This window comes from Pinus tabuliformis, chromosome 7 (assembly GCF_031772625.1).
Source record: "Pinus tabuliformis cultivar Carrire ecotype Pingquan chromosome 7, CPIR1, whole genome shotgun sequence".
Classification (NCBI taxonomy): Eukaryota; Viridiplantae; Streptophyta; class Pinopsida; order Pinales; family Pinaceae; genus Pinus; species Pinus tabuliformis.
The window spans coordinates 461195403-461267491 of record NC_142293.1 but is presented as its reverse complement, the minus strand read 5'-3'; positions in this window follow the sequence as shown (position 1 = coordinate 461267491).

The following is a 72089-nucleotide window of genomic DNA, read 5'->3' as shown; positions in this document are numbered from 1 at the left end:
AACAATGTCTTCAAAGAGAAACCAACAACACTTCCTTGCAAATTACAAAATTCTAGCCTCCGAAACTCTAAGATGAGGGATCCATATATAGATGTTTGCAGGAGAGTGAGTCAGCTTCTAGGATTTTGATTAGTGTCATTTCACTGATATTTCTTGGTTCCACTTGTATATTTCATGATCTCTTACTCATCCATGGACGAATTCAGAGAGGCAAGTGTCCCAAAGAAGTTTGTAGAACACTCCATCATCATCCACTTAGCAAACTGCCTCTGCCATTTGTCTACTCTCGCTCATCGCACCCTATAGAAGGACTTTTCAGTATGCATTACACCCCCCGTGTGTAATAGGTGAGATGCATCGCACCCTTAGCATGGAGTAGGTGAGATGATCCAGTTTTGACCTGTTCTGAGCAGTTTTTCAGGGAGAACTTCTGGGAAATTATGTAATCAGTTGACCTTTCTCCTGTAGTGTATGAAACAATACTTTTAGGGGTTTCTAAACCCTTCATTTATGGACATATGTCTATAATGCTTCCCACCAGATTGTTGATTTCCTTTGGGGTTAGAGGCCTCAACGATGTTTATGAAAGAAGGTTGGGAAGGTGAAGGAGTAGATGGCGCAACGTGATTAGAAGTAGTTTGTAGAGACAACAGCTGCAATTGGTTCAAAAGTTTCATTGTATTTGCATCAACCAATCCAACTATACCATCACCGTGAGGGCTTAGCTTCAGTTTGGCTACATCAACCGTGGATCTAGGAGCATCAGGTAAGATTTTCGGAAGAGTCCTAGACTGAGAATATATCAGTTCTAACTATTGGGCATGAAATATAGCTTGCTCTTCTGAATAAACATTGGACATAAAAACATCCTTAGAGATCTCGAGTTGTACTGATTTCAAAATCCATTCGAGATATAATTCTGGTGGAATTTCGGCTTTGATAAGCTTTTTTCTCTATCTCCATTCTTGGATATGATTTGAAATGTGAGTAGTCGTGTCCTGATGAAAATTGGCCAGAATCTTAGTTTCAGCTTCATAATGGACAAGCAACTGAAAATGGTTTAAAAAAATGTTAGCCAAAAAAAATGTTAGCCAAATTAGCAAAAGAAGTAAAGGTGCCCCTTGGCAACTCTATATAACACTTAGCCACAATCCCCGTTAAAGTGCGCTTAAATAACCTCAACCTGATCGAATCATTGATCAGGGAGTTGGAAGAGCACCATAAATGGAACATGGTTACATGGTCGCCTAGGTCTTTACCATTCTTCCCTTTGAATTTTGGAATATCCGATGGAAGTTTGGTTGGGACCGGATGCCAAACTACATTGTACCTAATTGGATCGTTTGTGAGCTTTGTTAAGTCTGTCAGATTAAGTGTGGCCAGAAAAGGGAGTCATGGAGGACCTTGGGGATTCCACCAAGATGGGGTGGAGTTCCCAAAAGTTTGAAAAGAATAACCTGGGTTTTGAAAGGCACCAGGTTGCCCGAAGTAACTAGTAGAACCTACTAGACCAAAAGGTGACCCCTGTGGTCCAGTAAAATTCAGAGTTTGACCAACTCTAGCTGAAAATCCTCCGTAACTGGTAAAGTTTCCCCCTAACGAAGTATTGTAAGGAGCTGACAACCCCTGGTAAGGGTTCTAAGCATTAACTAAGGGTGGAGAACATTGAAATGAATTAACCGAGGAATATGGCACATTCCCTTGTTTGTCGAAAAACTGATCCCCAGCTCCTATCCCACTAGCTGCAAGGTTTGTCCAACTCTGGAAGGGATTATTGCCTTGACTTGTAAAAGGAAAAGGCATAGATCCTACTATCGGATTGGAATGTTATATATGACCACTTCCAAATGGGAAACCTTGAAAAGAAGTTGATCCACTCATCATGGATGTGGAGGCGGTTGATGGTACATCCAATGGAACTGAAGGAATACCGTGAGAGGGAATTCCAAAAGGGAAAAATCCAAAACTCGATGCATTAGCATGAGAACTTCCACTTGTCGATGGAATGGCAGTAGACCCAAGTAAGGATGTGCTAGGAGTGTTAGAGGGGATGGAAATAGTTCCTCCCACTTGCACAGATATGGGAGTCTGCATGCTCACAACACTCGTGGTTGATGCCATGCTTCCAACAGTGGTCATCGAAGGGATAGATGTGTGTGGACTTGGGCTCAAAGGCTTGTGAGTTAGAGTTCCAACATATAACAATACATATGGATGATCAAGAGGGAGAGGAGAATTCGAAGCCGCAACCAACTCTCAAAGCTCTTACACTTTAATACTATCTTCTGACTAGAAGAGTACTCGAGAAAAAACTGGTGTGTTCCTCTCCAGCTCTGTAGTAGTATCAGGTCTATCTTGTAAATTAATGCCACCAAGCGGAGGATCAATCTCCGATGCACCCACTACCATTGGTTGAAAATCATTGGTAGAATCACTCCTACGCCTTCTAGGAGAAGGATCTGGACTCGCAGGTGAAAGCCCATGAAGTCTATGGGACCATCAAGATGGTCGGTTAGCCACTTTGAGTTATTTTTATAATATCTACTTAAAGACTCAAGAAAATTGAAGGCTAGGCTGACTAGGAGCACAAAACACACACAAAAAATGTCCCTAAAGAGATCAACAATCAAACAACTTCCAAGTATTTCCGCTTTGGGATATTAGGACCGGACACCAATTACACCCCAATTGTACTAGCGAAGGTATCAGAGGTAGTTATGCTAACCTCCAGACAATAGCCTTTGCCGGTGTAAGCCCTCAAGCTTCACAAGTGTTCTCTCCAGAAGTACTGTTGAACGTGATGCAACGTCAACCTTAGGTGCCATGGGATTCCCCTCCGCAGCCACCTGTGTAGATCCCTAGGATAGGAAACTAAAGACACCAACTCGTATCAGAAGCCAAGCGGAACAGTCATGACGTAAGATCCGACAAGTAAGAGAGAGAGTATCTCTCGTCCTTATCTTCATGAACCCTCGTGCTTAACTCCGAGTCATGGAGCTTTCCCAGTCTCCCTAACACTATTGGATTTCACTCTTTAAGCAGACTTCTATGTTTTACAATTTAGAGTGGCCTTGGAGAGTTTACTCTCCTATCACCTAATCCAAGGCCCTAAATAAACCTAAAACTTGTTGGTGTATTCTGATGACAATACGAAAAGTTCTAGTTTATTTTATTAAGTGCTTGATTTTAAGTGGCTGTTCTTTTAAGCCATCGGGACAATATGGAAATGAAACCAATGGTGTTTGTATGACGAAAAAGATATTAATGAAAAACTAACTTATATGAAATGCATTTGTTTGTTCTTCGATGAAAAGAAATTTCTACTTGGGTTCTAAGAAACTTTTATAAAGCAAAAAAAACCTTTTCCTTTTCTTTTCTTATAGCAAACTTCACACTCACAAAAACTAAAAAGACTATTGATGCTTTAATAATGCAAAACTACCCTAATGCAAGGTGTACATGATAATGCAAGATTCTAGATTACTCTAAAAAGAAATGAAAGGAATTGTTTATAACTTTTAATAAGCCAACTTAAGTGTTTGAAAGGAATGCAAGTTCCAAAGACAAACTTTCGTCGAAATAAGCAAGGAAAATTTCAAAAAATCATAATTCACTTTTAAAAAACTAAAGAAACCAAAATGGAACTTGGCAAAAGAAAGGAAAACAATGTTTTTAAGAACTTTTCTTTTTCAAAAGACAATGAAAACAACTTTTCAAAAGCACTCAAAATGCCACTAAAGACTCTAAAACCGAAAGAAAAGCACAAGGAAACTTTGCAAGTTACCAATTCAACACGAATGAAAACTTGAAAGAAAAAGGGCTTCAACTTGCACTAAATGATCCAACAGTAGCAAAAGAGCTTTGAGAAGCTAATGAAGTCAGGAAAGAAACACTTTCAAGTTCATAAAAAACTTTCAAAAAGCAAGAAAAGGTGTAAGGCCACGAAATGACGGAAAGCAAAGCGAGTATACCAATAATCAAGTTTGACAGAAAGATTGAGAACAATCTGTTGTTGCGGAAGACCAGAACAATTAAGAACCTCAATAAAAAGCCTTGTGTGTTCAAACAAAAATCATAAAACTCACCTAAAAGAAAACCTAGGCAAAAAAAATTTCAAAGTAGGAGAGAATTCAAAATAGTAAGCTCACTGAATAATTAAATTCTGAAGGCAGAAACTGACCACTCAGAAACCAAACAGACCAGGAAACAAATTTTTTTGGGTAGAAAGATTTGAAAAAAGCATGTAAAAAATGGTATACAAGACTTTGTTCCAGCGCAGGTGCATGTACATGCACTTCTGACAAATGAAACTCGCGTATACACAGTTTCATTTCACAAAAATGAGCATGTGTATTCCTCTATAAATAGAAAAAGGTGTGTATACTAAGTTTTGCAAGAAAAATAAAAAACAGGGCTTGATAAAAAAGATTAGACTTGAAGTCTGAGTTCCTATAGGAGTAGGAAATACCATCACAACAAAAAACCAAGAACTAAGCTCTGACTGACACTGAACAACCCAAACTAGGAATAACAAGATTGTTATCCCCAGTGGAGTCACCAATTCTGTTACAGGAATAAGTACCCTAGGGCTTTGTGTCAGAACCCCAACAAAGTAAGAGTAATCTACAACAAGAAACATGCATACAACTCAGGAAACATGATTAAATAAACAAGCTATGCAAGGATGAACATACCCGGATGTCCTTCGTTTGGGTAGTTCCAGTAGGGTTCAGACTCTCCGCAACTCCTGATGATCTTCGCATCTGCAAATCAGCCGATCCGAACATACATAGCAGCATATAGATAAAGCATTTTAATGAAATCAACTTTATATCATATAAGTAAGATGATTAGTTACACATCCAAATGACATTCATACATGAGTTACAACAACATCTCATGCATAAACAAGGTCAATCTCACGATCAAGACAACATTTCATTTTATTGTAGAAAACTATAATAAACATGGAAAGAGTTCACCTGAGTCTTATTCTTCCAGCTCCAAGTGGAACCGTCCTCCAGGTTCGTCCAGTCTTAGTCTTTAACATCCTCCTTCCATAACCAGTACCATGATATCTCAAGCAAGTGTGAGAATATCAACACTCAAGGAAGCAAGGGTTTCCTGAACTTCGGGAAGTGCTTGAAGCATAGGGATACTTCAGACTTGTTCAAGGGATCATCTCAGTATAGTAATTCTATCTCTTCTCTCCTCCTTAAGTCCTTCCCATAAAAGTCTATTTATGCTTCTCCTAATTAGTTTTTCAGTTGGGAAACAGTTGGGCCATATGGCTAGGATGTAATGAACAGGTAAAACCCATGAACTCCGCCAATATTCAAGGAAATTTAATTTTTTTAAGTGTTTTAACACATATACGCGGGTTGGGTATTGACTAACCCACGTGTACACACTTTTATCACAGGGAAAAGTAGTGTACAGGGAGTAAAACATTGTTTTTAAAATATTTGGACCAACTCTTGAAGGAGGGGTTGCCCTAGGCCATAAACCACGCGTCACAAATAGCAAGGGTGATATTTGGAGCTATAACAAAAAATGTTGACTCGGGAATATGGGAAGATATCCCTTCATTCATAACCCCTAGAGATTCTACAAAAACTAGATGTACCAATATCAATTTCCCCTATAAGTACCTAAATATTACCCTATAGAACTAGAGGTGGCACTTCAAGAGATAACATGAAAGTTAAACCTACTAATAATAGCGTGGAAATATTGACAAATCTATCAGAATAAGACAATGAATATAGCAAGAGTAAATACTTCATTGCATAGAGAGAAAATAATTCCTTACCACTTTTCCCCATGAGCCATTAGTTCTAGCACACTCTCCCCCATTGAGTTCTTGTATCATTTCACATTAGAGAGACGAAGGTACTAGACAAAAGTACTGAACCCACTATGGAAAATCTTGAAAAAATACTAGGATTCCAAGACAAATCCCTTCTACACATCCATTCACTGAGTCCTAAGTTTGAGAGAGTTGTTATCCACCTTTGGAGAAAATGGAAACTCCACCCTTGGGAGCTCAAGTTTACTATTAGTTTCCAAGAGGGAGTGATTCCGTCTAACTTCATCATCACAATAAAAAACTTTCCCTAACAAAATTTGAACATGAAGGTAAGATGCCCTCCATTTTGATTGCAAATTGTAGACTATTTACCTCGTAGATAAAATTGAAACTCAAATGGCACATCATGAAGCTCATCCTTGAGCACATGCATATAACTATTTCACCTCCTAACTATCTCTAACTATCTTCAACACTTGTCTTGATCAGGATATTAGGTGATGAGTCACCCTATCATTAAGAGAGAGGGTGCCTGCCTCATATATGATTGCTTTGTTTAGCAATAGGTCTACTTCAACATTACCTTCTATAATGACATGCCAGAATTTAATCTCTTACATAAAACTATATGCAATATAATCCATTTAAGGGGATTTTAGAGTTTTAAATCGAATGAATATTTCCAAAATGGATGTGCCTAATTAAAACCTTAATATCATCGACTATGTTATTCTTTTGGATATGTGGGGAGATTTATTGGAAAACCCCTTGGAGGAGAGCATAATTTTCCACATTGTCATTGGAAGTCTTTCTTAATCTCTACAAATAAAATAATTTTGTTTTCCTCAAGAGCATACTAACACCCCCTTGCACCTATTGTGCATTTTAGGATAGTATTTTTTTCCAATAATTAATTAAGGGAGTCTTTAGGAAACGGAAGTTTGACATTGTAATTCTATGATAAACGTGACACTTTTCATGTGCATTTTTTGTTGAGTGATGTTAATAACTTAGGTAACAAAAAATGGGCTATTTCAAAGAGTTTTGTTCGTTAAAAAACGTTTACAAAGATATTTGTGGTGTGCTATTGTTTTCAATCCAAGTATGCTATGTTTAAGTGACTTTAGTTTTAGTATCATATAATTACGAGGGTGTGTTAGACAAAAATGGTCCATTGCATAAATGTAATAGCAAATATTTAGAGATTTGGCTAAAGTGTAGATATATCGTGCTAGTGGTTAGTTAGCTATTCTAAAAGTAAAATATTGCAATAAAACTCATGCGTGTAAAATCCTTACATCAAAAATATCATTTATATACATTCCTACAACATGTGATAAGTGATTTTTGTTGGTGTAGAATATTTAAGATAGGTTAGGTAGAGTAGAGTTGTAATAAGGTGGTAATTTCAATGTATATTAATAAATTTGTTATAGGGATTGAAGTAGTTGACCATAGTTGTTCTCACTTAGAAAGGAAGTTGTTTTCCTTAGCCACCACCATGTAGTTTCACACCTAAGATAATTTTGAGAGAACATGTGAATAATATCATAATGGGATAGATTACTCTAAGGTGGACTCTCATACTATGAAGGAGGCATGAAGAGGGGGGATCATTCAAATGAAGAGGAATGAAATAGAAAGTAGATAGTTTTTTGAATTGTTTAGGATGTATTTGGGGTGAAGAGGTTATACCTCATTTGGGATTATGATACAGACATGTGGAAATCCTTTATCTTAATCATAAACAACAATATTATACTGATAAATTTTGTGTTGGGGGCATAACATTACATTAGAGTTATAAAAATTTGAATGTAGACCCATCAACTACCAATTGTACATAGTGCTAATAATACTAACATATATTTAAAAAAATGGTCTAAATTATGAATCCATGTAGTATATACAGAAAAAAAAATATATCCCTAACATCGAATAGAGAAAATCTTCAATTCAATGATTATGATGACATAAAAGAATTCCTTTCCTCCTAGGAGGAAACTTGCTCCAAAGTAGGAGATGATATATTTAAATCTACAAAGGAAAATCATAAAGCCATTAAAAAATAAACTATTGAATAAAATAAATGGTTACCAACTTTAGTAGCATGTTGAATCTCTTCAAATTATTATTGAACGACACTAATCTCATATTCCACTCACTGAATCTAAAGTTTCTATTCAATTAACATGTCCATAGTGGAAGTGATGCATGTAACTAATTACTTGTTCAAAGTTGGAATTGCGTCATATCATTATAGAGATTGTTATTTTTTCTAGTAGTGGAAGGGAAGATTTTTTTCGAAACATACTTGTTGTAGAAGGTCACTTCTATAAGCCCCTATCAAAGAGGTGCACCCAGAGAAATCTCTTAAACTAAGGATGAGGAACATAAAATTTTAGAAATAAATAGAGTAAAGAGAAATGAGGCAAAAGTGCTACCCCAAGAAGAGGGGATGATAAGCCTTGATTCACAAACCCTTGTACCATTATTAATTTCCATTATAAGAACCTCGAATAGTACCTTACAAAACTAGAGGTATCCTACCAATAATAGGGTGGAGAGAGCGACTACTCCAAGAAAATATGGAAAATGAGATAGAAAATGTAAGAACAATAGTACAATAGAGGAAAAATAATTCCCTACTACCTTTAACCTTGAGACATCGATTCTAGCACCTTCTCCCCTATTGATTTCCCTTGTCTTTCCCCAACCAAAATCCCAAAGTACTAGATCGTTATAGTCCACCCCATGGATAACCTTGAATGTAGACAAACATGCCAGGACATATCCCTTCTATATATCCATGCACTTAATCCTTAGTCTCAAGGATTTGTTATCCAGCCATCGAGAAAATGCAAAGTGCGCCCTTGGGATCTCAATTTTAATACCATTTTCCACGAGGGAGCGATTCCATTTAACTTGCAACATCCCAGTCAAAAGATTTCCCTAATAAGATTTTCATATGAAGGTCCCATGCCCTCATCTTCATTGCAAATTTAAGTCTATTTAGCTCATATAACATATTAATCTAGACATGGCTCATCACGAAATTCATCCTTGATCACATGCATATAACTAATGCACCTCCGAACCACACCTAACTATCACCACCACTTCTCTCCATCAAGGGATTAGGTGATGAGTTACCCTATCATTAAGAGACATGTTGCATATATCATACACTATGGCTTTGTTTACCAATAAACCTACTTCAACATTATTTTTCCTAAGGACATGCCACTATTTAATCTCTTACAACAAATATATGCAATGCAATATATTCCATTTAAGGAGAGTGTAGAGTTTTGAATAAAATGAAGTTGAGCCGAAATGGATGTGTCAAATTATAACCTCATAACCCAACTATAATCATTTTTTGAATGTGTAGTGAGTTTTCTTGGAAATCGCCTTCCAGGAGAGCCTAACCTTCCATCTAGATATGAGGAGCCTTCTCGAACTTCCACTAATAAGATAATATAATTTTTCCTTAGAGGATACTAAGACTTCTTGCACCTACCATCCCTATACATGTATTTATTTCCGCCCAATAATTAATTTAGGGAGGATTTTGGAAATGGGAATTTGACATTGTACTTTGATGAGAGCTATGAGGAATTTCATGCGAAAATGGTGTCCAATGATCGTACTAACTTGGATATCGAGAAAGATAACTTTTTAAAAGAGTTTTGTTGGCTAAGGAACCTTTTCAAAGAGATTTCTGGTGTTCTATTATTTTTAGTCCAAGTATGTTATATTTAAGTGACTTTAAGTTTAGTATCATAGCATCACAAAGGTGTATTGGAAAATAATTCGCCATTGCGAATACGTAATAGCTAATATTCAGAGAGGCAAAGAAAGTGTAGATAACTCATAATTGTGGTCAATTAGTTGTAGTAAAAAATAGAGCCCTTCGATAAAACTCATACTTATCAAATATTTATTTCTACAATCTCATTTCTACGTATTTTTCATTATGGAATGTTAATTAGATGACAACTAAGTTTAAAATAATAAAATGTAAAATTAAATTAAAATAAATTCTGAATAATGATTAATAAAAATAATTTTAATATAATATAATATAAAATTAATACATTTTCAAATAATATTTGATTGTTAATTTTAACTAAAATAATTACATAAAATTAATTTAAATATATAATAATAAAAAGATAAATTAAATCCCCAGCTGCGAGTGAATAGGGAGGTGTTCAATGTGATGGGACAGGGGTGGTGGGAGGCGGCTCGACACCTGCCCACCCTGTACGTGAAGAGGTATGTAACGCGGGGGAAGGCAGCCTGGCAGGTAGACTCTCACATACTCTCGTTAAGTGCCGCAGGTTCAGTTGTTAATGCATTGGCTCTCGCATGCTGTGAGCTGCAAGCGATGGCGGTCTTCATCAATGAGGCAGTTATGGTGTGGTTTAATCGAGGGAGGGAAGACAACTATAAGGAAGCGCAAGGTAATGCAAGCGCGAGGCAGATAGGTGAAGTGTTAGGCTGGGTCCTCTCTGTCAATTCTGCGCCTGAAGCGGAGTTGGTGTGTATGGTTTATGCTATTTCTCTCTGGGACACTGGCTGGAGTTCGAGCTCTGAGCAGTGGCCTCTGTCTTTAAGTCTCGGGTGCATTAGTCCTGTTTCGAGCAAAGGTTTTGGAAAGGAGGGAGAGGACTTCGCAGGAAACAGCCTCTCCGCTCCCGTGGGCTCAAAGAGTTTCAGTCAAAAGTCTTCTCCTGCCGCGGTGGGCTTTTGAGGATACAGTGCAGTGTCTGTTGGATATCCGTCTGAGGCCTCTCCTATTATGGCCCGCCTTCGACAGAGAATGGGCTGCCACCGTGGCCAACCCAGGCGTGCCCCTAATCAATCCAATTCGGACTCGTCGACCACCAGTGAGCTGTTCACTAGGCACTATCCGAGCACCCGTAGCGGACGAAGAAGGCGCCAAGCTACCAATTTGCCTCCTGGGCCACCCTCCACAACTAGGTCTGCCATTTTTACCTTCGATAGTTCGCTTCATCGGCCACGAGTCACTACTCACATCACGGTGATGTTTTATGAAACCATTCAATTGGGAGGCATTGCTAATCATATCGGAGGTTCGGGAGCTGCTAATGGTCCTCCCCCTCCAATCCAGCTTGGCATTGGTATGGTGCCACAGCCTACACAAGCGGAACCAGGAAGAACTATTCAAGACACGGAGATGCAACCTGCCGATCCCAGTCCCTCTGCTCAGTTCAACACTCCTGCTGGAGATGAACAACAATTCGGATGGTTTTGAGTTGTGGAGGAACAGCCTGATGAGTAGCATGCCTCTGCTCGAGGTAAACCTCCTTCTTTTTGTTCCAGTTTTGGATATCCACAACTGCTTCTTAGTTATCCGGGTTCGTTATCCGGGTTCTGGGTCTCTGTCGGCTGCTGATGAACGGGTCTCCTGGTTTTGATTAGTATGTATGGGTCTTTATGGGTGGTTTTGTTTTTAGTTTTGAGTTATGGGTCTCTTCGCCTCTGAGAGAGGCTTTGTTGGTTTTTCTTGGAATGATGGCTCTTCTTCAGAGCATTGTACTGACTTCGGTCACCCTGTAAATACTTTCTCTTCTATTTAATAGAATTAATTTTACACAAAAAAAAGATAAATTAAATAAAATTTATAATTTACTTATCCAAAAGTTGTCTTTTGTTTTTAATTTTAATACTTAAAATAATAATAAAATATTTATCTTATCAATTCATCTTATATTAAAAAATGAGCATATTAATAATAATAAAAATTAGTTTTCTTTTCTAACTTTCCTTTTTCTTATTGTATGACCTCTGCCTTTTATGTCTCTCTTTCCCTTCTTTCTCCCTTTAACCATTTACCTTTTATTGTATAACCCCTCCTATATGTCTCTCTTTCCCTTCTTTCTCTCTTTAACCTTTCAACCTTTTCCCTATAATATGCCCTCTTAGTGTTATTTAACATACATTTAGCTTAAAATTATATAAATTACTAGAATATATAAATCTAATTTATAATATACATAATTAATATACTATTAGCATTAACTTTGTACATATATACTATTAATGCTTTATTTCTAATGTATATTATAGATATTCTCTCTCTCTCACACACACACACACACACACATATATATATATATATATATATATATATATATATATATATAATCATTATGTTATATATTGTTAAACTATATAGATGTAATAAATATAATTTATATTTTACTAGAGTATTAATTCATTCATCTATGTTATTACTTATCTGGCATCTTTTATTAATTTTATTTATTTAAAAAAATAAATCATTCATTTAATTTACTTTGACAATTTATTTAGGAGTTGTTTTTAGTGTTATTTGAGGTGAAATATTGATTTATGTTACTTAACATATTTGGATTCAGGCTCTGAGAAACCCTTATGACACTTTGATTGTAAAGAGATTACCCATCTAACTTGCTATTTCAATAAATTACTGCCAAATTTTAAAGAAATTTGACAAAAAAACCATTAAAAAAACTTAAAAAAATTCCCATGGAAAACAACTCCATTTATTTAATCATATGCTTTTCACCTTTTTCTCATGTTTTCAAAATAGAACTTCTTTATAGTTCTGAAACGTCTACATAAATCCGTAAATCTCTATATATTTATATAGTGATAAAAAATCCCAAGTAGGAAAACCTAAAAACTATAAATAATGGCATGCTTTATATAAAAATATTGATCTAAATAGGTTAAACAGTTTTTAAAGCACAATAAAAATCAATTCTCAATAAATTCAATATCACTACACATTAAACTAAATTTAAGAGATGAGCATTCATTGAATTGTAATAAGAGTGACAGGTTTTACCCAATTATTTTTATTTAAAGAGTTTATTTAGAAGAAATGCATGTTTAACCCTAATGAATTTATTTAAAGTATTATTTTGAAGAAAAATATTATTAAAGACTGTTTTTAAAGTATTATTTTGAAGAAAAAGTATTATTAAAGACCGTTAAATTGCTATAGATTTTAATTAATATACTAATGTGTCACCTTTATATTAAAAAATATGATTATATATATATATATATATATATATATATGCGTTTATATATTTTAGTTTATTGAATATATTATGTTTTTAATAATATATATATATATATATATATAAATAATTGAAATTTAGTTTAATTTAAATATGTTTTTAGAAAAAGAAATACTTTTAATATAAATATAAATTTTAATTATATATAAAATTAATGTTTATTTTAAGTAATATTTTCTTAAAATAAAAATTAAAGAAATTGATAATATTTAATCATAAAATGATTTTAACTCTTTCTAACAACTTCTTATAGAAAAAGAATTGTTATATATCATACTTACTATTTTTTAATCATATATATATATATGATTTCGTTAATTTATTCATCAAATAATAGCAATTTTTAAAAAATGGTTATTTTATAAATATTAAAAACTAATGTTTTCGAAATTTTACAAAATGCGGTGTGGCTATGGGTTCTCCCCTTTTCCTAGTTGTGGCCAATCTCTTCATGGAGGATTTTGAATCCAAAATCTTGGCTTCTGCTCTTTACGAACCCAAACTTTGGAAAAGGTTTTTGGATGACACTTATGTCGTGTCGTCTAACGGTAAAGATGAATCGGAGTTGTTTTTCCATCATCTTAATAATCAATCAAGTTTCACAAAGTTCACTATGGAAATTGAAGTTGATGGTATCCTTCCCTTTCTTGACGTCCTTATCTCGAAGAAGGATGAAGGTTCTTTTTCTCATCAAGTTTTTCATAAGAAAACTCATGCAAAGCAATACCTACATGCTAATTCCCATCATTTTCCTTCTCAGAAGCTAGACGTTCTCAATACCTTAACCCCTCGGGCGTTGGAGGTTTCTGACAAAAATCACCTTGAAGATGAGATGAACCACCTCCTCAATGTCTTTAATAAAAATGGTTATAGAAAGTCTCAAAGTATTAAGGCTTTTCAAAATGCTCGAGAAGGACCTAAGAATAAGATTGACCCATTATTTATTTTCAATGTTTATTTTCATTATTTAATTATTATTATTATATATATATCTAGTTATATTTTTTATTATTATTATAATTTTTTTTTTTTTAATTTACATGTCAACCCTTAGACTTGCTAAAATTTCTTTTTAATCTTATTTATTTTTACCTTAGTATTAAACCCCTTTTATTATTAGTAGCCTTTACCTTTAATTAATATTTGGAAATCGAAATAGGATATTAATATTATAATACGTATTAGGATTAAAATATAATAATTAATTATTTTATTATAACCTCTTAGAATATTTCTCTTTAAACTTATTTATATATTTTGACCTTATTACTAAACTTTTATTATTATTATTATTATTATTTTGGTAGGTAAGCACCCACAGGGGATTTCAACCAGTGAACTATCACAAGGAGTGCCTTAACAGTGCACCCATTTACTGTCAATCCAAAGACCCTTGGGCTATTATTAGACCCTCCTTTTTTTTTATAATTTAATTAATTAATATTTTAAAATTGAAATAAGATATTAATATTATGATACTTTTTAAGGTTATAAATGATTAAACATAATAATTAGTTATTTTATTACAATCTCTTATAAAAAAAATTTAATCTCTTCTATCATTTTAGTGACCCTTTAAATGTAATTTTAATTTGAAATAAGATTTTTAGGGTTATAAAGAGCTAAATAATTTTATTATTTTATCATAACCTCTTATAATATTTTTATAAAAATAATGAAATAAAAAATAAAAAATAAAATTATTTAATTGGTTTAACTTTAACTTTTTTAATTCAAATCATTTCTCTGTCTTGAGTCAAACTAGTCATTATTCACTAATGGGTAGTTAGCAGTGTTCGACATCTATTTATTTCATTGCCCGAATCTGGTACCTCATCCTATATTGAAGATGAACCACGGTGGATGATTCGAAACGCGTCGATAAACATTTTTTTTTGTGATTTTCTCGACAAGATGTTATTAATAATATTATCGATCACAAAAGTATTAGCTCGAAACTGATGTTCTAATAAAGCATCAAGCTTGACCAAAGGGTTTTATTTCATCACTCCAATTTAGAGTTATATGGTTTTAGTGGGTTCTATGTTTAGATAAATGCAAATATAAAAAGTTAGAATTGAAGTTTATATTTAGATAGATGGATGCATAGTATTTTTTTTTTTTCCTCTCAAATAAAATTTATTTAAATAATTTTTAATGTTACAAAGTGAAACATAGTCTTATAAATATAGAGATAAATTAGGAAGTTTAAATTAGATTGTAATATTAGAGAGAATTTAAAATACGTTTTATTATTGGAGTGCAAGGTTTCATTTAGAGATTGGATTTTCTTAAGAACCACAGGTAAGATTTAAGGATATAATGATACAATATTTATTAATTCTTATTGAAATGTAAGGTTTTAGGTAGAGATTGGATTTTCCTAAGAACCATAGGTAAGATTTAAGGATATAATTTTTATTGTTTCTTATTGTATTGATAAGAGCATTTTATAACTCACCATGCAGAATATGTGTGATTTTGTTATTTTCAAGTTCGAGTTAATACTTGCAATTTTTAAAATAATAAAAATAATATTTTCTAAATAGAAAGAGAAATATCATCTATAGTAAAAAATAAAAAATAATATGCATGTTTAGTTAGTTTTAACTAAAATAATTATAAAAGATCTTACTATAGTTAATAGATGTGTTGTTGATATTACAACATGAAATAGTAAAAAAACTTCACTTCAATGTCCACATGATGTAATATAATTTCATATCAAATTTAAAAAGATATAAATAATTAGAAGTAAAACAAAGCGTGAGTAAGATGTTTAACCCTTGTATTTTTCAAAAATATTTCAATAGAAGTTTTAAATAAACTATTTGAAGATATATATTAACAAATTTATGTCAACACCAACTTCACTTATATCTCTATATAGAAAGAAAATGTTAAAAGAAAATATTTTAATGTTGTAGGTAATAACTCCTGATAGGGGTGTTATGGTAGATGGGACAAAGTGTAGGGCTTTGATCTCACCACCCTCAAACTCTTAATGTGTCATTAAATATCATTGGTACTGAGTGGATGCTTCACATGAAAATATATGTTTTGTGGGGGTCCTTTGGTATGGCATGAAAAGTTGGCAAGCTTGTCCACGAGGAGAAAGTAAGAAACATGGGGGAGACCTCAACCTCCTAGAGTTTCCTATTTGAGAGGGTGATGAAAGTACCAACCTTGTTCTGGAAAGGTTCAGCATTCTGCACAAGCTATGGAAAATTGTTAATATTTATTGATCTCTATTGTGTAGAGGGAGTTGTGGCCTTCATAGCTGGACCACATTGCGAAGTGGAGCTTGAATAATCTTAATTAGGGGTGGAGTGCCCAACCTTCAAGTTAATTTTATTTTTTCTAAACTGATGTATGGTCTTTGTGGACGTCTTGTGGTTGTTTTTTGGTAAATTGGGTGTTCAAGGGAATGTGTCTCAGTCACGACCCGTCAATTTCCTTCTAAACTCTCGTATTTTTTGTGAGTATTCTAGAGTTATTTAGAGTCTAGACATATTTCAATTTTCCATCGTTGGTGGTGGTTTTAGGTAGTTTATGTGGTAAGGATTGGCTTTGGTAGGTTCCTTTTGGTATCAATTATAGTGCTATGGGTGGGGTATGAAGTTGGGTCTATGTTCATGAGGTCATTTTTGTTATATAGTGTTAGGTTAGTGTTTTTGTTTTACAATTCAGGTAGATAAGGTTGTGGATTAAGTTGCATCACCTTCTTCCTTGTCTAGTGGATGATTATGAAATCTTCACTCCTATGTTTTGTGTTATTATGATGAGATTGTGCATTAGTACCCGTGATTTGTTGAGGCGGGTTTGGGTTAGTATATGTGTTCCTTTCCAGGTAGAAGAAATTCCCATGGGGAATAAAATTTGTCTCTTTTCAACTTCGATATATCGCCAAGATAGAGACAAAAGAGTAAAATGAGTGGTGGAGGGAGAACCTTCACTGGACAAAGAAGGGCAACGATATTTTCCCATGACTCTATGGTCACATACTTCAACATAATTCCATCAGAAACACACCATGAGATAAGGGATATAAAAAGTAAGGCTATGGAGGAGAGGTAGTCTATGTTTGACTCTGAATTGCATGAGGGCTTTGTAGGGTGAGTTCCAGACCTTGGGAACAATAGCTGTAGAACGAAATAGCACCTGAACTTAGTTGCACTTCATTGGAAATGGAAGATATTACTGGGTTCAGTTTTGAGGGAGAAGCAAGTAGAGAAGTACAACATCTTCACCTCCTTCAAGGTTTTTAGAAGGATGTTGAGAAAGGTCAGGTTTTGTATGGATAAAATTGATACCCACTTCATGCATGTGGAGAGCCATGTTCCTTGTGAGTCTGATGGCACAGACGCTAGGGACGCTCCTAGCATAAGTGATTGAGTTCCAACAACTATGTCATTTCAGAGAATGAACAATGATCTATGGTGGTGGGTGACGATACATGGTGCCCTCCTAAAGCTCTTTTTTTTTTTTCTAGTAGGCCCTCATATTACCTTTCAATCCTTGGATTGTGACGATCTATCAAATTTGAATCCATCTGTTTTTGGGTTGGGTATGTATGATTTTGTATACTCTGATGCATACCATTTTTTTTGGCTCTCATAATGTGAGTGTTCACTTGGCAAAGTGGTTCTGTGATGGTGGTTTTCCGATTCATGGGTTGACAATGGTTTCTCCTTTTTAATGGGATGGTGGATTCAATGACGTCCTTAGGGTATTTTTCCTACAGTGTTTCGGTTGGCTCTTATGGATAAAAAAGGTGTTGCTATGGTGTGGTCCGCCTTAGATTCTTGGACGAGGTTTATGTCTGGGTTTTAATGCTTTCATGTATGGAGTGGTTCCAGATCTTAAAAGGCCAATATGCAAGGCTCTTTATATACAAGTAATCAGTAGTAGACCATATATGTGACAAAGTTTGAGAACTGAGTTCTCATACTCCCTTTAAAGGCATATGGTTATCTATGTAATCCAGTTCTCTTGATTAACACAAATATTTTGATTCACAAAAAAAAATTATTGTATATAATAAAATATTCATTGTCCAAAAAAAGAAGAAGTGAAAAATAAAAAATAAAATAAAAAGCATCAATTACTCCTTAATAATACTCATAAGAGGGAGATTTGTAATTCATTCAATTATTAATGTAAAATTAATATGTCACATTTAAAAATCTTCATAATAACTTATTCATAATATTAACTTATAAATAAGATGCAAACCTCTTTTTTAGTGCAAAACTTGAGGTAGCTTCACACCTCAATAGATTTGATCCCTATTGACACTTCATAGATATGGGGTTAAGATGGTTCTATGATGGTTTCAATCATGTACGGCTATGGAAAAAGTTTTGAACATCGAATTATTTTGATCATTTTAAATATGTTAAATATGTCTAAAGTTAATCTAGTGATTTTAATTTTAAATTTCTTACTTACATGACATGGTAGATATTTTTAATAACTTGAATGATGAAAAAATAATGAGATAGAAAATGTCAATGAAAATTGGCAATGTAACAATGTTGAATGATAGAAAATGTGAATAATAAGAATGTACTCAATTACAAATAGACTTTATTTTGATCAATATAAGACTATTTTATTTTAGTGTTCTTATTGTCACACTTGTTAGTTTTTCCATATTTTTCATATTGATCATATGAAAATGGTGGTTGAAATAGTAGACTATTCAAATATTTAATTCAATCTATTGTAGTAAATGTTATACCTTGTCTTTATTGCTCTCCAATAATAATAGTAGTTTTTTCCAAGGTGAGACAACATGACTTATGGAGTGATAAACCGCAAGTGTCAGTGGTAGTTGTCTTTTATTACCTCATTTGAATGCAATGTGAGTAACAATGTTGAATGATGGAAAATGAGAAAAATAAGAACGTAGTCAATTATAAATAGTTTATAGTTTCAAGAAGTAAACATTTCATGTAAGTGAACATTTTATTTAAGATAAAAATTCAAGTATTCTATGTATGGTTGAATTATTCTAACACATAAATCAATGCACATTTTTAATAATTTTTTTGTGCATAAAATGAAATCAATATACACTATTAATATAATTAATTTGAAATTAATGTATATCATATATCTAGTTAAATTAAATTATAAATCAACATCTACACTCAATTCAATACATCTAGTGCAAGAAATAAAATAGTATTAGAAATCAACATCTGTGTTGAAATAAATGCACCTAGTGCCAACAATAAAATAGGACTAGAAATCAACAACTACAGTCAAATCAATGCATCTAGTACAATCAATGAAATACGATTAGATATCAACATCTACAAAGAAATCAGTGCATCTCTTTCAATGAAAATCCAAAATATTCCTCGCTTTCTAAATCCAACTTCTTTTAACTTTTGTAAAACCCTTACTTCCTCTTCCTCTATGGTTAATAATGTTTAATACTTTATAATACTATACAAGTTGTATTTATAATTGTATATCTCTTTCACATTCCCTCCCTCTCTCTCTCATTTCAACCTCTACGTCTATATTTGTCCCTCTCTCCTTCTCTCTCTCTCCCTCCCTCTCTCCCCCATCTCTCTCTCTCTCTCTCTCTCTCTCTCTCTCTCTCTCTCTCTCTCTCTCTCACTCACTTTGTCTCTCTCTTATTACCTCTTCTTATTTTTCCCTCTATCCCAACCCCAAATCACACACTCTTTATTTCCATATATTCCTACCTCTCCCTCCCTCCCTCTCCCTGTCTCTACCTTATTTCGTCACTCTACCCTCCATATATATCTTAGTCTCCCTCAGTCTCTCCTTCTTTGTCTCTTTATCTCACTCCCTAAATCTACATTCTTCCTCACCATATCAATCTCTCTCTCTCTCTCTCTCTCTCTCTCTTCTCTCTTCCCCCCTCTCTTATCCCACTCCCTTCACTCCCTCACTCTCTATCGATCACTCTAATGGCATTCCCACTCTCTATGTGTCCACCTTTATCTCTCTATCTCTTTATTATCCCTCTACTAAACAAATATCATACCAAATAGCTATTAAATAACTATTATTCCCTCTTTGTTATTCCCCCTACTAAATAACATACTAAACAAATAATAGTATGTTAAATTTACATTATAGAAAAACGAATTTCTTCTCATCAAATTCATAGCTCAGTGCGTGACATTTTACATTACATAAACAGACATTTTACATTTTACATTTTAATTTTTTTATTGTGAAATGAGTTATGGTTTTTTGGCTTATTGTATACCCTTGGAACTGTATCATAAACTATTTACAAGTTAATAATACTGATGGTAAAGTAGGGGTGAAAATACATGGTTAAGAATCACTTTATATTGTAAGTGTATTGTAAATATTAAGTTTCTATGTGGTTATTAAGTCATTATTAGTCCCTCTCAAAGACTCTAGTAATTGACTTTTTCATAGTAGAATGTCATGAGAATAACTCACTAACATATTTTATGCCATAATTTATCGATATGGTTGCATTATTCATGCATGTTTTTATATATTTCTTTAGTGATATTTTCTTTATTCTTAAAGAGCAAAACCATCGAAAAATAAAATCGTTCAAAGTAGTTCGTAGTGAGGTAAATAACATATATACTACCAATTACTTTCCGCCATAATTTGAGAATGTATTTGCATAAAGAAGGATATGAATAATATATAAATAAATATACTTACGAGGAGTTACTTATCACCATTATTTATGCTTTGTGTAGCACTTATATAGGAGTAAAATTCTAAATGTGTAGAGTTACTAGTGCCTAGTATCCACCAAAATTATTGCAACATCTTTTGACTTAGCACGTGATTTACTTACCCATTTCACATCTCAATTTATTAGTTCCTGCCCAAGGAAGACTAAGATTGCCTATCGACTACTATTAATTTAGCATTTACCAATGTAAGTTATCTTTATTTATGCATTTGTTCCATTGGTTATATTGCATAAATTAATTTTGTTCTATTATAAATATAACTTACATTGGTCAATGCTAAATTAATATTTATGCAAAACAAAATTATAATATAAAAATTTCAATTTTATAATTTTTATTAGTTTTAAATTTTTTAGTATTAATTAAAATTGTATACTCATCTCTATATTTATTTTAACCTATTATTATATTTTAATTAAGCTATCATATGTTCATAAATATTTATGCCTACTCATTCCCCTACTTCTTTGTTGTTGTTGTTGTTTAAATATATATATATAATTGAAAAAACATGGAACAAAAGTCTCTTCAATTTAGATTTATCCCACTTTCTTATCAAGATTCTTAATTTGTAAAGAGAATTTGTTGCAATACCATGAACTAATACAATTTCACGTTATACTTTATCCCTTAGTATTTCCTTTGTAAAAATCTAGATTATAATGTTTAAAAGTTGTTTTTTAAACAATAAATAATAGTTCAATAATTTAGCGGTTCTAGTGTAGTGTAATAAATGCAATTATATGTTGGCATTATGATATAAGTGTTGTCCTTGATGGCAACTCTCTCAGATGATAGTTCATGGTGCAGCATGATTAGACTAAAAAGAACGAAGAAAGAGAGGTATACACAGGTTCACCTTGACAAAAGAGCGTATACATGCACGTTAACAGACCAAAAGGATCATATAACGTAAACACGCACTTTCACAGAATGAAAAGCGTGTATGTCTTGGAAAACTAAGTTTTGGTCCATGGTATTTTGATCCATGGTATTGGTCCATGGTATCTCGTTCGAGGTATTGACCCTAGGTATTTGGTTCAAGGTATTGGTCCTAAGTGCTTCTGGTCCATGGTATTGAGAAAGGCCTAAAACTATATAAGGAGGAGAAGATCAAGGTGTGGAAGGTGTGGAAGGATTGAATATCTGATGAAGTATGAGATCCAGTATGCAGGTTATGGGTTTGTGATGCATTTCTTGATCTGAACTAAGGATGCACCTATGTGGATGATGATGGATGATGGATTGGGATCTTAAGGCTTGGAATGTATTATCATTATGTGGTTTGTTTATGGATTGACTAGATTTGAGTACTAACGCATGTTTTATTATGCAAATGTTATGATCTAGGTATGAATGAATTCTGAAATAGTTGTGAAGTTTTTTAAGTTAGTATTTGTAGATGTGTACGCGAGGTTGCTTTGATAAAATCACGTATACACGCTCGTTCGGCTCATGAGAGTGGCATATACATTATGAAATATGATATCTGAATTTGTAGATGGTCCTAGTGGTTGTTGCAGAGTTCTGGGTTTTGCTCTGTGTTTTGGTGACAGATCTTTAGTGATTTAATAGTGGGTGATTTAGAGTTTAATGATTGGTTAATTCAATAGTTTTATTGTAGTGGTGATTGGTTTTGAGCTTCAATTTCATTGACGGGTCCAATATGAAAATTGGATGAAACGTGGCCTTCAGATTTATGGTGTTGTGCTCCAGGATTATCCAGTCTGAGAATTTATGAAACGTGGTCGTTGGAGGAAGAGAGAAGGTCATAGGCTTCCGTAGGCCCACACCTACGTACTGGTAAACATATCGGCTAGTACAAGAGCCAAGGGGTTGGAGCTCCCTTCCAGTAGCAGTTGAAAAATGAGTGAAGGTTGGAGCCTTCAGTAGGCCGGTACCTACGTACTATTAAACAGATCATCCAGTACAAGAGATAGGGGGTTGTAGCTCCCTTCCAGTAATAGCTGGAGAATGAGAGAAGGTTGTAGTCTTCTGCAGGTGGGTGCCTGCGTATTGGTATGAGTCTGTGCCAGTACAAGACTATAAATAGGTTTTTCCTATATTAAAAGGAAGATAGCAACAGGTGGTTTTTATCCCGCATTTCGTTTCCACCTTATATCTTGGTGTTCATGTGTGTTTCTTATGTGTGATGGTCTATTCTATTTTTACTGCAACTGGTTACTATTTATATGGTTAATGAAGTAATGATGCATTGATTAAATATAAACATATGATGAATTAACTGAATCATAGGTTTGTTGGATATACGTTAGTTTCCTTAAACACAGTCGCGTGTACACGCGAGTTACCTTCATTGAAGTAGCGTATATGAATTTGAGTATGGAAATGAAAAAGTTATTGATTTGCTAATACTGATTCACCACCCCCCCCCTCCCCCTCTTATTATTATTTCAAACAATTTGAATCAGAGCAAATCCTTTGGTAGAAGCTTGACCGCTTGAAGGAGATCCGTAGAAACAATGGGAAATAAGCTAAAAAAGAAAGCACCGAAGAAGAAGAACATAGCTCGAAGGAACAATGAAAGTAGGAGAAGCAAGGATTCAGATTCTGAATCACCTCAGGTTGAAGAAGCATCAGATGAAATCATAGATCAACAAGATCTATTTAACAAAAGGGAGTGTGCCCTCAAAGAAGAAGTTACCAGATTAGAAGCTCATCTGGAGTGTGCCTCCAAAGTACATCAAATGCTGTAGGATGAAGTGATATCATTAAAAAATAAGCAGAATGAAGAACTACCTCAAGTAGATAAAGAACAAGAAAATGAGATTCTCAAATTAAGGCAATAAGTGGAAGAAGGAAGAAAGGCTGAAGAAATCTTGAAGAAGAAACATCTGCAAAATGAAGAACAACACCAAGTTAAGGTAAATATCTTAGAAAGTAAATTAGAAGAAAAAGATAAACTGTTACGATTTCAAGATAGTACTAAGACTTTGGATGATATTCTTAGTAGTCAATGATATCTTGCTATCAAAACTGGTCTTGTTTTTTACGAATCTGTTCAAGGTTAATCTAGCTCATAGGGTGAGGCAAGGAACTCTAATGAAAAACCTCAAATGCTCAACAAGGAGATAAGAGGTCAACTCCACCAACAACCAAGGAAAGAAATCCTTCAAAGAAAATCTTTTACTCCAAACAATGGAAACTGTGATAGTCGATTATTTTCTCAGATGAATAACACTGAGTGTCATGTATGTCATAATCTTGGACATATTGCAGCAAGATGTAGAAGTAGAATGCTTCAAGACCGTCACACAGAATGATCATCACATTCCAGGTACTTTAAGGGATATTGTTTTGCTTGCAATATGTTTGGTCACAAAGCCATTGATTTCTATAGAAGGAATAGGAAACATATGAGTTGTTATGATTTTAACAAGTTTGGACATATAACAAAGGAATGCATGAGAAAAATTCGGCCACCATACCAAAGGGAGAAAACATCATCACACTCAAAGATATGGAAGAAAAAGGAAGTACAGTCAGAAAGATGTGGCATAGCAGAGTATACAGACATGACAGACTTAGAGGGAGCTCAAAGTGTGAAACTTCAATTTTCAAAATCTCATACGCGAGTTTCATAAAAACAAGTTGCATATATACGCGAGTTTCAGAAAAGCAGGTTGCATATATATGTGAGTTTGAAGCTACACAGTCGCGTATGTGTTGTTTTGAGGAAAATTAGTGGGACAGACTTAAGAAAAAGGGTTTCATATGGTTCAGTCAATTATTTGCTCTACTTGATGATTGTTCCAATCTCCTAATGATATGTGGAAATGTGTTGGTACTCATAAGATGTTATTTAGAAGTGCTTTTGATCCTCACAAGCTAACTTGATGTATATATGATTGATGATGATGTCTTGATACTTCTTGCTGATATATGCATGATCAAATCTGACAGTGAACATATGGAACAAGTTCAGGGGGAGAATATGCTTCGAATAATTCATTGTTGGCATTATGGTTAAAAGTCTTCGGTGATGATGCTTACGTTGCTAAATGATACATCTTGCTATGATACTTGGGATGATCACTTAAGTGGCATATTATTGTTGGTTGGCCAAGAGAATGTTATTGCAGGTTACATGTATGCATGCTATTGAAAGATGCTTATGGTGCAGATCATATATGGTGTATGATAGTTGTTGACAACTATCATGGTCTTTTATAGACTTATGGTCTTTGTTATAAAAGTCATGTATATCATTTGATGTAAAGGTCATGCAAAGACCTAATTGGTAACCCTACTTTGTATGGGAAGGATGATGTAATAATTTCTATTTCAGTCATGTATAAACATTTGGTATATCCCCACTTGGTTGGGTGGATGAGTCAAAATTGGTGTATCCCCACTTGGTTCAAAGATTGATGTATGTATGAGTCATTGATGATAGGAAGGTCATACTCAATTAGTTGAGCTTTAGAGTAATGCATTTGAAAAATATTTTTGCAGTCTCTGCATTTGCTCAGGGTGAGCATGGACGGTTTGGTACATCTAAGCATGTACAAAGGGAGAGCTCAACCAGAGATTTCAACATATACTCAGGGGGAGCATGGACAACATAATGTTTATCAAAAGGGGAGGATATCTTGGTCCACCCTTTGCCCTTGATGTCAAAGTGGGAGAGTGAATTGATGTTGTTGTTTCCATCAAGTCCAAACGGGGATATTGTTGGCATTATGATACAGGTGTTTTTCTTGATGGAAACTCTCTTAGATGATAGTTCATGGTGCAACATGAGCAGACTAAAAAGAATGAAGAAAGAGAGGTATATGCAGGTTCACCTTCACAAAAGAGTGTATACATGTGGGTTAACAGACCAAGAGGAGTGTATAACGTACACACGCACTTTCACAAAATGAAAGGCGCATATATCTTGGAAAACTAAGTTTTGGTCCAAGGTATTTTGTCCATGGTATTTTGATCCATGGTATTGGTGCATGGTATTTGGTTCGAGGTATTGACCCTAGGTATTTGGTCCAAGGTATTGGTCCTAAGTGGTTTTGGTCCATGGTATTGAGAAAGGCCTAAAACTATATAAGGAGGAGAAGATCAAGGTGTGCAAAGTATGCAAGGATTGAATATTTGATGAAGTGTGAGATCTAGTATGTAGGTTATGGGTTTGTGATGCTTTGCTTGATCTAAACTAAGGATGCACCTATGTGGATGATGGATCGGGATCTTAAGGCTTCACATGTATTATCATTATGTGGTTGTTCATGGATTGACTAGATCTGAATAGTGACACATGTTTTATTCTCCAAATGTTATGATTTGGTTATGACTAATTTTGAAATACTTGTGAAGTTTTTGAAGTTAGTATTTGTGGATCTATAGGCAGGTTCGATTTAGTAAAAGTGTGTCTACACGCTTGTTCGGCTCATCAGAGTAGTGTATACATTATGAAATATGATATCTAAATTTGCAAATGGTCCTAGTGGTTGTTGCAGAGTTCTTAGTTCTGCTCTGTGTTCTGGTGACAGGTCTTTAGTGATTCAGTAGTGGGTGATTCAGAGTTTAATGATTGGTTAATGCAATAGTTGTATTGCAGTGGTGATTGGTTTTGAGCTTCAATGTTGTTGATGGGTCCAATGTGAAAATTGGATGAAACGTGGCCTTCAGGTTTATGGTGTTGTGTTCTAGGAGTATCCAGTCCGAAAATTTATGAAATGTGGTCCCTGGATGAAGAGAGAAGGCCGTAGCCTTCTATAGGCCTGTGCTAGGGGGTTGGAGCTCCCTTCCAGTATCAGCTGGAAAATGAGTGAAGGTTGGAGCCTTCAGTAGGTCGGCACCTACGTACTAGTAAACAGGTCAGCTAGTACAAGAGCTAGGGGGTTGTAGCTCCCTTCCAGTAGTAGCTTGAGAACGAGAGAAGGTTGTAGCCTTTTGCACGTGGGTTCCTGCGTGCTGTTATGAGGCTGTGCTAGTACAACATTGTAAATAGGTTTTTCTTATATTAAAAGGAAGACAACAACACGTGGTTTTTGTCCTGCATTGGGTTTCCACCTTATATCTTGGTGTTCATGTGTGTTTCTTATGTGTGACGGTCTATTTTGTTTTTACTACAACTAGTTATTGTTTATATGGTTAATGAAGTAATGATGCATTGATTAAAGATCAACATATGATGAACTAACTGAATCATAAGTTTGTTGGATATACGCTAGTTTCCTTAAAAACAATTGTGTGTACATGCGGGTTACCTTCATTGAAGTAGTGTATATGAATTTGAGTATGGAAATTAAAAAGTTATTGATTTTCTAACACTGATTCACCTCTCCCCCTCCCCCCGCACCTCAGTATTATTTCCAACATTATATTGATATATTTGATGGTTGTAGTGGTAATGTGATAGTACATTGTATTTTCAAAAATATGAAAGAAAACATAATGGTGTTATCTACTACAACAAAAGTTCCGCTTGGATGGCCATTAATATATGCAATTATATTGATATATTTTATGGTTGTAGTGGTAATGTGATAGTAAACGGTATTGTTAAAAATATGAAATAAAACATAATGGTGTTGTCTAGCACAATGAAAATTTCACTTGGATGGCACTTTCTCTCACTGTCATCTATTTTTTTTTTTATAATTTATCTTTAGAGTGTTTGAATAATCTTTTATGGTGGAAATCGATTTATTACCATCAAAAACCTCTACATCTCCCAGAATCTTAAAGCTTGACAACTATAACCTAGATTTTCAATAATTACCCGCTAATTTGATCAAAATAGTGCCATAATTTCCATTCCCCTGAATGGATAACTTGGATTTTCAATAATTACTCCCTAATTTTATCAAAGAGTGCCATAATTCCATTCCCCTAAACGGATACAATAAAAGATAGGGCCTTAGCTTTCTTTTACATCTTCTTATCCTTCCCCTAGTTTCTTTGCATCCCAAAGGACTAATCTTATCTTGAGTGGTTGGGATTGTAAATATTAAGATTTTATGTGGTTATTAATTAATTTTAAATATGGTTACAAAATCATTGTTAGTACGCACAAAACTCATGTCATGTCATGTCAATAACTCACTTACATATTTTATGCCATAATGTATGGATATAGTTGCAATATTCATGCATTTTTTTTTAAATATTTGTGTGGTGATTTTTTCTTTATTCTTAAAATTTGCATGAAAACCATCCAAAAATAAAATCCTTCAAACTCATCTCTATATTTCTTTTAACCTCTTATTATGTTTTAATTAAGCTAACATATAAATATTAAGTGTTCATAAATATTTATGACTGCTCCTCCTCCTCAATCCAAACATAAAATCCTTCCAATTCATTTCTATATTTCTTTTAACCTCTTATTATGATTTAATTAAACTAACCTATAAAAATTCTTAAAACATATAAAACTTCTTAATTTATATATAAATTTTTTTTTTATTACAATACCATAGAGTAATACAAATTTATTTTACGCTTTATACTACATCCCACTTAGATATTTCCTTTGTAAATATCTACATTATAATGTTTCAAAGGTATTTTTTAAACCATAAATAATAGTTGAATAATTTATTGGTTGTAGCTTAGAGTAATATGTGCAATTATATTGATATATTTATGGTTACAGTGGTAATGTGACATAAAAGCCACTGTTAAAAATATAAAGAAAACATAATGGTGTCGTTTATGGAGGGAGACAATTTAGCTAGATGGCTATTTTTTCCTTAATTTTTTTTGGAATTTGAATGAAGGAGGATAGCCATTCTTTTGTGGAGTTTAGTCAGATTTGTTTGTTGAGTGTTTAAATCATTTTTTTATGGTAGACATAGATTTAATATTATGTTTATCTATTTAAAATCTTGAAATTCCAACTCTAATTTGGATTTCCAAAATTTATTCTCTGAGTTTATCAAAATAATATGAGATTTCTATTTCCCTCTACAAATACCAAAACAAACAAACAAACAAAAACTAAATAAAAGAAACTAAATAATAACTTTCTTTTAGATCTTATCCTTCTCTTTCACCTTCTCCTTATTTCCTTACGCCCAAAAAGTAACCTTAACTTGAGTAGCTGGGATTGCGGTTTGCCCTGCCACCCACCGAAAAATAAAATCAATAATTACGATAGCTCCTCCTTATGTTGCAATGAGCAACACCACCGGCCCTCCTCCACCATCACCAGAAAACCTAATAAATATCGTCGTATTTGCGAGGCCAACACAGCGACTGCTTATGGTCATCGTGTCGTTACATCGTATCAGTCATGCGTCGACGTCATGCCTGAAGAATACGAACGTCCTAATAACACCTTCAATGCAGTGATCGCTGGAGACAAGAAATTATGTGGTCAGCGGCCAGACCCCACCAAGAACCACCCAATTCTACCATATCAGAGCTTCCGGACTACAACTGTTATATCTCCAATGTGTAAGCGCAAGTCCTACATAATTGTAACGCTTGCGATTTAAGGTCATGCTATGAGTTAATTACTCCCTTCATGCAGTACCACAGTAGCAACTCAGGAAGTACCTGGCTCTGCCAATAATTGCTCCCTTCGCTCTACTGGAATCGTCATCAAGACCCTTGTTGTAAGTTCCTTGTAAATATACATCGTCCGTTTAATGTGTGCATTTAAAATGTCATACATTGAAATACAGTGTACTTATCCATACACATTATAGTGTAGTGACCCATACAATATATATACTTCATACTAAATTATGCAATCTTGGAATATGTGTTATTTAATTTAAAAATTATTTCATATGAAACTTTATATGTAGAGTTTATATGTAGAGTTTCGCATAAAATGTTTATTTGTATATAGATAATTATAATGAAATAAAATAATTTATTAAATTATTATATAATAAATTTGATTCATGATAAATTTGATAGACAGATTTCACTGAATTTTTGCAACAAGGAAGGTTTACATAATAGTAAAATATATCTATTAATTTGTATTGGAGTCCATGAGAAAAGAGTACTGGAAAAACATTTCTGTAATTATTTTAAATGATGGTAAATATATATAATAAGAATATGTACAATTTAATTGAATTTACTGTAGGTTGTTTACAAATATATATATATATATATATATTTATTTTGTTACATCTATGAATGGTAGATTTTAAAATTTATATAAAATAAAATAAAATACTTATATATGTTTTAAAGTTAAAGTTAATGCGTCAAAATATCCCGGCTTGGAGTATGCCGTAAAACTGCTTCTGCTTGGCTAAGAGCTCGTCTTCCTCGGACGTAAGGAAACAGGTTAACGGCCCAAGACCCAGAGGCATCTGGCAGGAGTGAAAGCCTGCTCCCTTACGGACCACCAGCGGGTTATTACAGGTGGCGTGGTTTTCCTTGATAACGGTGAGGAGTGAAAGCCTGCTCCCTTACGGAACAGCAGCGGGTTATTACAGGTGGCGTGGTTTTCCTTGATAACGGTGATGAGTCAAATCGACATTCGCGGATAGCAGCCAAAGATGGTTGTCCTTACTGTTGGTTTGACACCTGAGTTTGATAGGTTTTGCCACATTCGGGAAAAAATGCGTCAAAATATCAAAATGGTTGAAATTGGTTTTAAAAACTAATATTAAAATATCAATTAATATTTAAGCATTTATTTTAAAGTGTAAAAAATGTATTGTGAAGATTATTTTATTTTTTTAAATTAAAAATAAAATTAGAAAATATTTTCATTATTGCAAATGACTTATTTAAATAAATTTCAATTATTTAACGTATAGTTGTTAGGTAGAAAATTAGGTGAAACCTATTTAGAGTTGAAGGAGTGTGACCCTCATGTAGTTCTACATTTGGAGAGAAGATGTGAAGAATATCATAATGAAATAAATTGTTTTGATAGAGACTTGCATGTTTTGCATGTTTTGAGAGTGATGGAGGAATCTTTTTAAATGGTAGAAAGTGTGTATTTATACAATGTCAGAATAATTTTATTTGTAAAATAAAGTTGAAAGATGTGGCCATTATTGAAATGAAGTATTTCAATAAATTTCTATTACTTAACCTATTTATAAATAGATTTATTTTTAAGGAAAGAAAAGAAAAATGATTGTGTGCATATTCTTATTTTTGCAATCATTGTCTTAATATTTCAATACACTTTGGATGAAAACAATGTGAAAATTGATTCTGGTAGGTGTAAAATAATTAAGGTAGGTTAGATAGAGTAGAGTTATAAGGAAGATGGTCATTTCCATTAACATTAATGAATTTGTTGTAGTTATTGAAGTAGTTAACCATAGTTGTCCTTACTTAGAAAATAACTTATGTTCCATAACCACCACCATGCACTTTGACAATTAAGATAATTTTGAGAGAACATGTGAAGAATATCATAATGGGATGGATTTTTAAGTGTTTCTTTTTTTTTCACTTTGTTAGAGGATCATGTCAAAAATACCATAATAGCATAGATTTTTTGAGGGAGAATATGCTTATATATATATATATATATATATATATATATATATATATATATATATATATATATATATCGATATAGATATATATATATATATATATATATATATGTATATATATATATAGATACATACCTTTCTTTGGGGGATCATGTGAAGAATAATGGGATAGAGTTTTTTGAGGGAGTCTTTCGTGATTATTTTTTTTAGTTTGTTGGGGGCGAGAGGGAGAGAGATCATCTAAGTGAATAACGATGAAATAGAAAATAGATAGGTGTTCTATATTCTAGGTTGCATGTAAAGTGAATAGGCTATACCACATTTGTGATTATGATTCTGACATATGGATATCATTTTTTCTTAATTGTAAATAAATATATTATGTTGATAAATTATGTGTTTTGGGTATAACATTACATCAAAGATAAAAAAAAATGGGTAGTAGACTCATTAGCTAATAATTGTATATAATTCCTATAATATTGACATATATTTAAAAACAAAAAGGCCACGCTATAGATCCATGTAGTATATAAACAACAAAAGACCACAAACATCAGATAGAATATAACTTCCATGTAGTGATTACAATGATGTAGAAGGCTTCCCTTCCCCCTTAGAGGAAACTTGCTCTAAAATAGGAAATGATACATTTAAATCTTAAAAGAAATCCCAAAACCATTAAATAAATCAACTACAAAGGAGGAATGGTTACCACAATAGCAGTTATGTTGTAGCTCTTCAATTTGTGACTAAGAGATACTAATCTCATCTTCCACTCTCTAAAACTATAGTTATTATTCACTTAACATGTCCACATTGCAAGTGATACATGCAATTGGTTTTTTTAATTTTTTGTTCCATAGAATGGAATAACTACTTCAAATAATAGTTGTAGTATAAGGTCACTTCCCTAAGCCCCTATCAAAGAGGTGCACCTAGAGAAATTTCTTGAACTAAGCATCACAAACATAAAAAGGGCTTGAATAAATATAATTGAAGTAAATGTATTGCCCCTAGAAGAGAGGAGGATATCCCATAATTCACAATTCCCAGATATTCTATAAAAATGATATGTAGCCATACTAATTTCACTTATAAGAACCAATATAGTCCCTACACAACTAGAGGTGTCCCTTCATGAGATACCATGAAGGTTACCTCTGCCAATAATAGGGTGGCAAGAGTGGGAAATGTAATACAATAAGATAAATGAGATAGAAAAAGCAAATAATTAATTCCAATACAGAGAAAATAATTCTTGCCCCATCGATTCCAACATGGTCTCCCCCATCAAGTTCCTCTATCCTTTCCAAAAATAAATCTCAAAGTACTATAGCACAATAGTGAAATCTCCTTTGAAAACCTTGAACACAAACCAACATCCCATGATAGAGCCTTTCAACAATTTCATGCATTGAGTCCAACTCTCACAGAGTTGTTATCCACCTATGGAGAACATGGAAATTGTGCCCTTGGAAGCTCAATTTTAGTACCAGTTCCAATTAGAGAGGGATTCCATCCAACTTGCAATGTCCCACTCAAAAATATTTCTTAACAAAATTTGGATAAGATGATACCATTCCCTCATTTCCATTTGAAATTGAAGTCGATTTTCCTTGTATGTCATATTGAAAATCACATGCCTCACAGAAAGTTCATCATTGTGCACATGCATATAACTAATACACCTCGCAACCAACCCTAACTCTCCCCACCACTTGTCCCCATCAATGGATTACATAATGAGTCATCGTATTGTTAAGATGGAGGGTGCTTTCTTCGTACAATATTGCTTTGTTTGCAAATGGATCTAATTCAACATCATTTTTCATACGAACTTGAAAAAAAATTAATCTCTTACATCAATTATCTCGTCAATCTAATATATTCAAGAAGGGTGTATACCTTTAGATCAAATGAAAATTGTCCAAAATGGATATGTCAAATTGTAACCTTACAATCCCTGACTATGATCATCTTTTGGATATGTAGTGAGATTGTCTGGAAAACCCCTAATAAATTCAAGAAGGGTGTATACCTTTAGATCAAATGAAAAATTTCCAAAATGGATATGTCAAATTGTAACCTTACAATCCCTGACTATGATCATCTTTTGGATATGTAGTGAGATTGTCTGGAAACCCACTTGGAGGAGAGTATAATCTTCCACAAGGTTATTGGAAGCCTTTCCAAACCTCCAAGAATAGGATAGTTTTATTTTTCGTCGGATGCATACTAACACCTTATTGCACCTACCATCCCTATCAAATGGCTGTAATTTTTTCCAATAATTAATTAAAGGGATTTTGAGCAAATGGGAGTTTAGCATTGTACTTTTATAAGAGATATGAGACATTTCATTTGTAAATGATGTCCAATGATGCTAGTAACTTGGACAACAACAAAGAAGACTATTTCAAAGAGCTTTATTCATCCCAAAAAAACTTCTAGTAGCTTTTTTTTTAACCATTTTTAATCCAATTACAATATGTTTAAGTGACTTAAATTCTAGTATCATTGATTAAGAGGGTGCGTGAATAAAATTCCATTGCACAAATTTAATAGGCAATACTTAGTGTTGTGGCTGGAGTGTATATAACTAATGCTTGTGGTTAGTTAGTTATTGTAAAAAATATTTTTTCAATCAAACCCATGCTTATAAAATCATGATTTCTACAATATCATTTCTAAGTATTACTACAATCATGTGAGAGTTGATTTTGGTAGCTTCAAAATATTTATGATAGGTTATTTCCGATAGATTTTTAAGGAGGGTGATTATTTCCATCTGTATTAACGAAATTATTGTAGGGATTGAAGTAGTTGATCATAATCTTTCTCACTTAGAAAATAACTTATAATCCTTAGCCACCACCATGTAGTTTCATACCTAAGATCAATTTGAGAGAATTGTTGGAAAATGTAAGTAGTTTTAGTCTTCATAATTCTCATTTTACTCATGTCATTATGTATATATTATGTTACAAGAAAAATTAGAAAAGAGAATATTATTTTCAATCATTTCATGCTTCTTTTGATTAGTCTTCTAGGTTAAGCATGTTCTTCAAGCTTCTAGGGTTTTCCATGTCATAAGATTAATTTTCATGAGTCAATAAAGTCAATTTCATGTATATAAGACCCATTTGACAAAGATTTATCTTGTAAAACAATTTATTTTGAGTCTAGAAATTCAAATTAAGCCTCTTAGCACAAGTTGGCCTAGAAGAGGTTATTGGACCTCATAAAGAAGGAACATATAGAGACTACTTAGATATCATTTGAAGCACTCACCAAACAAGTTCAATATGTAATAGAAGAAGGGAAAAAGAAGAGAAAAAAGACAAGGACGCAAAGAGAAAAGGAAGGCAAAGGAAGGAAACCTTAATTCTAACATATGTGTCTCACATCTACAAAAAACATAAGGTTTTTTCATCTGTTCAAGAGGCCAAAATTTATGAAGTAATTGCAGGTCCAAATTTTTGTAGGTGGATGATGCAATTTGAATTTGGTGCAAGCTTGATGACATTTGGATTTTATTGACAAGGGTTGACTTATGTCTATTTGGAAGTGGCGTACTCAGTTCGTTCTTGGAGGTGATATTGGTCAAGGTGTTTGGTTTTTGGTTTTCTCAATTTAAAGTAGATTCTATAAGAAGAGAAGAGATTCTTTTAGTGATTTCCCCTTTGAGGGCTTTTATCTTAGGCTTGGAGTCTACCTCTTGTTTCTATTATCCTTATTTTTCTCTTGATAATTGTTCAATGAATTGATCTAATAAATAATCATAAGAAGATAAATAAAGTTCACAATTAATTTTTAAGGTTAAGGGGAACTAGTTTAATTAGTTTCCCTAGTATATTTTCCGACATGGTACGAGAGCTAAGGTGAAAGAGAAGGTCGCTTCGAGATAATCTTGTTGACATAATAAGGCATTTCTTGTCAAGGGGAATCATTTGTGAAATGATATAAGGAAATAATAAGAATACCTATTAAACTATAGGGAATGTTACTACCTTGAAGGAATTTCCATCTAAAAAAGGATCAAGAGATCTTGTTGAAGACTCTCTAGTGAACTTCATCATTTTTGAAGGAAATATTACTACTCTCTCTTGAAAAGTCATTAATTTGAAGGCTCGTTGGAAGACATCTTTGAAGGAAACTAAGCATCAAAGAATCTTCAAATCACCATCCACTCTTTGAAGTTGTTGAAGAAACAATTGTTGAATATATCCTAGGATTCATCATTCTAGGGCATCATTGAAGTCTCTTTGATGGTCTTGAAAGCATCAAGATAGTTGGACAAACCATCAAGAAGGACACTTTCTTGACAAGTAAGTGCCATTTTGTTCTACATGTCTCAATCTATAGAATTTATGGATATATTTTACAAGGAAAGAAACCAACTCATTCAATTAGAAAAATTCCTAGCATGGAAGAAGAGGATTGATTTGATACTCATAGAAAATGAGGTCATGGAAAATGTTCTTGGTGAATCTATTGTACTAGAAAAAGAGAAAACTCAAGAGTTAGCAGAATACAAGAAGGGAGAAGTGAGGGAAAAAATGAATCTTATTGAATCCATAAGGGATCATCTTGTTCCCTTTTTTATTGAATCGAAGATATCCAAATCTATGTATGACAAGTTTGTGAAATTGTACTCTAGAAGTAAATAACGCCAAAAGATATCCTTGAGGAATCAACTATATAGAATAAGGAAGTCGAAGGATGAAGACATGGCCACTTATCTTATGAAGATCTCATAACTAAGGGACTGAGTGTAAGGGCTTGGAGAAGTTGTTTCCAATTTAGAAATTATTTCTTGTGTATTGAATGATTTTCCACAAGATTGGACTAGTTTTTCAACTAGTGTTTACTCAAGAAAGGACTGTACTCATTTTGATGAGTAATGGGCTCAAATTATGTTGGAAGAAACTACGATAAAGACAAAGAGTGACACCAAATCAAATGAGAAGTCTTAAGCTTTTGTTATTAAATCAGAGAAGAATAATAAAGGGAAGTATGGAAATTCCAAAGGAAAGCCAGATATGTCCAAGATTCAATACTTTAGATACAATGAGTATGGAAGTTTCAAGAGGAATTGTCCAAACAATAATAACAACAAAAGGAAGGAAAGGAGTGAATCTCACATAGCTAAGGGAAAGAGAGAATGTGAGAATAAACTGAAAGGAGAATATCCCAAGGATCTTTACTGCTGAAGCAAGCTCCATCTCTATTAGTTTCATTATGAAATTTGTCTTTGTTTTATTATAAAGTATAAAGTATAATAGTATGGATCATTTTATTTCCTAGAAGACTCTTGATTTATGTAAATCATGGCATCATAAAAGGAACAATGTGATAGTAGAATAATTATAAGCTACATGATGAAGTTTCTTTGATAGAAATAATTTAGCTTAGAAGAATGAGAAGATTGGGACCACATTGCATATTATAGTTCATCCAATCATTTTTCTTATGTAATGATAAAGTTAGTAATTTTGCAAGAAGGATCATTAATTATCCTCCTTTAAGAACCATCATTTGTGAAGGTTCATGGAAGAAGCATTATGAACAATATATATTCTGTCTAGTATGGAATCTATAGGATGAATGAATGCAAATGGTTGAATTGCAACATGAAAGGCATAACTAAAGTATTTCTCCTCTCAGAAAAGGAAACCTATCATCGATTGAAGAAAGCTTGTTCAAGAAAGGATGCCTAGATGGTTGCATTGATTTAAAGGTATGCGTGTATTTAAGTAAAGTTTCTCTAAAATGTACAATTTATATCTACAATAATCTTTCTGAAAGACTTGATTATAAAAATATGCTCGTAAGTCGTCCACAAGGTTACTCGATGCTTGAAATAAGAATGGTGGTAGGTTTTGGAATGGCTAAGGACTAAAAAATATTCCACAAATGACATGAATTAGACATGATGATATTGATCAACATCAAATATGGTTATTGAAGAAAGAGGGTGAGTTGATAAAGACAACTACAAGGAGGAAGAAATTGCAACTCAATGGTTAGTTTGTTCCATGGGAACTTTGATTACAAGTAATTAGCATGGAAATAGGTCTTTCGTAAAATGATGAAGATAAACCATGAGAAAATATGTTGATCTCTTAAGTAAGAAAAATCCAAAGAGACTGCCATATCGAGGTAGTTTTGATATTGATTTTTTGGATTTGGTTATCTAGTTGATACATGTTTTTAGTTACCTTGGAGGATATTGGAGAAATGCATAATGAAAATTGAGGCAAGTACACCTACAATTGTTGGTCTTGAAATAAATGGATATATATATATATATATATATATATATATATATATATATATATATATATATATATATATATATATATATATATATATATATATATATATATATATATATATATATATATATATATATATATATATATATATATATATATATATATATATATATATATATATATATATATATATATATATATATATATATATATATATATAGATAGATAGATAGATAGATAGATATAGATATAGATATATATTTGGAGGTTGGTTTTGTTAATCTATGTGGTGAAGATGTTTACGCGATCTTGAGATTGAAAGGTAGTAATACAATAAGATAACCTGATGACAATGAAGATCACTTTCATGTTTAGAGAGAGTTATGATTAAGCTATACTTTGATAGTCTTAATATAATTCCTTTATTTAATAGAGGAGAGTGATTTGAAAGATTGATGGCCCAAATCATCTCACATTTTGGCTCTAGTACATTTATGAAGATGAAAGTTCAATTTCATGATGAAGAAGGGAAGGATCGATGTAGATACTTGAAGATCTCCTTGAAGGATTAGTAGTTCATGTATTAATGAAGAAACACTAGAAAGCTTCCCAATTGAGGGGAGGTAAAATAATCTCCTCTATTATTTAGATGGAGTAAATGTTTGAGAAGGTTCAAGGATCTATTCCCCAATCAAGAGGGAATAAGGATATCCTCTTTGGTTGAGAGGGAGTGACGTTAAATACATCATATTCTCTTCTTCATGTGTCATGGACTAGGTGAGGACTAATAACTATATGTCTAAGTGAGGGCCATGGGGAGAGAATGGTAGATGAAGGATTGGATAAGCATATGAGATTGATATTCCTCGAGGATATAAAATCCAAGATAGGAAGTAATCTTGTTGACTGACACTATTTAAGGACTTGACAAGTATCCAAGACAAGAGTGCTTAAAGAGGACCGATATTATTGGAGGATTGGGAATCCAATGTAAGGATAGTCCTAAGAGGGCAAACGTAGTGAAGTCTGGATTGGGTATGTACCTTGAGAGGTAATGTAGTGTCTCACATAAAGCTTCCTAATTTTTTTTATATAATATAAATAAATATTCTCAAGTTAAGGTCTTACTATGTTGACAATGTTGGTTATGATGTTTATGCTTAAAGATGACTTACCAATCTTACTCTTCTTATGAAAACTCTTTAGTTTGGGAATATCCTTGTACTGGTTGTACAATTATGAAGATATCCATAGTTAAGAGGGAGGGTTATAAAATGTAACTAGATTCATTCTTCATAAGTGCCATTGTACTCATGTCATTGTGTATCTCTTATTTTACAAGAAAAAATAAGAAAAGAAAATTTTGATTTTCAAGCATGGGTTTCATGCTTCTTTTGGCTAGTATTTTAGGTTGAGCATGTTATTCTTGATTATAGGGTTTTTCATTTCATAAGATTAATTTTCATGACTCAATAGAGTCAATATCATTATTATAATACCCATCTAGGATATAGGTATCATGTGATAGAATTTATTTTGAGTCTAGAAAGTCAAAGTAAGCCTCCTAGCACCAGTTGTCCTTGCAAGTGACAAGTCGGCCTAGATGAGGCTATTTGACCTCAAAAATATGGTATATATAGAGATTACATCAAACTCATTTGAAGAACTCACTAACCATGTTTTATCTAAAATAGAAGAAGAGCCAGAGAAGATCGGAAATACAATGAAACAAGGTAAAAGTGAAAGGGAAGGAATGGGACCTTAATTCTAAGTTATCTCTCTGACACATGGAAAAAATATAGGGTTTTTGATATTGTTAAAGAGGTTCAGATTTAAGAATTAACTGTAGGTCAAAAGTTCTACAGTTGGAGGATGTAATCCAAGTTTCGAGCAATTTTGATGAAGTTTGGATTTTGTTGACAAGGGTTGACTTTTATCTATTTGGAAGGGCTTTGTTGGAGAATTGACTCGATGCTTAGAGGGGATATTGGTCAAGGTATTTTTTTCTTGGTTTTCTCAATTTGAAGCAGATTCTATAAGAACATATGATATTATTTTCTAGTTTTCCCCTTGGAGGACTTTTTTTCCAGCTTAGAGTGTACTTAGTTTGTTTATTGTCTTTATTGTTTTTCTATTGATAATTGTTTAATGAAACATAAGAAGTAACAAAATTTCACAATTAATAATTAAGGTTAGTGAGAATTTGTTTATGTAGCTACCTTAGTATATTCTCGAACAATAACATGTGAATAATATCAAGTGGTATAGAATTTTTAAGTGAAGCTTTCATGTTTTGACGAGTGAAGCCATTGAAGTGAAGAGGGATTAAATGGAAAACAGATAGTTGTTCAATAGTCTAGGATGCATGTAGAGTGAAGAGGCTATACCACATTTTGGATTATGATATCTACATGTTCCTATTGATTTTTCTTGACCATAGCTAAGATTATTATATTTATAAATTTTGCATACAGGGCATAACATTACATCAAATATAAAAAAATTACTTTGTATAGCCATTGGCTACCAGTTGTGCATAGTTTCAATAGTACTGAAATTTATTTAAAAACAAGAGGGATAGAATATATATTAGAGTAGTATATACACAACAAAATAACCATAACATCGGATAAAACAACACTTACATGCAATGACTACAATGACATATAATACTTCCCTTTTTTCTGGGAGGTAATTTTATCCAAGGTAAGAGATGATACATTTAAATCTAGAAAGGAAAAACGAAAAACTATCAAAAAAATGAGCTACATAAAAATAAGAATGGTTACCCATAATAATAGCATGTTTTAGCTCTTCAATTTGTGATCAAAATATAGTAATTTCGTATTCCACTATTCAAAGTTAATGTTTATATTCAATTGCCATGTCCATAGTGGAAGTGATACATGGAACCAATTTACTTTTATTGATTTCCAATTGCGTCATAAAATTTTAGAGATATTTAATTTTTTGTTTAAGGGGAAGGGAAGATTTTTTTCGAAGCATACTTGCAGCAAAATCTCACTTCCCTAAGCCCCTATCAAAGAGTTCTCCTAGACAAATTTCTTGAACTGGCGATCAAAAACATAGAAAGGGCTTGAATAAAGAGCAATGAGGAAACATTCATCCTATGGGAAGAGGGGTCGATAGCCCCTAATTCACAGTCCCTAGAGTATCTATAAAATCACTTGAACCCATCTTAGTTTCCGTTATAAGAACCAAAATAGTTCCCTACATAATTATGTAGCTCTTCATGATATAGCATGAAAGTTACCCTTACCAATAGTAGGGTGGAAAGAGTGGAAAATCCTACAGCATAACAAAAAGGAGATAACAAAAGTAAATATTTCATTCCAATAGAGAGTGTAAGAGGTTTGGGTTAAAAGTTCATGTAATAAAGTTAATAAAGGAAAAACAATACCGAGGTCATGGAACACATATTCCAAGTTGAATTTTGGGAAAAACATCCTAATCAACGTTCATTTGGTTTATTATGGCTAAGTAAATTGGAAAAGGTAATGACAATGGATTTGAAAAATAAAAGAGGCATTAATTGGATTTTATTTATGAAAATAATGGAAAATAGGAGAAAATGAAGGTGAAAGGTCACAAGTTTCATGTGAGGAAGAAATTGAACGAAAATAGAGGAAATTGAAGAAAATAGAGGCCTCAATGATAAATTAATTTCGAGGATCAGTTCATAGCCTTTTGATAGTTTTTGGTTCGAGCTCTCTCTCTATTCTCTCTCTCTCACACTCTTGCATACTTAAAGAATTCTTGGAGCACTCTATCATTGGAGAAAGGAAGTCAAGGGAAGGATACAAAAACAAAGGAAAGAAAAGCTCAAGCAAGGTATATTCGGATCATGCAACTACGGTGGGATTACTTGCATGTATGATTTCCTCACTACTTTTGGTATGCATGGTACATGCATGTGTCTATTTATTTCATCTTGTTGTCATTGGCATGGGTTTTTCTAGGTGCGATAGTGGCTTTGAGTTTTCCTTTCCCTTTATGAATAGCCATGGTGTGATGGGGTTCTTTCATTTTATTGATATTTTCATTTTCAGATGGTTTTGGAACCGGGTGAGGTGGTCTCAAGAAAATTCCCAACGGAATAGGAATCCCTTGACAAGTAATGTCAAGATTGCAGTAAAGCCTTAGGGTGGAGATGAGAAAATTCGTCAAGGTATTGGTGAATAAATCTGGAGGCATCCAAACTTATTTCCATTGACATGTTTCGATGGGACTGTGGCAAAGCCTGGTAGTGTGTATTTCTTGGTTAGGCCTAGGAATCACTTGATCAATAATGGCAGGATCGCAGTAAAGCCTGGTTATGTATGTGCTTGTTTTAGGAATAGGAGTCCCTTTATTGGTTTTGGTGGGATTGTATTAAAGCTTGAGGAAACTTGTTTTTTTTGTTGTGAGTCCAACATTCATGCTTGGAATATGGCATGAGGTTGATTGGCTAAAAGAAAGATTTGGTTCATTCCAATCTATGGTTGAGTGGTAGATGGAAGTCCCTAACTTAGTTGGCTTTTGTATATGTTAATAATAGCTCTTTTCCTCTTGTATTTTATGAGTATTTATACTTTTTATTATGTGGCTTTGAATGATGTTCTATCATTGTTATTATCATGGTTATATGCTGGTTATAAGAATGGTTTCATGAAAGATTCTAGTTATGGCTCTTATCATGTTTTGATCGGTAAATGAATGTTTATTGAATGCATGACCTAGTAGATGTTATTGCAACTATTTTGAGAGTGAATTATACCTTCCTGATGATTTTGTGATAATTATGAGACACCATGTTCATGTATGCATTTATAACTTGTAGATTACATGTTCACAATGTGTTTGACAAAATGTATATCATGGTTAGCCTAGTTAGGTCAATTTCTTGACAAATTTTTACACTAACGACTTTTCATTTTGTCATTCATCATTCTAGAAAATTCTATCAAGTTTTGGGTAGAAGTCTGGATACTAACCCTGAAAAAGTGGCTCAGATTCCGGGTTTGCATGCTCAAAACTGGAAAATATAGACTACAGTCACTGGCAGGTAGGGTTATCCATGTCACTAGAGGATTATAGTTGTTGGGTTGCCTTGTTATGTAAATGATTGGGAGTCCAAATCACTGAAAAGGAAATTTAACTCAGGGTTTGGGTGCTTAAAGTGGTTGTTTAGCTCTTATGGGTCCTCTATCTCTTAAGGAAGGTCAGTAAGGTGTCTTTTTGTGGACTACATTTCCTTAATGTGTTATAGGAGGTTGATTAATGTCATAGTAGCTCCCATCTCATGTTTACCATGGCAGGCAAGTGAAAGTGGGTAGATATTGGAGGGGTGGTTAGGGAGTGGTATCAGAGCATGGTCAATTGCTTGGACTACATGGGTGGAATGTTTGTGTCATGCACACATGTAAGTTGTTTATATGGTTGTTATGCATGCGTTGTCTTGGTTATGGTTGTCATGTATGAGGTCATGGTATGTAGTTGTTACTTCCATGAATGATGTTGGTATATTGATATGATTATGATTATACATGTATTATGCTAGTTTGGATTGATTTTGTAGACACAATAGCCTCCCCTAAACTTCATTGAGGTATGTTGATTATGTTCATATGTTGATTTAACTAGCATGCTATAATTGGAGGAAGAACAATATCAAAGTTGACTTGGAAAAATGGTGTATTCGACTTTATGAGACTCCTCTTACATATAAAATGAGCATCCAAAAGATAAGTAGCCTCCGGACATAAAAGAAAGTTTGAGAAGTTTAAAAGCGGACATAAAAAGTTGAAAATAATATAATTACATGATTATTCAGTCACAAGAGAGACTTTCTAGGGCATAGGAGAGGCAAGAAGAAGTTAATGCATTCATCCTTTAGAGCTTGTCATATTTGTAGATACACACATGACCACAAATCAATTATGGATAGGAGGACATGTTTTAGGCCCCTATACTACTAGTGTAACCCCTTATTATTATTATTACAGCCCCCTTATTATATTGATGTACCCATGTATTGCCGATATTGTTACTTTTGTGCCCTTACATTATTATTGTTATGTTGGCTCTGATTATATTATGACCCCTCAGACTCTTATATATAGAAAGGAGGTCTTTTCATTTGTATCATCGAAGAATTATTCATTTGTGTAATGTAAAGGAGGTTGCGCCCTCAAAGAGGCTGAATTATAAGGCGTTGATCTATCTTTTCTATATTTTTGTGAGTTGGTTTCATAAAATTTGGTATCAGAGCTTTGGATTCTAGGGTTTCACTGCTCCAAACAAGTCATCATGACATTTGCACTATAACGTTTTTTCGGCGACATTTAAGATGCTAAAAAAAAACCCCATTTGGGTTGAAATCGTTCTGAACCTCAGGTCCAAAACTTAGAGCTTTTCGTGCTATATTTACGGAGATATGATCTGAGGAATTTGGCCTTTCTGTAGCCTCCTGAATTACATTCCAAATAGGTGACCTAGGGAAAATAGTCATAACTTTTGTTTTGAGAATCAGGTTGAAATTTCATAAGCAGTTACAGAACGAGGATAGACTGTAGTTTTTGTGTATATTTTTTAGACTCGAAGGTGAAGACAGTGACACGTGGCACTTCATACAAATTCACTTTTCTGAAAAGGTATATAATCAAGTTATCTTGGGAGATTCTGCATAACTCTTTCTTGGAGAATCTAAATTTGATCAAACTGGTGGCATTGGAAAGAGGACATAGAGGGCTACTGTAGGTTACAATTTTAGAACTGGAAGAACTGAAATTACAGAGTTATAGTCATTTCAAGATCGAGCTCCTAAAATCAAGAAAAGGCGATATAAGGAAGTTTGATGGCAAGGATCCGGTAAATTGGATACCTTAGATGGAGCAATATTTTGATATACATGGTGTACTACTATTACAAAAGGTATGTATTTCATCTTCATATTTAGAAATGGATCAATTTTTATGGTATAAAGGGATTTGTTCTTGTAAACAACTTGTTACGTGGTCAATTCTCATGCAGGAAATGATAGCACATTATGAGGATAGAAAGGGAAACTCCTTCTTTAGCCAATTGATAAATCTCAAACAAAAGGGTTCAATGGAAGAGCACATTGAAGACTTTCAAAAATTGAATAGAAGGGTAAATTATATTCCAAAGAAGCAAAGGATTGATGTCTTTATAGTGACTTTAAAGGATAATGTTCAACATGAGGTTTGTTTTTGGGAACCTGATTCATTGGAGGAGGCATTCGAGTTGGCAAGAAAAATTGAAAGCGAAATTATGAAAAAAAGGAATCCCACCACTCATGACTATAATTATGGAAGTGTTTCTTCTCCCAACGTTCCACAACCTACAAGGCTTACACCACAACAATTGGAAGAAAAAAGAGAAAAAGGGCTTTGTTACAATTGTGATAGAAAATGCATTAAAGGTCATAAGTGTGTTTAGAAGAAATTATTTTACATAGAGTATGAATAGGAGGAAAAAAAAAACAAGAAACATCAAAAGAAGAGGATATATGCCAAGACCCAACCCCAGAGAAAGAAGAAATGAATCAGACCATATCTTGTAAAGCATTGGCAAGAATTACCACTCCTCAAACTGTTATGAAACCAGCTCACAAAAAGATAGAAAAGAGAGATCCACGACTTAGAGTTCAGCCTCTTCGAGGGGGCAACCTCCTTTACATTACATAAATGAACAATTCTTGGATGATACAAATGACAAAACCTCCTTTCTATATATAGGAGTCTAAGGAGTCACCATGTAATCCAGCCGACCTAACAATAATAATATAAAGCCACAAAAATAACAATAGAGGGATTCTATGGGGCACAGAAATAACAATATGGGGGTAATAGGGGCACAACAATATAAATAAGGGGTATAACTACAATAGTAATGGGGTAATCACTAGTATTATAGGGACCCAACATGCCCCTCTCCTTCAAAAAAGTGTTGTCCTCAACGCTTGAGTAGTTCTGGATACTTCTGCATAAAATTCTCATCCTCCCATGTGGAATCTTCAGCGGATAAGTTCTTCCACTTGATAAGATACTCTGAAATTGATCGATTTCGTAGCTGTCGAGTTCTTGTTTCTGTGACTGCTTCTGGTTCCAATATAATTTTTCCTTCCTCATCAAGTTCTGGCAATATTGTTTGAATTGGAAGCTTGTCACCTATAACCTTCTTTAAACATGAAACATGGAAGACTGGGTGCAATCGAGAAGCTGCAGGAAGCTCCAATTTGTATGCCATAGTACCAATCTTTTGCAACACCTTGTATGGACCATAATACTTTGGTGATAATTTATTATCCTTCTTAGCTTGCTTTAGGGACATTTGCTTATATGGTTGTAGCCGTAGGAATACCCAATCACCTACATCAAAACTTCTTTCACTGCGATGTTGATCTGCCTGTTGTTTCATTCTATTTTGTGCCAACACGAGGTTATCCTTTAAGAGTTGGAGGACTTGTTGTTGATGTTCGATGTGATGTTCCACTGCCTGAACCTTAGAATTTTCTCTTAAATATGATGTGATGGATGGTGGTTGATACCCATAAAGTGCCATAAATGGGGTCATTTTTGTTGCTGTATGGAAGGAAGTGTTATACCACCATTCAGCCAGAGGCAACCATTTGACCCATTGTGTCTGTTTATCAGATACAAAGCAACGAAGATATCCTTCCAAACATTTGTTTACTATCTCAGTTTGCCCATCAGATTGAGGATGATAAGATGAGCTATGAGCTAACTGAGTACCAAGACAAGAAAATAATTCTGTCCAAAAATTTCCAGTGAAAATGGGATCTCTGTCACTTACAATAATCTTTGGGTTTCCATGTAGCTTTTGAACTGTTTCCATAAATGCAGTAGAAACTGTACTGGCTTTAAATGGATGTGATAATGCACAAAAGTGTGCATACTTGGTAAGTCTGTCAACTACCACCATGATGACACTCTTTCCCTCAGACTTGGGTAAACCTGTGATAAAATCCATTGAAACCTCCTCCCAACGTTGGCTTGGAATGGATAAAGGTTGTAATAGACCCGGTGTCTTAATTGTTTCAACTTTATTTTGCTGGCAAACCAAACATTCTGCCACAAACTTTTGAATATCTGATTTAAGGCCATCCCAAAAAAATTCCTTCTTAACCCTGTGGTAAGTTTTTAAAAATCCTGAGTGCCCTCCTAAGGGAGAAGTGTGCAATTCCATAAGAATCTTTTGTTTTAGCTGGGAATTCTTACAGAGGTATAAGCGATCTTTGTACCATAACGAATCATTTTTCCAGCTAAATGTATCAGAAGTACTGGAATCTTGTTGTAGCTTTCGAATAAGTGCCCACACTTCTTCGTCATTCTTCCATTCCTCCCTTGCTTCGTTTATCCAATCTGGTTGGATAATAGAAATGGCACACAACAATGCTTCCACATCCTCATCCTTTCTTGAGAGTGCATCTGCCACCACATTTTGCTTCCCTTTTTTGTAGATGATTTCAAAGTCATAACCCAACATCTTTGTGACCCACTTTTGTTGCTCTTCAGAGGATAATCTTTGTTCTAAAAAGTATTTAAGGCTATCATGATCCGTTTTTACCTTGAAGTGTCTTCCCATTAGGTAGGGTCGCCATTTCTTAAGTGCATGGAGTATTGCCAACATTTCCTTCTCATAAATAGCTTTGCTTAAAAACTTTCCCTTGATTGGACGACTTTCAAAAGCAATGGGTCTTTCATCTTGCATTAGAACAGCACCAATTCCATTTCCTGAAGCATCACATTCCACAATAAAGGTTTTTGTGAAGTCCGGTGTAGCTAAGACCGGTGCTTGGCACATTGCCTCTTTAAGATTCTCAAAGGCCTTTGTTGCTTCCGGAGTCCATGAAAATGAATCTTTCTTCAATAATGTTGTTAGAGGTGCTGCTATTCTCCCATAATTCTTAACAAACTTGCGATAATACCCTGTCAACCCAAGAAATCCTCGCAGATGCTTTATGGATGTGGGGATTTTCCATTCCTTAATGGCTTTAATTTTGCTAGGGTCTACCTTAACTCCTTCATGAGATACAATATGACCCAAATATTCCACCTCCTGGACTCCAAAGAAACATTTGGATCTTTTTGCATATAATTGTTTCTCCTCCAATAGTTGTAGCACTCTGTCAACATGTTCAACATGATCCTTCCAAGACTTGCTGTAGATTAGTATATCATCAAAAAATACTAACACAAATTTTCTAAGGAATGGTTTGAAAATTGAATTCATCAAACCTTGAAATGTTGAAGGTGCATTGGTAAGGCCAAAAGGCATGACCAAAAATTCATAATGACCCTCATGAGTTCTAAATGCCGTTTTTGGAATGTCTTCAATCTTCATTCTGATTTGATGATATCCCGAACGAAGATCCAACTTGGTGAAGTAAATTGATCCATGCAATTCATCTAGTAATTCATCAATAACAGGAATGGGGAACTTATCTTTAATAGTGAGCTTGTTGAGCTCCCTATAATCTGGACACATGCGCCATGATCCATCCTTCTTGTGCACCAATACTACTGGAGCTGAGAAAGAACTTTGACTCGGTTGAATTATACCAGCCTCTAGCATTTCTGCAACCATACGTTCAATTTCACTTTTTTGGACATAGGGATATCTGTACGGCCTGATGTTTGGAGGAACACTTCCTGGAATCAGATGAATAGCATGATCATGATCACGCATAGGTGGGAGACCCTTGGGAGTCTCAAATACCTTGGAATGATTGTCCAAGACTTTTTGGAGATCTGGAGAAATAGATGATTCCAATGTGGAAACATCTAGCGAGCATAATTGTGCAATTACACCTCTTTGCTCCTTTTTTAGAAGCTTTGTCATACCATGAGAGCTGATTATCTTTCCTGGTTTCCCTGCAATACCCCTTAATTCAACTTCCTTTCCTTCCGAAGAAAATTTGATGAAAAGTTCTTGAAAATTAAAAGCTATTGTACCCAAGGATTGTAGCCATTGGACTCCTAGTACAACATCCGCACCTCCCATTGGAATGGAAAGCATTGGGCTAGTCAATACATATTCTCCCATGGATAGCTTGATATTATGGCACTTTCCAGAGCAATTTATTGTTCCTCCATTTGCAATCATCACTTGACACTCTGGTGCTGGATATAGGAAGCAATTCAATTCTTTTGCTACCCTACAATGAATAAAATTGTGGGTGCTTCCTGAATCAATCAACACTATTACCTTTTTTTTCTTGATTTGTCCTTCTATCTTGATGGTTTGAGGAGTGGTAATTCCCGCCAATGCATTACAAGATATGGTCGGATTTATTTGTTCTTCATCTAGGCTTTGTTCCTGGAATATATCCTCTTCTTTTGACCTTTCTTGCTCCTTTTCTTCTTCCTCTTCACAATCTATGTAGAATAATTTCTTCTCAGCACACTTATGACCTTTTGTGTATTTGCTATCACAATTGTAACAAAGCCCTTTTGCTCTTTTTTCTTCCAATTGTTGTGGTGTCAACCTTGTAGGTTGTGGAAGACTATGGGCAACAACACTTCCGTCTTTATAGTTGTGAACGGTATGCTTCCTAGTTGCCATAATTTTGCTTTCCATTTTTCTTGCTAACCTGAATGCCTTCTCTAATGAATCAGGTTCCCAAAGGCGCACATCATGTTGGATATTATCCTTTAAAGACCCTATGAACACATCAATCCTATGCTCCTCTGGAATATCTTTTACCCTTATGTTCAATTTTTGGAACTCCTCAATGTGCTCCATTATTGAACCCTTTTGTTTGAGACTTATCAATTGGCTAAAAAAAGTGTTGCTTTTTGTATCCTCATAATGGGCTATCAATTCTTCCGTAAAAATTGCCCAAGTGATAAATTGTTTACGAGAACAAAGCCATTGATACCATACAAACTGATTTGGTTCCAAATATAAAGTTGTCGTACGTACCTTTTGTGGGTTTTGCACATTATTGAGATCGAAGAATTGCTCCATCTGTAATATCCATGTGGCGGGATCCTTGCCATCAAACTTCCTCATATCGATTTTTGGAACATGGTGAGTCTTCGATCCAACATTAGAGTCTATGGAATCATGATTAACATTTCTTTTGTTCTCATCATGAGTTTCCTTTACTACCTTTTCACCATTAGTGACCCTTTCTTGTAGCAACTTCTTCAATTCATCCATCTTATCATCCATGCCATCAATTTTAGCATCCATGCCATTCACCTTAGCTTCCATGCCATCCATCTTAACTTCCATTCCATCCATCTTAGCTTCCATGCCATCCATCTTAGCTTCCATGCCCTTTATCTTAGATTCCACGCCATTTACCTTAGATTCCATGCCATTTATCTTAGATTCCACGCCACTTATCTTAGCTTCTGTTAGCTTTTGTGAGCGTGACATTTGTTGCACTTGTTCTTGTAATTTTGATATATCATGTAGCATTTCTTCCTCTTCTTCATGAGTCATGCTAGAGCTTTCAGGTTCCTTACTAGGTGTTTGCATTTTCTTTCCTCGGGGCATCAGTTACTGATAATAATGCTTTACTATGCCCTTTGAATTCCGTTAAACCAAGCTTACACAAAAAATTAAAAAAAAAAACTACACACCTTTTTTCACTTTATAGAAGCCTGATATTGAATCTGATGTATCTCTGTAATTTCGGATCATCCAGTTCTGAAATTGCTATCTGTAGTAGCCTTCTGCGTCCTCTTTCCAATGCCACAAGTCTGAGCCAAATTGGATTCTCCAAGGAAGAGTTATGTGAAATCTCCCACAGTGACTTGCTTTTAGACTGGTTCAGTAGAGCGAACTTGTACGATGTGCCACGAGTCACTGTTTCAACCTTTGAATCTGAAACTCACCCACAAGAAACTACAGTCCGTCCTCTTTCTGTACCTTTTTACGAAATTTCAATCTGATCCTCAGAGAGAGAGTTATGACGATTTTCCCCAGGTCACCTGTTTTGAATGTAATTCAGGAGTCTGCAAAAAGGCCAAATTCCTCAGATCATATCTCCGAAAATATTGCGCTAAAAGCTCTGAAATTCGGACCCAAGTTCAGCGCCAATTTTTCTCAAATGGGTTTTTTTTGCGACTTCTGAAACGTTACAGAAAAAAAGTTATAGCGAACATGCCACGATGACCTATTTGGAGCAGCGAAACCCTAGAATCCAAAGCTCTGATACCAAATGTTATGAAACCAGCTCACAAAAAGATAGAAAAGAGAGATCCACGACTTAGAGTTCAGCCTCTTCGAGGGGGAAACCTCCTTTACATTACATAAATGAACAATTCTTGGATGATACAAATGACAAAACCTCCTTTCTATATATTGGAGTCTAAGGAGTCACCATGTAATCCAGCCGACCTAACAATAATAATATAAAGCCACAAAAATAACAATAGAGGGATTCTATGGGGCACAGAAATAACAATATGGGGGTAATAGGGGCACAACAATATAAATAAGGGGTATAACTACAATAGTAATGGCGTAATCACTAGTATTATAGGTACCCAACACAAACTCTCAAGATAGAAGGACATATCAAGAAGAAAAAGGTGCAAGAAGTGAAAGATCACATCGAGAAAGAATAAATGAATCCAACCATATCTTGTAATTCATTGGTCGGAATTACCACTCCTCAAACTATCAAGATACAAGGATATATCAAGAAGAAAAATGTTCAAGAAGTGAAAGATCACATCGAGCATCAAGAAATGAATCTGACCATATCTTGTAAAGGATTGGAAGAAATTACCACTCCTCAAACTCTAAATATAGAAGGGAATATCAGGAAGAAAAATGTTTAAGTAGTGAAAGATCACATCGAGCATCAACAACAAGTTCTCCAACTTTTAAAGGATAACACCACTTTGGTGCAAAATCGAATGAAACAACAGGTAGATCAACATTGTAGTGAAATTTTTTTTGATGTAGGTGATTAGGTATTTTTACTACTACATCTCAAGCAAGCTATTTGTGAGAAGGAAATGTTGGAAATACAACATGCACTTAAAAAATGGTGACCTTATCGAATGGGAAGACAGTTCAAGGTAAAAATGGATCATGATAGTCTTAAATACTTTTTAGAACAACTATTATCTTTAGAAGAACAAAAAAATGTGTTACAAATATGTTGGGTTATGACTTTGACATCATCTATAGAAAATGGAAGAAAAATTTTGTTTGCAGATGCACTCTCAAGAAGGGATGAGAATGTGGAAGCATTGTTTTGTGCTATTTCTATTATCCAACCAGATTGGATACACGAAGCAACGGATGAATGGAAGAAGGATGAAGAAGTATGTCCACTTATTGAAAAGTTGCAAAAGATCGCAATTCAAACAATATTGCCAGAAATTGAAGAGGAAGGAAGAATCATATTGGAACCTGAAGGAGTCACAGAATCAAGAACCAGAAAGCTACGAAATTGATCAATTTCAAAGTATCTCATTAAGTGGAAAAAATTACCCGCTAAGGATTCCACATGGGAGGACAAGAATTTTATACAGAAGCATCAAGAACTACTCAAGCATCGAGGACAACACTTTTTGAAGGAGAGGGGCATGTTAGGCTCCTATACTACTAGTGTAACCCCTCATTGTTATTAGTACAATCCCATTATTATATTTATGTTCCTATGTAGTGCCCATATTGTTACTATTGTGCCCTTACATTATTATTGTTATGTTGGCTCTGATTATATTATGACCCCTTAGCCTCCTATATACAGAAAGGAGGTCTTTTCATTTGTATCATCTAAGAATTATTCATTTGTGTAATGTAAAGGAGGTTGCCCCAAGAGGCTGAATTCTAAGGCATTGATCTATCTTTTCTATCTTTTTGTGAGCTGGTTTCATAAGAACATGATCAATTGAGTAGATGGTACGAGGTGCCATGGTGGGCATAGTTCAAATAGGGATGACATGGTCAGATGTGGAAGCATCTTGGATACACATACTAGGAGAGGCAATCGACATGGGTTCTACTCTAGTTCTAGTTTAGATAGGTATCATGGTCATCATCACTCTCATCCTTACAGAGGGAGTGACAGGGGATATTTTTAGATGAGTTCAAGAAATCGGAGCCAGCTACATTCGATGGAAATTTGAATAAACTAGAAGATGTAGAGACATGAATACCTGGGACAAAGAAATTATTTGAGATGCATGATTACATAGAGAACATGTGTGACATGATAACTATTTTCATCCTCAAAGGGAAATCAAACATGTGGTCGGAAGATGTGAAGCACATCAGAGGTATAAGGAAAAATGAGTTGAGTTTGCATGAATTCAAGAGACTTTTTAGGAAGAAGTACTTTTCATGGAGGTACTATGATAGTAAAGCCAAAGTGGTCTATGATTTGAATATGGGATCAATGATAGATGAGGAATACATGACTAAGTTCTTGTAGTTATTGAGTTATGTACCGTATATTAAGAATGAGAAGGCCAAAGTTCAGATTGAGTATGATGAGACTTAGTAATTGGAGGAAGTCATTGGAAATTTTAATCACTCTCAAAAGCAATCAAAGCATAAGCCCGAATCTAAGTAGGGCTGGAAAGGGAATGACAAGACTAAAGGTAAATGGCCACTAAGGCGAACAAGACTGTTGGGTGCAGTATAGGGTCTATAAATGTACCAACATTTAATTTTTCAATCCGGAGATTTTGTGAACTTCGAGACGCAGCACTGGAAATGCCAGAGAGAGTCCCTGGTAACTTGCAAAAAAATTTCTATTATATCTTGCGATTAATCTCGAAAATAAATTTAATTTTGCACTAGTTTGAGAAACAACAATCCAAACAATTAAAAGCATGCGGGAATGTAAAAGTAATCAATGCCAAAAGAAAATTGTAGGTAAATAGAAGGGAAATCATACAGCTTGACACAATAATGAAAATGCTATAAATGCTGGAATAAATTCTAAAGCAATTCAAACTATTCTGCTTGCACTAATTATGTGTAAGAACAATATAGAAGTTAAAGGAAACCATAATGTTAATTAAGCATTTATTGATTCAAACATAGTGTAGTTTCCTTATTTATAAATATTGGTTGAGAAAATGTAAAAATTGCAGCTTTAAATATAAATTAATAGATTTGAATTAATTTACAGAATTCGAGTTAGAGCTCATAAAGGAAAAGCTGATCTTGTTGATTCTGGAAGGACACGATGTTTATTTAAAATATTTCAAGTGAAAGTATAATTAATAATGTAGCAAATGAAATAGAAACAATTTGTAACAACTCAAATTAACCTTATAATGGAGAATAATGGATTGCAACAAAGCGAATTAATTCTTGGAAATAAAACATTTGAAGCAAGTTAGATAACATTAATCAAAGGTAGAAAGAAACTGTAGAGAAATCAAATTCACACAACAGAAGAATGGAAAAATTGAAATGCTAGTTAAAAGATGAGAGCAGTGTCAAGATGGTCTGGTGGCCAACCCAGCCAGCTCACACCCTCTTTGAGTGCTTAGTTCACACAGAAATATAAATCATTAGATGCAATAGATGAATAGACAAAGAGTGAATAAAAATTACTTCAATTAATTAAAAAAAACACAGTCTTTTACATAATGCAAACATCAGCTAATCCCAACAAGTAGTAGAAGCATTCCACACTAAAATCCACGTGCTGCTACATTGGAACAACTTCTCCTCCCTTCTGCATTGTGCCTGACCATGCATGCTTCTACCCTCTACTTAATTGATTGACTAATTAATTAGCTAGGCTTGGAGCAATAACTCTTCTTTTATAATCTTTTTCCATTCCAAACTTGGCATAAAACAAGCCAATCCTTTGCAAACATCATGGGATTGAATCCCAACTAATTATCATTAAAAAAATATTAGTACAACTATTTCCCTACTGAAATAATGGAGATTTACCTCGAATTTCCCAAATCTGTGCATTTTCTAGAATTCTGGAAAAGTTGGTATTTTTAACAAACTTCCTCCAAATCCCCCTTCGTATCTCCTTAGCCATTATGAATTTTGGGAAATGGCCTAACGCTTACTCAATCTCCTATGCTGGGAGAAAAACCCATGTTTCATAATTATGATAGTCACTATGATCGACACGGAAATCGAGGTGTAAATAGGCAGTCTAGAAACTACTACAAATTCGGGGTTGTAGCATTAATTATTCTCTACATATAAATCTGTATGACCGGGGTGTGTCTTGGCTCATGTGAAAGTGTTAAAATGACATTTTGATCATAAACCTTTTTCAGATTCTCCCAAAAATCTGTCAATGTATGAAACCCCCAAATTGGTGGACGTACGCTGTAAACTTGCACTGGTGCAAGCAAGCTAACTATACTGGTGCAGGCACGCTAACTATTGTCTTATTCGGGCCTGACCCAGGTTCGGAAGTGATTTAGTTAAAAAAATCCCTCACTATCGGCCCTTTCGGCAACAGTTTGTGGAGCGCAGACTGAAGTCTCACCCAAGGTAGTGTGAGAGGTTACTGGAACCAGGTTTTCATACCCTAGGGATGTCTTGATGAGGACTGGAAGGGTCCCATACTGATCTGTGCCCTCGCGCCACTATGCAAAGTTGTATGGCCTTCGTTTAGCTCGATGACGAGGCACTTCTTAGGTTCTTATTATTACTATGTTTAATATGGAAGTGATCTAATTCTTAAAGTCTTTTATTAAGCATTCAATAATTATAAATAGCACGCGCAATCAAAAATCTTACAGATAAGGATAAATTCAGAACATAAACATATAGATCTATGACCAAATGCACAATAATTCGGAAACACTTATCTTTATTAATCTCTTGTTCTGTACAATTAGTTCCACCCTGCACACTCAGCTGTTGGGGTCCGCACATTCAGTTACGGACTCTACCTGGCCTCTACGCACACAGCTGCAGAGCATACTCTAACTACTACCACCAATGACTCGGACTTATAGACTCATAACACTTCTCGCTTCTACAAACTCATATATTCTAGATCTTCCCCAAAAGCTACCCTCTACCCTTAGAGAATTGCTCTATTTATACATTCCTATGGTCAGTGGACCATGGGTAGGCCGACTCGCTTTCTATTAGTTTACATTATTTTCGGGTGGAAAAACATTTGGCTTGACCTATTATAGTTCACGCTCCGCACATTTCACGGAACTTTTACAATATCACTACCCTAAATTGTGGGCTTTAAGCCCTAAAACCGTTACGCGAGGCCTCTGCTACCCAACACTAATTGTACTAGTCTCGGCATGTTGTAAGAACTGAATTGGTGCAGGAATTTATTGAACAATGCAGGCAGGTAAGTGTAGGTTCAAAACATGATCAAATCAACTTTAACTTACAACATACAAACTTTTATTAAACTTCCATTAATGGTATTTTAATCCCGTTAAAACAAAAGAAGTAAAAAATACTTACAACAATAATAATTTAATCAAATAGTAGCATGAGAGATTTTGAGTGAAAAATGAGAAAAAACAAAGGCCCAAGATCCCCCCATGCTGGCCATCTTGCATGTCCTCATGCAAAAAAATCCGGTATTGTTACTCCGCTGCAAAAAAAAAAATTAGAAGCATGTATAAACATTCATAATGATGTTCCTGCAATTCTCCATGATTACATTTCTTGCACTTGATAAAGCTTGCTCCTAAAAACAGAATGTCTGCTAGACTCTTTATTTACTTAAACTGATTTCAAGAAAACCTAAAACGCAAACTACCATGGAAAAACTAAATTGCAAGGATGGTGTTATTACTTGAGAAAAATAGACAACTTTTAAAATTTTCAAAAATAATATCTCGGAAGCATTCGTGATCAAAAGTTTCACTTTAACATCCTCATTATAAACATGAGTGACATGATTTAAAAGATATGGTGTTATAAGTAGACATAGTAATACCTTCCCATAATGATCATTTTACCATTATCCATGTATAGTTGAAGGTCCTCTTGTCTGGGCACAGTGAATTACCTGCACTAAGGGTCCCCATGTCCACAAAAATCATTCCAAAAGGATAGAACTCCAAGTTATAACAACAAAAGGTTTTTAAAGCCATTCTCAAAGAGATTGATAGTGAGTTCACAGAAAGGATAATCAACCAAGTAAATTATAGTGTAGATTTAACTTTAATACCACAGGCATGGCCTTGCTGCTAGCAGGGATCCATAGCCTCGACAGGGATACCTTTTAACCTTATGAGGTGCTTGTGTCCCACCTATTAGATATAGATTGACAGTTATTTATGAGCATTTTCTTTTTCTCTTTTTATAAGTTAATTGAAGGACGTTGTCCCGGCTTGGTAACTAGCTAACGACAATGCTATTCACAAGAACTAACAAGAATGAACAAGTTGACTCACGATGAGACCTCTCGTCTTTCATTTTCTCAACTAAAAGCCATTACCCTAGTTTGGTGACCAGCGTGGTAATGTCATTCCCAATAGGACCCATGATCATAGTAGGTAGGCTCACAATGAGACCTCCTATCCCTCAATTAATTCATTTATGTTTTTAGAAAAAATCTCTAATTATGATTAACCACAGATAGGTTACCTAATAGGTGGGGAAGCAAGTCTACTCCTCAAGAGTGCAGGATGGTGTGAAAAGCTTTTAATTACTACTCTTTACTGGTTAGTTATGCTACCCTAAAAACTTTATTAAAAAAACATCTCAAATAATGACCAAAAAGATTTCTTGAGTTTATCATGCTAGGGTTCTTTATGAAAGCTTATTAGTTTTTTGGAAACATGGTCCACCATAAGAGGATTTTCATTGATTCCTTCGAAGAGGGACTTCAGAAGATTTTTTGAATGATAGTTTGTTAGAATAACGGAAAAGTATTACATGTAACTTATAAAAATACACATTAATCCACAATCGAAGTCACTTTAAAAATATGAAGCGTTAAGTGTAAAGTACTTTTGACAAGTTTTACCATGAGAATGCATAATCTCAAAAGCTGTGCTTTTATGGAATCACAGGTTCAAGAGTGTTGTTATGCATTTTTATTCATTATTCTCCTATTATCCTACGATATTTTTAAAGAAATAAATATCACCTTTAAGTGTAGGCATACTTCCAATGAAGCCATGTGCGTAACGAAATACTAAATATACTCACACTCAGGTTTAAAATGTAAACTTTAACACATATCAGAGTATGAGAAACCAACTTACTTACCTGATATGGTATCAAGTGTTTTTTAATGATGAGGGAATGGGGTGCACTAATAATTGTTTGGAACCAGGATTCAATAGGACACACAAATTCATGCTTTTCCAACTTGTATAAGTCTTCCACAACTTGAATATTTCTCTCTTTAGATTGATAAGGATGGTTAAGGGAAACTCTAGGGTTTTCTTCCTTGTGAGTTTCAACAACAATTTCCAAACAAGTTCCAATCATGGATTGCTTCTCTAATGGTTTATGGATTAAATTTTCTTCCTGAGGTAAATTTTGTGTGGTAATAGGGGAATTTTCTAAATTCACTCCTCTCCCTTCTCTAAAATATATAACATTACATTTGATAGGGAAGCGAGTAGGAAAAATAGGTGCTTTAAATTCATGTGCAATATGATTGTTGAAATTAGGGTTTGGTTGCACAAATGGCTGGGACCATAGGGAGGGATAACATGGTGGAACTTTGGATGGGAATTGCAACTACTGTGGCTTAGGTAATGGAATTTGCATGGGGAATTTCCCTAGACAGGAAGATCCAAACGATTCTTGAGGCCATGGAGATATTTGGCTCGAGGATGAGATCCAAGGAGAGGGCCATTGCGGCCATAGGGTTGGGTATTGAGTCAAAGGAGGATTATAAGTTTTCGATGGAACTGTAGGGTTGTAGATTTGTTTAGGAACTTGTTGGGGGCAATAAATATTATTCCAAGTATTAAATGATGATGAGTTTTGAGTTATACCTCGCGGTCAATTTATTTCCTTAATTGTTTCCTTAAATACTTGTTGAAACCCTGACAGTGATGGCAAATAATTTGTTGAATGATCCTCGTTGCATTACTTCCATTGTTCCTGCAAATCATCCAATTTTAAATTTAGACAAGATTTTGTACCTCCTATTTGTGTAGTTGATTCCAAAAATTGAGAAGAAAGTTCTCTATAATTCTTACCAATCTTGGAGATTCCTCTTGAATAACTAATGCACAATTTACAAACATCATCATATGGTAAGTGAGAAACATCACCTGCTCCTATAAGATTTAAAGGTTCTAAAAATTCATCTTTGATTCCTTTGAGTAGGAGTGTTTTCAAAGTATCTTTTCTCAAATTCCTATGTTTTGATTTTTGGAGGTTGTATCTAAATCGCTCCACATAATCCTCCAAACTTTAATTTTCCCCTTGTGTTATTCCAAAACTATCTTCACCGGCCTGACAATAGTTTTGATATTTCTCCAAGAATGCATTCTTCATGTCTTCCCACGTTTGAATGCAGTTCCCACCAAGGCTCATGAATCATCAGAGAGATGCTCCTTTAAGAGTAAGAGGTAGCAGTTGCGACCTTTGAGAATTATTACAATAACCATATCCTCTACAAAGTACTTCAAACTCAAACAAGAATGTATTTGGGTCTTCATTTTCCAAACCATGAAATTTTGGTAGTGTAGATGGGGGAATATTATGCATTTGAGCCACTCCTATACCTTTGATAGGAAATTCAAAAGTAACAATGTTTTCCATTTCTTATGAAACTAAAATAGGTTCTCCATGTACTACTTCGAGACTCCTCCTTTGAATTTTCCTGGAAACTAATCAGTTAAATAGGTACATTGAAGGATTTATGTTAGCCTCAAACTCTTCATTGAAAAATGCCTCGAAATACCATTTCTCTGTCTTTAACAAGCTCGTTGGTATATATTGTTAGCATGTAAATAGTGTATATATATGTGTAGGGTGGGTGGAGGGTTCTTACAACATTAAGAAAATGAGAAACCTTAAAGCAACATTGCAGGAAAGAAATAAATTCAAAGAACATAAAATTGCAAGAAAAACTAGGTGAAGGAAAAAAACCAAATGCGGTAGATTACCAAGGTCAATCCCCTAGGCACCTCCCCGACAACGGTGCCAAAATGTTGGGTGTAGTATAGGGTTTATAAATGTACCAACATTTAATTTTTTTATCCGAATAGTTCATGAACTTCGAGACGCAGCACTAGAAATTCTAGAGAGAGTCCCTGGTAACTTGCAAAACAAATTCTAGTCTATCTTGTGATTAATCTCGAAAATAATTGTAATCCAACACTAGTGCGAGAAACACCAATCCAAACAATTAAAGGCATGTGGGAAAGTAAAAGAAATCAATGTGAAAGGAAATTCTAATTGTGAGTAAACATAAGGGAATTCAGAACTGGAAATCAAGCGGTGACAGCATAATAACGAAAAGATTGTAAATGTTGGAATAAATTCAAAAGAAATTCAAACTATTCTGCTTGCACTAATTCTGCTTGTACTAATTCTTCTTGCACTAATTCTTCACGTACTAATTCTGCTTTCACTAATTCTGTATAACAATCTGCTTACACTAATTATGTGTAAGAACAATCCAGAAGTTAAAAGAAACCATAATATTAATTAAGAATTTATCGATTCAAACATAGTGCAGTTTCCTTATTTATAAATATCAGCTCAACAAATGTAAAAAGCGCAGCTTTAGATATAATTTAATAGATCTGAATTAATTTTCAAAATTCAATTTAGAGATGATAAAGGCAGAGCTGATCTTGTGGATTCTAGAAGGAAACGATGTTTGTTTAAAATATTTTAGGTGCAAGTATAATTAATAATGCAGCGAATGAAATAGAAACAATTTGAAGAAACTTAAATTAACCTTAAAAATGAGAATAATGGATTGCAACAAATTGAATTAATTCTTGGAAATAAAACATTTGCAGCAAGTTAGATAAGATCAATCGAAGGTAGAAAGAAATTGTAAAGAAATCAAATTCACATAGAAAACAAACAAAAAAATTGAAATGCTATTTAAAAGATGACAGCGGTGTCAAGCTGGTTTGGTGGCCAACCTAGCTAGCTCGCACCCTCTTTGAGTGCCTAGTTCACACAAAAACAGAAATCATTAAATGCCATAGATGAATAGACAAAGCATGAATAAAAATTGCTTGAATTAATTAAAAAAAACACAGTCTTTTACATAATGCAGACATCGGCTAATCCCAACAAGTAGGAGAAGCATTCCACAATGAAATCCACATGATGCGGAATTGGAAAAACTTCTCCTCCATTTTGTATTATGCCTGCATGTGCGTGCTTCTGCCCTCTACTTAATTGATTGACTAATTAATTAGTTAGGCTTGGAGCCATAACTCTTCTTTTATAATCTTTTTACATTCCAAACTTGGCATAAAACAAGCCAATTCTTTGAAAACATCATGGGGATTGAATCCCAACTAATTATCATTAACAGAATATCAGTACAACCATTTTCCTACTGAAATAATGGAGATTTACCACGAATTTCCTAAATCTGGGCATTTTCTAGAATTCTGGAAAAGTTGGTATTTTTAACAAAGTTCCTCCAAAAGCCCCCCTTGGTATCTCCTCAACCATTACAAATTTTGGAAAAATGCTCAAGGCTTACTCAACGTCCTATGCTGGGAGAAAAACCCATGTTTCAGAATTATGAGATTCACTATGATCGATGCAAAAATCAAGTTGTAAGTAGGAAGTTCTGAAACTGCTACAAATTCGGGGTTGTAGCATTAATTATTCTCTAAATATAAATCTGTGTGACCTATGAGTGTCTTCGGTTATGTGAAAGTGTTAAAATGACATTTTGATCATAAACCTCTTTCAGATTCTCCCAGAAATGTGTCAATGTATGAAAGCCCCAAATTGGTGGAGGCATGATGTAAACTTGCACTGGTGCAGGCACGCTGTAAGAACTGAATTGGTGCAGGAATCTATTGCACAATGTAGGAAGGTAAGTGTAGGTTCAAAACATGATCAAATCAACTTTAACCTACAACATACAAACATTTATTAAACTTCCATTAATGGTATTTTAATCCCGTCAAAACAAAAGAAGTAACAAATACTTGCAACAATAATCATTTAATCAAATAGTAGCCTAAGATATTTTGAGTGAAAAATGAGACAAAACTGAGGCCCAATAAAGACCTCAAGATGTAGGTGATAAAGAGAATGTTTCTCCTTATGAGAACTTTAATGAGGTCGATAAGGGGCATGGGTCAAAATATGGAGAGCAACAGCATAAAGGTGATGATAGGAGATAGTTTCAGTGTTGGATATGTGGCATGGAGCATCTCAAGAAGGATTTTTCATCATATGAGGGTGGTGGTCCCCATATTTACAATGCTCAGGAGGTGGAGACAATTTAGGATATTGGACAGAGCTTTACTCAGATCTATGTAACATTGGATAACATGAAGATAGATCACGAGGCATCTAGTATTGAGGTGGATGGTAAGCTTTGTGACCAAGTTGTTTCTATTTTGATCGACCCTGGATATAATTATATTCATGTTAGCACATAACTGGTGGATAAGTTTGGTTTGAGAAAAGAGGTGCATGCAGATTCTTTGTCAGTGCAATTTTCTACAAGTACTAAGAAAAGAATTCATTAACGAGTAAGATCTTGTGCATTTGACTTGATGGTATACCTACATAAGTGCATCTAAATGTACTTCCATTGGGATCATACAATATTATTTTGGATATGGATTGGTTGTATATTAATAGGCCTAAGGTGGATTGTTATGAGAAGGCTATTGGGTGCTTGGATGAAAACGGAGAACAAAGTATCTTACATGGTAATAAGATGGCAACATCAATTAGAAGAAGTATTCAATTTTTCAATAGTTTTAGGATGTATTTCCCAAAGAGACTTCGAAGTTGTCACCTCATAGGGAAGTGAATTTTCTATTTGGTTGGTACCATGAGCAACACTAACATCAAAGGCACCTTACAAGATGAGAACTGCAAAGCTAGTTGCATTAATGTTGAAGTTGAAGGAAATGCTTAACAAGGGATATATTACAACAAGTGTGTCACCTTGGGGTGCATTGGTGTTGTTCGTAAAGAAGAAGGATGGTACTTTGAGTTTGCTTATTGATTACAGGTAGTTGAACAAGGTGATGATTAAGAAGAAGTGCCCTTTACTGAGGATTGATGACTTGTTTAACTAGTTTAATGGAGAAATGGTGTTCTCAAAGATTGATATGAGATTAGGATATCATCAAGTATGCATCAAAGAAGAGCACATTTACAACGATGCTTTCGAGATCAGGTATGGGAATTATGATTTTTTTATGGTTCATTTTGGTTTGACTAATTCTCCGCTACTTTCATGTTTTTGATAAATAATGTGGTGTGTCCTTATTTGGACAAGTTTGTGATTGTATTCATTAATGATATATTGATATATTCTAATAGTTAGGATGAGCATGTCGAACAATTAACAACAGTATTAAGATTGCTGGGAGAGAAGCAGTTGTATGCCAAGTTTAGTAAATGAAGTTTCTTTCAAACAGAGGTACATGACCTAGATATATTGTTTCGAAGGAAGGCATAGTAGTGGATCTGGAAAAGATAAGAGCTATCATGGAATGGGAAGCTCCTAGGAATGTGGATGAGGTTATATCATTCATGTGGTTAGCAAGTTAGTATAGGTGGTTCACCAGGAACTTCTCACGGATTTCATATCATATTACTTCTTTGTAGAGGAAAGGAAAGAAATTTAAATGGACAGAGGAATGTGCAACACGTTTTGAGTAGTTGAAATAGTTGTTGACAGATGCTCCAGTTCTCAATATTACAGATATTTTTTGGTGTGTATAGATGCTTTCAATAGAGGAGTGGATGGAGTATTTATGAAAGAGGGACATGTGGTATACTATGAATTGAGGAAACTGAATGACAACAAACAGAACTATGTGACACATTATCTTGAGTTGGCAGTGATCATCCATGCATTTAAAATGTGGATCCACTATATTCTTGGTAGGAGGTGCATTTTAATGAGTGATCATTGTAGGCTTGGGTACTTGTTTCCAACCAAACATGAATGCCAAGAAATCTAGATACTTGGCCACACTCAATGAGTTTTACTTCGATATTAGGTACATTAAGGGAAGGGAAAACAAGGTTGAAGATGTTATTAGTAGAAGGATACAACTAGCTCATATAGAAGTTATTAGTTCTTCTGTGACATATTCAAAAAATTCGATCTTACAAGTAGAACATTAAGATGATAGGCACAAGGTTCTTATGAATAGTTTACAAAAGTAGGGTATAGGTGAATAAGATTTGGTCTATCATCTCATGACATATGGTTTGGTGATATTTACAGATAACATATATGTGTCGAACAACAGTGAGGTCAAGAAGATTATCTTCAGGGAATTTCATGTTAAGTTCTATTTAGGTCATCAAGGATATCACAAGGCATTGACAACACTGAAGAGGTTCTATTATTGGCTGAAAATGAAGAAGGAAGTGTTAGATTTTGTGGCTAGATGTTTGGATTGTTAATAGGTAAAGGCGGAGTTTAATCATATAGGTGGGTTATTACAGTCGATTCTAATTCTAAAGTAGAAATGGGAGGTCATTTCCATGGACTTCATTACAAGTTTGTTGAGGACATATAGACAACATGATTCCATCATGGTCTTTGTTGATAAGTTGAAAAAGGTAGCTCAGTTCATAACAGTTAGCACAGTTCTTCATCAAGGAGAGAGTGAGATTACATGGGGTTTCAAAGAAGATTGTATCTGACAAGTACATGAAGTTCACTTGTAGGTTTGGGAAGGAGTCATTTGTTGTTTTAGGGATAGAGTTGTCCTTTAGTACATCTGATCATCCACAGATAGTTGGAAAGACAAAGAGGGCCACTAGGATTTTTGAGGACATGTATAGAATGTATCATGTGCACCAACAAAGGAGATAGGAGGAGTATCTTTCACTGGTAAAGTTTTCTTAGAACAATAAGTATTAGGAGGCACTGAGGATGAGTATGTTTGAGGCACTTTATAGGCATATTTTTAATACTCCCATCTGCTAGAGTGATCAAGTGAATAGGGTGTTGATAGGACCGTACATGTTGGAATAAATGGAATAGCAAATGCAGGTTATGAAGAAGAATCTAAAGGTAGCACATGATATGTAGAAGAGCTATGAAAATCAACACATGATGTTTAAGGAGTTTCAACTAGGGTAAAAGGTGTACTTGCGAATCAAGCCCAAGAAGAGCTCCCTGATGATTATGACATTTGCCAAGTTTTCACCTTAGTATTATGGGCGTTTTTAGATCCTTGAGAGGATTGGACTAATGGATTTTAGACTTGAACTATCATCGACAGTGAAATTTCATGATAATTTCCATGTTTCATTGCTCAAAATATATTTGAAAGGTGTTGACCATGCGATTTATTGGTCTATATTGCAAGTGTAGCCAAAAGGAGAATTCCAGCTAAACCTTAGTTCATTTTGCAATGGAATCAACTCATTCCATAGAACTGAGCAATTGAGAAAGATAAAGTACAAGGAAGCACTTTGGGCCAAATGAATCTACATGGGAGATGCTTGATTAGATGCATGCTATGTATCCTTCATTGTTTTTCGGTTAAGGAAAATATGGTTGGTATATGTACATATGTATGTATGGTTGTTATTGTAAACATTGTAATGAGTTGTGTTATAAAGCTCCAACAACTGGTATGGTTGTCATGTTTTTATCACGATGTCATTGTAAATACTGCAACGAGCTCAGTTATAAAGCTTTATAGGTTGTATGTTTTATTTTCAGTAGTTTACTAGTTATAGATGTCATATAACACTGAGGATGGTGTTCCCCTAAGGGGGAGGGGTTTGTAACAACGCCATTATAAAAGTTCATGTAATTATCTTAATAAAGTAAAAATAACATGAAGGTCATGGGACACATATTGCAAGATGAATGTTGGCAAAACCATCATAGTGGGTGTTCATTTGGCTTATTATGTCTACATAAATTTAGAAAGGCAATGGAAAATTCATTGAAAAGGTAAAGAGGGATTAATTGGCATTTTACTTTATAAAAATAATGGAAAATAGAAGAAAAGTAAGGTAAGAGGTCACACGTTTCATGTGAGGAGGAAATTGAAGGAAAATAGAGGAAATGGAAGAAAATAGAGGCCTCGCTGATAAAAAATCCTTCTGAGGATCAGTTCACAACCTTTTGAAAAATTTTTGTTTGAGCTATCTCTCCATTCTCTCTTTCTCATACTCTTGCACACTTAGAGAATTCTTCAAGCACTCTAGCATTGGAAAAGGGAATGCAAGGGAAGGACATAAAAACAAAGGAAAGTGAAGATCAAGCAAGGAAGATTTCAATCAAGCAACTACAATGGTATTACTTGCAGGTGTCAAGCTGCATGTACAATTTTCTTACTAGTTTTGGCATGCATTGTACATGCATGTGTGTATTTGGTTCTCTTGTTGTCATTAGAATGGTTTTTTCCAATTATGACAGTGGTTTTAACTTTTTCTTTCTATTTCCAGATAGAAATGGTGCCATGGATTTATCTCATTTTATTGAGCTTTAAATCATCAGATGGTTTCAGAACCGTATGTGATGGTCTCAGAGAAATTCTTGAAGGCCTAGGAATCCCTTGACTAACAGTGGCGAGATTATAGTAGCGCTCAATGGTGGATATGGGAAGATTCCTCAAGGTATTGGTGAAGAAATTCGAAGGCATCCAAGCTTGCTTAGGGCCTAGTGATCCCTTGACTAATTTTGGTGAGATTGTGGTAAATATTGGTAGTGTATGTTTCTTGTTTGGTACTAGGAATCCATTGATAAGTGATGGTGAGGTTGCGGAAAATCCTAGTTGTGTAGGTGCCTGTTTTGGGCCTAGGAGTCCCTTGACTGGTTTTGGCAAGATTGCAATCAAGACTAAAGAAGTCAATCTTTGGTGAGGCCAATCTATGATAAGGCGGTATGCGGAAGTCCCTAACTTGGTTTACTTTTTCATATGTTAATAAGAGCTTGTTTTCTCTTTTATTTCATGAGTATTTATACTTTCTATAATGTATCTTTGATGTTTCCTCTATCATTGCTATTATTCTAGTTTTATTCTACTTATAAGAATTGTTTGATGACAGATTCTAGTTATGGATCTTAGCATGTTTTTATTGGTAAATGATGGTTATTGAATGAATGACCTAATAGATGTTATTGCAGCTAGTATGAGAGGGAATTGCACCTTCTTGATGATTTTAAGATAAGTATGAGACCCCTATGTTCATATATGCAATTATAACTTGTAGATTACATGTTCACAATGTGTTTAATGAATGTTTGTCATGGCCATGCCTAGGTAGGTCAAGTTATTGAATAAGTTTTTCATTAATGGATTTCTCCTTATGTCATTCATCATTCTAGAAAGTTATATCAAGTTTTGGGAAGAGGTATAGATACTAGCCATAAAAAAGTGGCACAGATTCTGAGGTCACATGGTCAAAACTGGGAAATTGTTGAGAAATGGCAACAAGAAATTCTAGTTTAACTTGTCCTTGAATTAAACTGTGAATTAGATTCGAGTTCTATTCTCATAGAAGCTTAAAATAGTTAAATTAAGTTTATTAAGCTTACGTAAGTTAGGAAATTCGAGTTGGAAGTATTTTGGAAGTCATGTATATGTTCTCCCTACTTTGTAGGAGTCTAGTGTGAGTTAATTGTGAGTTGTAAAATAGAATACTTAGTTTCATGAGTCAGTTCAGTTAAATTAGTTCTCAAACTGATTGAGAGAACTAATAGTTAGTTAATAGTGAGTGGTGTCACTAATCAACTCCACCAGTGCTACTCTAGTTAACTAATACTTACTCATCAATAACTCATGCACGTCGATTCTAGGAAAGACCCTATTGAGACTAGAGTTCAGGGACAATGTACTATTTGCTTTATATTTTTCTAAGCTTCACTGGTATTGCATGGACTCAAGAACTGGTCCTTGAGGGATTGTACTATTTTTAGAGGCTTTATTTCCATTTAAATACAGGCTATCCTCCATAGGAATTACACATTGGAATAGAGACTTGGAGAGATTGTGAAGATGCTAAGCTTTGGCCTTGAGCTTGCTTATGAGTTGGAGATTGAATTTTCTAAGTGCTGGTATTGTTCTAGAGAGAACACATATTGTAATTTCATCTTGATTTTATGGATTAATACAAAAAAGATAGTGGGGTTTTGAGCTATGGCTTTCCCCAGATATTTATTGTGTTATGTTCCTTTGATTCTCTTCCTATATTCATTATTCTTTTCTCGATGTTTATGGGCTTCCGCTATAAAGAGAAGAAGTAGATTCTTGTCTGTTGTTATAGTAGATTACACAAGCTTCTAAATCTACAAGATTTTCTACATGGTAGCGGAGCAAGATTGTTTTTTTGACTAAGAGTTTGCAGAGAAGATCTGAGAATTTTCGTACAAAATTTTCATAAACAAATTATAGATCTGGATTACTTGGGAAAAGATACCCAAAAAAAATAAAAAAATCAACCAAGTCAGATTTTGGATGAGGGAGATATGACTGATTTAAAATGAAATCTGTACAGTAAATTTCGAAGTTTTGAGTTTCTAGGTTATGGGTGAAAGTTGAATTTGCAATACATACTTCATGATCAGAAGATGGTGTTCCATGGGTTGATGCTTGAATATGCCTTGGAAGGTAGCTCAAATTTCATAGCCTGGAGGGATAGGATGGAGGCTGTGCTAGAGGACAATGGCTTAAAGGAATTTGTTAAACAAGGAATTCCTAAGCCAACACACTGATGCACATAACTTGGTCGAGTGGAAGAAGTGTGTGGTGAAGGCAAGGCAGATAATCCTTGAGGTAGTTTGAGGTCATATTTTCTTGACTCTCCATGGAAAGGAAATCGTGCATGCTATGTGGAAAACATTGACGAACTTGTATCAAAATAACAGTGGTCAAAGGAATTTGGCATTGAAGGACAAAATTTGTAAAATCAAGATGGATAAAGGAAAGACGATTCCAAAGTACTTGACCAAGTTCACTGATTGTTGGGATGAACTTCGAAGTTTTGGAATTATGGTTTCCGAGGAGGATATGGTGAGGCTTGCTCTTCTTAGACTCCCAAAGAGTTGGCATAGTTATCAGGACTTTGTCAATGGTCGAGAGAAGGTGCCAGATTGGGAACAACTATGGTGAGATTTGATGTAGGATGAGATTAGGAGGAACACAAGGGATGGATCTTCATCAAGGACTGATGATGAATAGAACTATGCCTTGGCGATTAAGGCAAGGAAGGGGAAAGGTAACATTTCTCATTCCAAATCATATTCTTATCATGGAGGTAAGAAGAAGGACATGACGAATGTTAAATGCTTTCATTTTCAAATGGTGGGTCACTTTGCTAAAAATTGTCCATTGAAGAAGCCTAAGCAGAATTCCCTAGGAGGAGAAGCGAGTGAGGCTTTGGCCTCCCAATTTGAATTGGAATTTTACCTCATTTCATGCATGGTATCTTCATTGATGGGAAGTTTCTGGTACTTAGACAATGGAGCTTCTTTCCACATGACTCGAGACAAAGAGTTATTCAATGAACTCAAGGAGAAATATCTCAAGATACATATCCAGATGGGTGATGATAGTAATTATACTATTACTGATATAGGCACTATTACTGTTCAGAGGGAGCATGCAGCTCCACTCACCTTGAAGAATGTGATGCATGTACCTGGACTAATGGAGAACTTGGTATATGTTGTCATGCTTGAGGATAGAGGCTATGATGTGATCTTTTCGAAAAGAAAGGAATCCCTTCGATACAACCACAGGTCATGTTATGAAACTAGCTCACAAAAAGATAGAAAAGATAGTTGAACGCCTTAGAATTTAGCCTCTTTGAGGGGGAAACCTCCTTTATATTACACAAATGAACAATTATTGGATGATAAAAATGACAAGACCTCCTTTCTATATATAGGAGTCTAAGGGTCAAAATATAATCAGAGCCGACATAACAATAATAATGTAAGGGCACAATAATAACAATAGTGGGCTTCTATGGGGCACAATAATAACAATATGGGGACTACATGGGTACAACAATAGAATAAGGGGGTTATAATAATAATAAGGGGTTACACTAGTAGTATAGGGGCCTAACATGCCCCTCTCCTTAAAAAATTGTTTTCCTCAATGCTTGAGTAGTTCTTGATGCTTCTGTATAAAATTCTTGTCCTCCCATGTGGAATATTCAGTGGGTAAGTTCTTCCACTTGATGAGATACTCTAAAATTGATCGTTTTTGTAGCTGTCGAGTTCTTATTTCTATGACTGCTCCAAGTTCCAATATGATTTTTCCTTCCTCTTCAAGTTCTGGCAATATTGTTTGAATTGGGATATTCGCCAACTTTTGAATGACTTCCCACCCTGCTTCGCCATTCTTCCATTTATACCTTCCTTTGTTTATCAAATTTGGTTGGACAATTGCACCAACCTCTACCATTTCTACAATCATATGTTCAATTTCACTACTTTGGGAATATGGATGTCTATAAGGCTTGACATTTGGAGGAACACATTCTGGAATAAAATAAATATCATGATCATGATCACAAATATGTGGGAGACCTTTGTGAGCATCAAATACCTTGGAATGATTGTCCAAGACTTTTTGGAGATCTAGAGAAATACATGATTTCGATGTGTGAACAGTTAACTAACATAATTGTGCAATTACACCTCGTTTTTCTTGCTTTAGAAGCTTTGTCATTCTGTCAGAGTTGATTATCTTTCCTGGTTTCCCTGTAATACCCCTTAATTAAAATTCGTTTCCTTTGGAAGAAAATTTCATAAAAAGTTCTTGAAAATTAAAAGCTATTGTACATAAGGATTGTAGCCATTAGACTCCTAGTACAACATTAGCACCACCCATTGGAACGGAAACATTGGGCTATTCAATACATATTATCCCATGGATAGTTTGATATTATGGCACTTTCCAGAGCAATTTATGGTTCCTCCACTTAAAACCGTCACTGGACACTCTGGTGCTGGATCTAGGAAGTAATTCAAGTCCTTGGCTATCTTACAATTAATAAAATTATGGTTACTACCTGAATCAATCAACACTGTTACCTTTTTCTTCTTGATATGTCCTTCTATCTTTATAGTTTGAGGAGTGGTAATTCCAACGAATGCATTACAAGAGATGGTCGGATTCATTTCTTGATGCTTGATGTGATCTTTCACTTCTTGACCATTTTTCTTCTTGATATGTCCTTCTATCTTGATAGTTTGGGGAGTGGTAATTCTGGTCAATGCATTACAAGATATGGTTGGATTCATTTCTTCCTTTTCGATGTGATATTTCACCTCTTGAACCTTTTTCTTGTTGATATGTCCTTCTATCTTGAGAGTTTGAGGAGTGGTAATTCTTGCCAATGCTTGACAAGATATGGTCGAATTCATTTCTTCTTTCTTTGTGGTGGGGTCCTAGTGCATATCCTCTTCTTTTGATGTTTTCTAATTCTTTTCTTCCTCCTCTTCATACTCTATGTAAAATAATTTCTTCTTAGCACACTTACGACCATTAGTACATTTGCTCTCACAATTATAACAAAGCCCTTTTTTTGTGTTTTCTTCCAATTGTGGTGGTATAACCCTTGTAGGTTGTGGAAGGCTAGGAGAAACAACACTTGCATTATTATAGTTGTGAGAGGTAGACTTCCTTGTTGCCATAATTTTACTTTCCACTTTGTAACAAAGCCATTTTTCCATTTCCAATTGTTGTGGTGTTGCTCTTTGTATCCTCATAATGTGCTATCATTTCCTCCGTGAAAATTGACCTAACAAGTTGTTTATGAGAACAAAGCCCTTTATACCATAAAAATTGATCTGGTTCTAAATATGAAGATGCAATCCATACATTTTTTAACAGTGGTACACCATGTAGATCAAAATATTGCTCCATCTGAAGTATCCAATTTGCCAGATCCTTGCCATCAAACTTCCTCATATTGTCATTTCTTGATTTTAGGAGCTTGATCTTGAAACAACTGTAACTCTGTAATTTCAGATATCCTAGTTCTAGAATCATGACCTGAAGTAGCCCTCTGCGTCCTCTTTCCAATGCGACCAGTCTAATCTAAATTGGATTCTCCAAGGATGAGTTATGCCAAATCTCCGACGGTGACCTGATTATAGACTAGTTAAGTAGAGAGAACTTGTACGATGTGCCACGTGTCACTGTTTCAACCTTTGCATCTGAAAAATATATACAAGAAACTATAGTCTATCCTTGTTTTGTAGCGTCTTCTAAAATTTCAATTCAATGCTCAAAACAAAAGTTATGACTAGTTTCCCCAGGTCACCTGTTTGGAATGTAATTCGGGAGTCTGCAAAAAGACCAACTTCGTCAGATCATATCTCCACAAATATAGCGTGAAAAGCTCTGAAATTTGGCCTTGTGGTTCAGAGTGATTTCAGCCCAAATGTGTTTTTTTTAGCATCTACAACGTCGCTGAAAAGAAAGTTATAGTAAAAATTCCATGATGGCATGTTTGGAGCAACAAAACCCTAGAATTCAAAGCTCTGATACCAAATGTTATGAAACCAGCTCACAAAAAGATAGAAAATATAGTTGAATGCCTTATAATTCAGCCTCTTCGAGGGGGCAACCTCCTTTACGTTACACAAATCA